Source organism: Sciurus vulgaris (genome assembly GCF_902686455.1).
Source record: "Sciurus vulgaris genome assembly, chromosome: 17".
Lineage (NCBI taxonomy): Eukaryota > Metazoa > Chordata > Mammalia > Rodentia > Sciuridae > Sciurus > Sciurus vulgaris.
The window spans coordinates 72,146,192-72,207,705 of NC_136478.1; the positions used below are offsets into that span (position 1 = coordinate 72,146,192).

General features: G+C 53.1%; 1 protein-coding gene across 1 annotated transcript; it reads left to right on the forward strand.

Moving 5' to 3' along the window:
* Positions 1 to 34,064: 34,064 nt before the first annotated feature.
* On the forward strand, positions 34,065 to 59,414 carry EDDM13 (epididymal protein 13; the record flags this gene model as incomplete). The annotated part of the gene is made up of 6 exons (XM_079118740.1): positions 34,065 to 34,149; positions 52,927 to 52,953; positions 53,485 to 53,511; positions 56,591 to 56,715; positions 56,864 to 56,901; positions 59,260 to 59,414. The coding sequence occupies 6 exons, from the start codon at positions 34,065 to 34,067 to the stop codon at positions 59,282 to 59,284; spliced, it is 327 nt and encodes a 108-aa protein (XP_078974866.1). The 3' UTR covers positions 59,285 to 59,414.
* Positions 59,415 to 61,514: the final 2,100 nt, after the last annotated feature.

The window sequence follows — 61,514 nt, forward strand, 5'->3', positions numbered from 1 at the left end:
CCTGCAGGAGGCGGGAGGACTAGGCCCCAGCTGTGGAGCCGGACCTTCCTCCAGGTAAAGCCTCTGAGAACTGCTGCTCAGAGGGGGGACACAACAGCTGGTGGCTGGGTCCCGGTTGGGCCCTCACTCAGCTGGTGGCTGGGTCCCCCGCTGGGCCCTCACTCAGCTGGTGGCTGGGTCCCTGGTTGGGCCCTCACTCAGCTGGTGGCTGGGTCCCCCGCTGGGCCCTCACTCAGCTGGTGGCTGGGTCCCCGGTTGGGCCCTCACTCAGCTGGTGGCTGGGTCCTGGTTGGGCCCTCACTCAGCTGGTGGCTGGGTCCCCCGCTGGGCCCTCACTCAGCTGGTGGCTGGGTCCCTGGTTGGGCCCTCACTCAGCTGGTGGCTGGGTCCCCCGCTGGGCCCTCACTCAGCTGGTGGCTGGGTCCCCGGTTGGGCCCTCACTCAGCTGGTGGCTGGGTCCCCCGCTGGGCCCTCACTCAGCTGGTGGCTGGGTCCCCTGTTGGGCCCTCACACAGTGGTGGCTGGGTCCCCAAGTTGGGCCCTCACTCAGCTGGTGGCTGGGTCCCCAAGTTGGGCCCTCACTCAGCTGGTGGCTGGGTCCCCAAGTTGGGCCCTCACTCAGCTGGTGGCTGTGGGCCCTCACTCAGCTGGTGGCTGGGTCCCCCGCTGGGCCCTCACTCAGCTGGTGGCTGGGTCCCCCGCTGGGCCCTCACTCAGCTGGTGGCTGGGTCCCCCGTTGGGCCCTCACACAGTGGTGGCTGGGTCCCCAAGTTGGGCCCTCACTCAGCTGGTGGCTGGGTCCCCGGTTGGGCCCTCACTCAGCTGGTGGCTGGGTCCCCGGTTGGGCCCTCACTCAGCTGGTGGCTGGGTCCCCGCTGGGCCCTCACTCAGCTGGTGGCTGGGTCCCCCGCTGGGCCCTCACTCAGCTGGTGGCTGGGTCCCCCGTTGGGCCCTCACACAGTGGTGGCTGGGTCCCCAAGTTGGGCCCTCACTCAGCTGGTGGCTGGGTCCCCAAGTTGGGCCCTCACTCAGCTGGTGGCTGGGTCCCATGTTGGCCATGTGGAGAGCAGGGGAGAAGCTGAGTCTGCGTCTCTCGGCGTCCCCTTTACTGTGGGCCAGGACTGGTCAGGGCTGCAGGTTACAAGAGATCACACCTGGAGAGGAAGGACCCCCGCGTGTTGTGGAGGCTGGGGATCAGGTGGGACTGTCCATCAAGAAACCTCATGTGCAAGAAGATGACGGGCTGCGTGTTCTGGAGAGGACGGGAGTGGAGGCCACGCCAAGCTGCTGAGTTTTGGGCAGGATGGTGGCCGAAGCTGGAAGGAGATGAAGGAGGCTGGGGATATGCGAGAGGAGGGCTCCCTCAGAGGGGCGGGGGGCACCGGGCTAAGGGCCGGCATCAGCCGCCCAGCCTGGAGCTGAACCTGGCCAAGGGCAGGCTGGAGGCCTGGACGGGGGTGGGAGCTGGGGACACAGGCGGGTGCGGATGTCCATGGCGAGGACCGGGGTCCTGCCTGAGAGGAGTGGGAGCCGCTGGAGAGAGACCCGGCTCCTGTTCTGACAGCAGCCCAGGCAGAGCCACAAGGGTCACGGTGTGGCAGGCTTGGCCAGGAGTCCCCTGGCCAAGGGGACTGTGGAGGGGACGACGCACTTGGGTCTGTCCTCGGAGCTGGGGCTGGTGGAGCTCCCAGAGGACTGGCCATGGGGCCCGAGCAGAACCAGGATGAGCTCCTGCGTCCTGGTCCTCGAGGAGGGAGGCTGGCGCTTCCACTGAAGGGTAGAGGGGACCCGGGAGTGGTGGGGGACGGGGACGGCTTGCTTTTGCACATGGTCACTGGGGACATCCTTGCCGGCTGTGGATGAGGTGGAGTGGGAGCCGATGAGCTGGAGAGGAGGGGCGGGATGGACTGCAGCCTGCATCGGCACGGCATGGAGGTGGGCGGGAGAGCAGCCCGGGAGAGCGTGTACTCAACAGCCAGGTCTCAGCAGCATCATGGGTGAGACAGAAGCAGGAAGGGGTGGTGGTTAGCACCCCAGGCTTCAGCTGCAGGTCACGGGAGGCCGGGGGGAGCATAGTCACTCAGAGACGGAAGGACCCAGGAATGACACCACAGAGACAGCAGCAGGCGGGAGCTATGCTAAGGGAGGGCACGTGATGCCAAGGGGATGTCCCTGCTGGTGGACGGTGCCTTGGGAGGGACATGAGGGAGGGGCTCCTGGAGTTTGAAGGCAATGGTATTATTATCCCCAGGTGTGGGCAGCCATCTATGACCAGCAATTAAAAACGGGTGAGCTGTCAGACACAGAAATCCGGCTCCCAGGACCTGGGGATCATGGAGAGATCATTCCAGATCGCCTGAGGCATGTGGCTTCTGGGCAGTGGCTCACCCCCGGGAATGTGCTGGTCCTGCTGGGATGACCTGGAGCGAGTGGCTCCCCAGCTCCACCCATCCTGTCCTCCAGAAGCAGCTCCTCCTGGGCCCCTTCACCTGCAGGACTATAAACAGGGAAGGTGGGCTCCCCATCTTGGGTAGAGCCAGATCTGTCATGGCTCAGTCCGTCTCGCTCCCTTTGATTTAAAAAAGGTCATTGTCTCCTGTGGCTATTCTATTAAATGGGTTTCTCAGTGGTTGATCTACAGCCGGCTCATCCCTCCGTCGGAAACCCTTTCCCTCACCCACGCTGGACTGGAAGACACCCCATATTTGGCGCCTGCAGCGGGAACTGCTGGAGAGGCTGCAGAAGGAGGAAATCTACGGAGTGCCGCCCCTTCTCCTGTGAAGCCCGCGCGTGAGGCTCATGAAGAGGAGGAGAAGGGGATTTTAAGAGTGTGGCCTTAAGCCAGGGGCGTCCGCTGTCCACGGAGAGTTAAGAAGAAAAGCTTGTCCAGCTGTGCTCAGCAGGGCAGTCGGGCGGAAATGCCGCGGGAGGACGCAGCTCCTGCGGCCCTTGCAGGCGCTGGAAGCCGGTGGCTCTGAATCTGAGACCAGGCGCGTCCGCTGCCTGGTCCGCCTGGTCTCGTCCGCAGCTGCCCGCTGACTGCGACTCGCCGGGACTGAAGCCGCACTGGGCGGGACAGGTGCGCAAGTCTAGAGCCCTGGGCGAAAAGGCCCAGGCGGGAACCTGGGCGAGGTCTCTAACTGGGGAGCGGACGCCAGCTGCACGCTCCGAGGGGGACGTCCAGCCGCGACTGTCCCGCTGCAGAGGCGGCGTGGTCTCTGCCCCGGGTGGGAGGACGGGAGGCAGCGGACGGGACGCTCCGCCAGCCCTGGGAAGCTCAGGCCGCCGCGGCTCCTGAGCGGGGCTGGTTCCTGCCAGGCGGAGCCCGTGGGGCCCGGCCACCGGGACGAGGGGACAAGGAGAGGCCACAGCGCGGCTGCGGGTTCGGAATCAGGCGGAGCCGCGTCCGCGGCTGGTTTCTGGCCTCTGCGGCCCCGCGGCCCTGGGAAGCTGAGTCTGGATTGTCCCGCAGAGGAGAAAAGGAAAAGGGGACCGTGGCCACAGTCTTCCACCTCCCTGAGTAGCCGCTCGCTGGAGGTGAGAGGATGACAGGTGATGGATGGACGGGTAGACAGATAGATGACAGGTGATGGATGGATGGGCAGATAGATGATAGGTGATGGATGGGTGGGCAGATAGATGACAGGTGATGGATGGATTTGGATGGGTAGATAGATAGATGACAGGTGATGGATGGGCAGATAGATAGATGACAGGTGATAGATGGATGGGCAGATAGATGACAGGTGATAGATGGATGGGCAGATAGATGATAGGTGATGGATGGATGGGCAGATAGATGACAGGTGATGGATGGATTTGGATGGGTAGATAGATAGATGACAGGTGATGGATGGGCAGATAGATAGATGACAGGTGATAGATGGATGGGCAGATAGATGACAGGTGATAGATGGATGGGTAGATAGATAGACAGATTAGATAGATAGGTGATAGATGATAGATAAGATAGATTAGATAGGTGATAGATGATAGATGGATAGATAGGTAGATGATAGATGATAGATGGATAGATAGATTAAGTAGATAGATGATAGAGGATAGGTAGATAGATGATAGATTAGATAGATAGATGATAGATTAGATAGATAATAGATAAGATAGATTATATAGGTAGATGATATATGATAAATTAGATAGATAGATGATAGATAAGATACACAGATACATGATAGATTAGATAGATTAGTTAGATGATAAATAGATTAGATAGATAGACTAGATAGATGATAGATTAGATAGATGATAGATGATGGATTAGATAGATGGATAGATAAGATAGATTAGATAGATGATAGATGATAGATAGATGGATGGATAGATGATAGATAAGATAGATGATAGATAGGTGATAGATGATAGATGGATAGATTGATAGATAAGATAGATGATAGATTAGATAAATAGATTAGATAGATGATTAGATAGGTTAATTGATGATAGATTAGATGATAGGTAGATGATAGATGATAGATAGATGACAGATGATAGATAGAGAGATGGATAGATAATAACCGATTCTCTCCCAGGTTGACCTGGCTCACCCTTGTGCCAGGGCCTCCTGCTGACAGGCTGCAGGTCACTGTTCCCGCCAGGCTCTTTGATTCTCTCAGATAGACTCTATGTAAAACCAAAGCTAAACGAGAAGAATTCTGAAGTCAATAAATGACGTTCTAATTGTGCTTTCTAATGCATTGATTCTTTCATTTTTGTTTTTGTTGTTGTTTTAGTTTTCAGGGATGATTTTAAGGGTGAATAACAATCATCAGGACAAAAACCAGCAACCCTGAAATATTTTTAAGTTTTTTGTATCAAATTCCTAGACAAGTTAAATCAAAGCTTTGATAAGTATTTGTTCATTACTGTGGCGCTCCACTTACAAAAAGTCATAAAATGTACTTTTGTTTGTCTGACTGATCGGTAAATGTGTGCACACAATGATTATATTTACATGATACCAAAATTCACTTACACAGTTCAATGGGGGCATGCTCACAACTTAAAGTTAAAATAAAAATGGGACCAAATAACCTTGATTCACGTGACTTAATAAGGTTTAATTTATATTGGGTAACAAATAAAAATAAAGTCTTCTTTATAATTATTAATTCACATTTTTCCAGCTGGTCAAATAATTAATAGAATTGCTAATTCCTATATTATTTGGGATCTATGTCTATTTGCTTCTGATAGTTTTCTTCAACAGGAAAGATAATTAATAGTAATATTTACATTTGTTTGAAGTCTTGACCTTTATAATTAAAAATGAATAAGTCAGGGCTGGCTGGCATTGTGGCTCAGTGGTAGAGTGCTTGCCTGACATGTGTGAGGCCCAGGTTTCCATCCTCAGCACCGCATGTAAATAAATAAATAAAATTAAAAAAAATCCATTGACAACTAAAAAAAAATTTAAAAATGAATAAGTCGAATTTAAAGTAAATGGGATTATCTAAGTCTATTACAGGAGATACTCGTTGATTTACAAGGATGAAATGCTAAAAGATCATTGATTGGATACTAAACAATCATCTACTAAATATAAAAATATCAGATACTCTTAACTAAAATATATTTAAGCATTAGATGTGTTTGTAATTTGGTTGATATAAAGAAGATCTATAATTTCTAAGAATAAGCCACCAAAAAAGGGAAAATAATTAAAACATTAATCTATCATTCCAATAAAATAATTTCTTATGCCTGTTGAGTTTTATTATTTAGAAAAGTTAAATTAAAAAAATGATTTATACAATTTGGTTAAATGATAACGTATTTTAAAATACCACCTTACATTCCAGATTTCAAATTTCTCTTTAAAAGCTAAATTTGGTAAATATAAGATCATCAATGACTATATTTTAATTAACTATGGTGATTATTACTAACTTGTTATGTTAATTGTATCCTTGTTTCCCACATAAAGAAGTCTTTAAAGTATAAGATTTGAAGGGACATTTTACTAAGCTGATGCTCTCCAAACTAAAGCTTTTTACAATAATGATCTCTTACAAACTTAATAAGAAATTAATTAAAACTTAATTATGTCATCTAATATTTTAAAATTAAACAAATACAAGTCATACAATTTTTCTGTTACTCTCTACACTAAGAAGTAAATTACATTTCTAAGGGACATTCAAGAGACACTAGTTTATTAAAGGTTAGCAATAATGGGATATAGAAATATTTTGACACCTTCCCCCAAGAGGGATAAAATCTCTCTTGACCTATCTGTTTCATGTTTTGGATATAATATTAAGTTATGCTATTTAATTTGTCTTAATCCAAAAATTATATATAAAAATCTTATGAAATAATATTCAAATAAGAAAACTAAAGATGGTTTCAAAATTAAAGCACCTTACCTAAATTTTATCAAGAGACCCACTTAAGAAAAATTAAGTACACATAGGAATCTTTTAAAGTTCTATCATCCATAAATAACTATTAACATTTAATAAATAATCTTCTAAACTCTTTTCCATACATAAGCTTAAAAATATACATATTTTATAAATGTAAAATCATATTGTTAATTTTAAAACTTGTAAAATCATTTTAAATTACACATAATTAGTATTCTTTTGCAATATTACTTTTAATGCCAAATTTTTTTATCATATAGCTCATTTATCCAAAATCCTATGTTGGACATTAAAATTATTTTTGCTACTTTGAAAACAGGATTATTACAAATATTCATACAGCTACATCTTTATGCCTAAAATTATTTTTTGCATAAATCCCTTAAAATATGATTGCTAGATAAATGACATGAAATTCTAAAACTTTTAAAATATGTTATTGGATTGCTATCCTGAAAGATACTACTAATTCTAATATAACAACTTATATTAATTTAAAATAATAAGACCATTACCTATAAGACAAACAGGTCATAAAACTGATTTTCAATATCTATACTGATTCCATTTTATAATCTTGTCACTCAGCCCACTACTAGGGACAAAAGCAAAGCACACATTTGGTAAAAACTAGGCCTTTTTTTCTTTTACTGCAATGCCCTCTTCAACTCAACAACATTGACTTTAACAATAGCAAACTTTTATTAATTTTCTTGGTCAAATCGAAATATCTATTTAGTCACTTCTTATAGTTTAAATATTTGTACAAAGCTAGGCCATTGTCTAAAATTTAAGGCTAATAATGCCCAGTTTATATATTTTTTTTTAATTTTAAGAAATGAAAAGGGGGAAGCAGAACCCTATGTAAACCCACTTAATTTTTAAAACTTTTCTAAAAATTAGGAGTCTCACCGCTGCTGAGTGGAGCAGTAGAATGCAGCAGATTTTATAATACTGTAGGGTAGAAGCTGTATTTGTGTATTTCCAAACACCCCAAGCTATCACCATGGAGACAACTGAGGGACCTGACACTTCGGGCTGGGGGCGGTTCAACAACAAGGAGATGGTAAGTCTCCAACCACAATGTTTGTGTGCTGCTCTATTGAGCTCCCAGGTAAGTGGAGTCCCTGGGGAAATTTACTGGGCCCATTTCCCGGGTCCACCTTTAATGCACCCAGCGATGTGGACTGGAGAATCAATCCCAGTATTTACTGACGATGTCCATATGATGAAAGGTTTACAGATATCACATTACACCCATCCACGTGACTGGGTTTACCTGTACTGGCCACAGTGGAAACTTACCTATATGCTGGTTCCATGAGAGGCTCTCTGGCTCTCTGAAGGTAACCTTTGAGGAAAAGGCAGCGTAAGGAACACCTAGGCCAGTCAATCACTGGCCCTGGGAATTAAGAGTATATGTTCAAACAGTATTAAAATAGGACTTTCTCATAAAAAGCCAGTCATTTCTATGAAATATCCACCAATATCTTATGCCTTAATTGTTCTGCAATAGAATTTGGCACCTTTCCTAAATGGATGAAATGTACAAATGTCATGCCAACACAACATAAAATCTCTAAAAGTGGTGGTTAAAACTGATAAAAGACAGTTAGAGCAAAATGTCTTCCTCTAGAAGATTCAAAGCCAGGAAGGTTGACGTGGCAACATTGCCACTAAATGTGTTTTGCATTTACTTCTTAAAAAGAATCTACAAGCAACCATGTTTAATCTGAATTTTTAATACAGCGAGGAATCTAAGAAACTAGGCAAATAGTTGAGTTACTTAAAACTATTTTCAGAATATAAAATCAGATTAGATTCACAAGTGTTCTGATTTTTTGAAATTCCATGTAATTTAGACTATTCCCTATTGTTTGGGAATTACTTTGCACTACTGGTAACAATGTAATAAAGACCAAATTAGAGCCCAGCAAACTGATTGATGTTACACTAGAAAGATGAGTAATTCACATTTGCATTCTAATGGTTATTTCTTATTTGATAATAATTTGGGTCCTATATATTTAAATGTGTTCTTTCAGGTTTCTATCTGTTCCTACATTCACTATATCTGGGGATATAGTCATTCTGTCAAGGTGCTATGGCCCCTGAAAGTTAAGTATTGCTAACATGATTGAGATCAAATTAAATGCTTTAACAGTTACTATTACAAGTTTCAGTAATAAGCTTTCTGCTCTCCAATTTAAACAAAGGCTTAAGTTCCATGATGATTGCAAGCATGTCTGTGTTACTACAACCAAATATCGTACTTCCTAATAGGACTAGGAGATAAATAAGAATCATCTAATGGACACTTGACATAGCAATAATAATAGCCTGGACTTATGAAGTTACATCATCACATCCAGGATATTCGAAAAAGCAAACTAATCTCATGGCCCCTGCATCTCTAGCTAATTAAATACTTCATAATTTGAATGGCTTTAATCTTAGAAATAAGTTGAAACACTCTATCTGATATATTATTGGAACGATATGTTTGCTACTAATCTTTTTTGTATCATCATGTAAGTTGCCATAAGTTCAGAACCAAGATCAGGACCTTGAAGCAGCTGCCCATCATTTACATTTAAGAGAAAAAGGGAGGAGGTGTGGGGAGCCATCTATGACCAGCAATTAAAACCAGGTGAGCTGTCAGACATGGAAATCCGGCTCCCAGGACCTGGGGATCATGGAGAGATTGTTCCAGATCACCTGAGGCATGTGGCTTCCAGGCAGTGGCTCACTACTGGGAATGTGCTGGTCCTGCTGGGATGACCTGGAGCAAGTGGCTCCCCTAACTCCACCCATCACATCCTCACAGAAGCAGCTCCTCCTGGGCCCCTTCACCTGCAGAACTACAAACAGGGAAGGTGGGCTCCCCATCTTGGGTAGAGACAGATCTGTCATGGCTCAGTCCGTCTCGCCCCCTTTGATTTAAAAAAGGTCATTGTCTCCTGTGGCTATTCTATTAAATGGGTTTCTCAGTGGTTGATCTACAGCCGGCTCATCCCTCCGAGGGAAACCCTTTCCCTCATGCACGCTGGGCTGGAAGAAACCTGATACCCAGGTTGGGATGGCTGGGGATGGCAGACTTCCCTTGGAAAGTAACAGAAACACAAAGGACATGTTGGGATTGGATCAGGTGGTGGTGGTCCTGAGCAGGGAGGCTGTGACTGCTGGGGGCAGAATTCACAGCCCTGCAGGGGGTTGGGGCAGTCAGCATGGGGTGGGGGGCTGTAACCAGGCCTGTGCTGATGGGAAGCTCGCAGCCCCTGCAGGGGTGTCCCAGGTGGCCAGCATGGGCCCCCAGCTGCATGCAGTACACTTACACTAAAAAAATTCATGTTCGTCCTGAATCCAAATGCACTTGTTTGTCCAGAATATTGCACGGGGTATGCTTATGCTTTAAAGATCATTGTTCATATCAAATTCAAATGCAACCGTGTGCCCCAGCTATCTCAGGGAAGATACTGAGAACTCACCCATGACGTTTGGATTCAGCTGGGCTTTCTGAGTTCTCATCTGTGGAGACCTTAAGCCACACGGTGTTTCCCAGATTCTCTTTGGGACGTCTCATGTGGTCGTCACCCAGGAAGACCTAGCACAACCACGAGCTTAGCTGACCTCGGAGGTCACACTGTTCGTCCCCGCTGGCTTTGCTCAGGGACCTGAAAGTCACATTTGCTGGATGTGATGGGCTGACAGACCTGGCTCCATGAGAATGTTATGGCCAGACTCTAAGGGAAATGACTAAGCAGACTCCATGTTGCTCTGAGACTCCATGTTATGTAGGAAATAAGCTTCTCCCATGGGAACACCCGCCTCTGTGCCCATCATCAGTTACTTGGTGTGACAAGTTTAATAATATACAATGGCAGCTCCTATGTAGTAAGAATTGCTCCTAGACAACGTACCATGTGAACGGTGACTGTGTGGATGTTAGCAACCTTTCTTTAGTTTGTACCTAGGTAAGGGTCGTTTTGACCCACTTCCCCCTCAGTTGTTGATCTCATGATGTTAGTTTGTAATTTTGAATCATAGCAACAGACACTTTGGATTGATGTCATTTTTGGTATAAGAACCCCTACAGCCCTGCGGTCGAGGCTGTTCTCCCAATAGCCATTTTTGGGGGCATCGTGTGAGACAGTCAGCCGGCCGGCTTAATAAAGACTCTCAGATTTGGACTTCTCAGTGGTGCTCGGTCTGCTCTTCATAACACTGGAGATGCTGACACCCCGCTTGGGGTGCGGGTGGGCTCGGGCAGCCCGGTGGGGATGGAAAGGCTGGGCCTCTCGCCTCCACCTCACCCCTGTCCCATTCGCTGCCTCGTCCTCAGGTCAGACTGTGCAGGCCTGCCGGGAGGCACGCTGATCACTGGAGATGTTTCATCCAGGATGGTGACACAGGTTGGCTCCTCCCAGACTTGCCCGTGTGTCTCCCCACCTCAGGATCAGAGGCTCCTGCCGGCTGCGGTGACTGGGAACCCGGCAGTGAAGAGCGAGGCGCCGAGCTCCCGGAGGCCTCACGTGTTCCTGGGAAGGCACCGCTGCCTGCCCTCGGCTGGCTGCTCTCCCGACAGGCCTGCCCTGCTGGCTGGGGAGCACCGCGCTTGCTCCCGCTCTTTCTGTGACCACAGAACAAAGCCTTCCTTTCTGTCTCTCAGACGCTGGTTATTCTGTGGGATGAACCTCCAGACCTGGACTTGGTGACAGGTTCGTAGTGTAACACAGGCGGCCACAGTCAGGGCCGCGAACACTAGACCCTAGGACCGAGGGAGGCCCACGTCTCCGTCTCTGGGCCAGGACATCCGGGTGGCTCCCAGCCTTGGGGGTCAGCACCACACTAGAAAGACGGTCAGCTCGTCTTCAAGGCTTTGGGGGTGAGAGGATAGGCCGGGAGGCTGGCAGTCAGCTCAGCCTCCTGAGACCGTGGTCAGCAGAAATGCCAGCCGCAGCCAGGGCAGGGTCTGGCCTGCTGAGAACGATGAGGCCTTCCAGAGAATAAGAGCCGTGCACCACAGAGCAGCCGCCCAGGCCGCCAGCTGCCTGGACCTCGTGATCAGGGCAGAATGCACCCCTGAGCAGCCAGGATGGCGGGGAGGCCTGCTGCTCTCGAGGAGGCCAGGAGCGGAGGAGCAGGTGGGACCGAGGCCCTCTGTGCTGAGGACCCCAGAGGCCGAGTCCTGCCTTCGTGGATGCCTTTGGCTCTGCTGGGGTCAGTCTGGGGCTCCCGTCTCCGTGTGCTGCTCCCTTGGAGCTCCTCCTGGGTCCAGGGTGCGTTTCTACGACTCTGGGTCCAGGCATCTGCGTCTTGGCAACACCATCGCTGGTGGCCTGGTTACAGAACGTTTACCACCTCCCCCACCGAGCCCCAGACTCCAGGAAGCAGTCACCCCTCTGCCCCACCAGCAGCCACAGACCTCCTTGGAGCAACTCCACAGCCTGCACAACGCTGCGTCCAGGGTGGGCGACCTCCCGAGGTTCCCGCATCTTGGGGCTCTTGGAGGTGTCTCCCAAGGACAGGGGCCTCTGCACTCCGAATCCGCAAAGAGAGCTGGGCTCAGTGCCCACAACTGTGATCCCAGTGATGGGGGAGGCTGAGGCAGGAGGATTGCAAGTTCAAAGCTGGCTTCAGCAACTTAGTCTGTCTCAAAATAAAAAGTACAAAGGGCTGGGGATGTGGCTCAGTGGTGAAGCACCCTGGGGCTCAATCCCTAGTACCAAAAAAGAAGAAAAAAAAAAAAAAACTTAAGATCTTAAGTATCTTACCATACACACAAGAAAAGGAAAGGGGCTGGGCTCAGGGACACACACCTGCAATCCCAGCGGCTCAGGAGGCTGAGGCAGGAGGATCACAACTTCAAAGCCAACTTCAGCAACTTAGCCAGGGCCTAAGCGACTTAGTGAGACCCCATATGAAAAATAAAAAAGAGCTGGGGCTGGGGCTCAATGGTTAAGTGCCCCTGGGTTCAAACCCCGCACCAAAAAAAAAAAAAAAAAAAAGAGAAGAAAAGAAAAGAAAAAGCAAAGGGTCGCCATGTGTTTTGTTGGCTGTTAATCGCCCCACCAAGGTCAGCATTCAACAATGTTCACATATTATCAAAGCATCAGCATGGCAATCAGTTAATAAAGTACTGCAGGTTTTGAAATTGCTAAAGTCGATTTTTTTAAACAGATTTATTGAAGGTGAAGGTAGCTCTCCATTAGGTACAGCAGAGTAGGCTGCGAGAGGCGCTCAAAGCCCCTAAAGAAGATTCTAGATGTTCTCACCACACAAAAAATAGAAGAGGCACTGAGTAGGCTGATCGGCTTGATTTAATCAGGTCACAGCATACACACACATTGAAGCCTAACACTCTATCCCGTGAGTGTGAACAATTACTATTTGTCAACTAAAATAAAGAATTGATTTTAAAAATCAAGCTTTATGTAAGAGTTTGGTCAATTAATTATATCCCATTAAAGGTGGAAAGCAAATAGACTTGCAATTGAGCTTTGAATGAAAGCCTTTTGTCTGGAAAGGGATCTGGTGATGTAATCAAGAGAATCCAGGACTGGGCTGGATTCTTGCCTAGCATGCCTGAGGCACTGGGTTCAATCCTCAGCACCACATAAAATAAATAAAATAAAGGGTCCATCAACAACTAAAAGAAGAAATCATTAGAGAGAGAGAGAGAGAGAGAGAGAAAGAGAGAGAAAATCCAGACTCAGGCTCCAAGTCTACCCACTGAGCCCCGGTGGGCTTCTGTGGAGTTGAGGCCGTGGGGTGTGCCCCTCACCTCGCTCAGACAGGTTCCACTCCTTCAGAACTCAGCAGATACAAAGCCCCGAGGGCGGGTTTCTAGAGTGGAGGATTTTTGCCCTCTGGGTAAGTAGATGGTGGTTTCAGGCAGACTCTAGTAACTCCAGATACGAGTCCACTCCTTTTTTTTTTTTTTTTAATTTGTAAGATATTTTTGTGGTGCTGAGGATTGAAACCCGAACCTTGGGAATACAAGGCAAATGCTCTACCACCAAGCCGCACCTCGGTGTTTCCCTGCCTTTCATTTCAAAGACAGGATCTCGCCAAATTGTCAGTCTGGCCTTGAACTTGGAATTCTCTGCCTCAGTCTCCGCAGCAGCTGGGATGACAGACGCACTGGCTGGGTCCGCCCTCCACTGACTTCTTGTCAGCACCTCTGGTGTCAAAAGGAAAAAGCAATCCCGGTTTTGTTTTTTTGTTCTTTGAATGAATTTTGTCTGTCATCCTACGGACATTGGGCGCTTCCAAAATTGTACCCTAATTATGCCCAACCCTTAATTATCAGCCAGTGTGGACTCTGCAATGCACACAGTTCAGATCCCACACGAAGTCTTTTCTGAACTTGTCAGGCACAGCCGGGAGTCGGGAGTTGAGAGCTAGGTTCTGTGCAGGGGTCTGAGTGCACCCAGAAACTACCCACCCCGGAGCCCAGAGTGGAACAGAGCGGGCCTGCTTTTCCCTGGTTTCCACTGATTCTATAAAAGGGTACATTGACGGATATTGAGTCCGTGATTGAATCGAGTTTGAGCAAAACTTTTAACATATTAATTCCAAGCTGTTGAGAACAAGTTACACTATCATCAATATTGTTTATTGAGTATCTACCTTGCATTTTTCCGTGATCTGGGACTTAGTACTGTCAAAGCCGTGCACAGGTCAGATCCAATCACCAACCTGATACTCATCAGCCTCCTGTGAACTGCTCTCTTTAAGACACTGCTGTGTTCCGCACTTTGGGGGATTCACTGACACAGTCGCCACCTCTCTCTCCTTTCCTTTCTCCTTTGCTGCCTTTTTGAAAAAAAAGAATCACAATTTTATTGAGATGTAAAGAACACACTGTGAAATCCCCACTTTGGTAGTGCACAGTTCAGTGATTTTTGATATCGAAGGGCAAAGACGAAACCCAACCCAGATTTTCCATGATCATGCACTCAGTTGGACAAAGCGTACTTCTGCAATCCCAGGTCACCAAATCGTGGGGGACTTCTCTCACCAAGCAGTGCTGCAGGGATACCCTGGGCATCCTCATCCAGCTCAGTCCCGACACCAGCTCCCTGGAGGTAGGGTCAGACCCCAGGCCTCTGAACGTCCCACCAGTCAGCTCTCAGCTGGGGTCCCTGGGCTTGGCTAATCCGCTGGAGAGGGCCACAGAACGCAGGGAAACCCGTGTGCACGCTGGCTGGTTTATTGTGAGGGACATTCTAGAAGAGATGCATAGCACAGGGTGTGGCTGTGCAGAGACTCCACACCTTGCGCCCCCACCTGGCTACCCAGCTGCCAGGACCCTCCAGCCTCTGGGTTCTAAAGGCATTCCTGGAAATCTGTTCCAGTCCTTTCCCTTCCAGTTTATCTATCTATTCGTTTATTTATTTTGCAGCACTGAGGATCAAACCCAGTGCCTCATGCATGCTAGGCAGGTACTCTGCCACTGAGCCACAACCCAGCCCTGTCAGTGTATTTTAAATGAAATCATATATGTATATAAAGATGGACCCAAACTGGCTAAAACTGTGTCCCTTTCAAACACGTGAGGCGTGAGACACTTCTGTAGCCCAGAGAAATGTACTCAAAGTAGGTGTGTTTGATAAATCCGTTTCCTCCTGATGGGTTTACCCCGGTTAGTTTTATCCGATCAACTCGGGAGTTTGATCGACCAACCTTGGGTGGGGTCAGGTAACAGGAAGTGAGGCCTGCTATAAATAGAGATGCTCCACTCCAAGAGTGGAGCCCAGATGCCAGAGGCTGAAGGCCAGGAGAGGAGGTCAGGAGAGAGGAGGCAGGTAAGTGGTCTGGGTGGACGGAGGTTGGCTGCAGAAGGGCCTGGCCTGTGTTCGCCTGCTTAGCTCTGAGCCCCCGTGGAAGCCTTGTCCTGCTGGGCACTGCTGGCTTTTGTGACTGAGGTGGGAGCCCCGAGGGGGCTGTGTTGTGTTCTGGGGCGCGTCTCCCGGCTCTGGGGCGGTCCTGGGCCAGGTCTTTTCTGTTGTTCTGAGGAGCCGTCCCCTGCGTGTTTGGATGAACCCCTGGCTCCCATGTGCTGGATAGCAGAGTGGGGCCCCAGCTATTGCCAGCTGGGCCCTGGTCGGGAGCTGCGGGTCCAGCAGCAGTGTGACTTGCTTACCCCTGGCCACATGTCCAGCGTGGACTACCGGTCACCAGCCACTCCCACTGGCAGCCTGCTCCTCTGCCAGGCCACTCCCAGGTCCCAGGGCTTACTTGCCCCCTTTTGTGCTTCCCCTGGGGCCCTGGGGCTTGCTTTATTATGAAAGGAACTCTAAATGACTACTGAGCAGTTAAGAAGTGATTCCCAGTAGCATGAAATCCCTGTGACTCAGAATTTCAGCCTGACTTTTCTCTTTCTAGAGTTAATTTTTTCTCCACCCAGTGCTGGGAATTGACCCCAGGACCTTGCACATGCTAGGCAAGTGCTCTACCACTGAGCCACACCTACGCCCCAGAGTTCATTCTTAACAGGTAAATAAGAATTCCATGTCTGCTGTGTGTGAAGCTTTGACGTATGCACCCCAGATGGCGGCACCTAGCACACAGCTCCCCACTGCACCTGCGGTGGCGTGCATGGGCCAGTCCTTTGGCTCTTCCTCTTGTCTAACTGAAGTGGTGCTCTTGACCTCTCCCTGCCCCGCCCTAGCCAGCCCCGCCCCGCCGGGCACCCTCGTCCGCTTTGCTTCTGAGTTTGCTGGCTGGTTTTCCTTTGGATGCACACCCAGCATGGGACTGGTGATCCAGGGCGGCTGTAGATTTAGTTTTTTAAGTTTTTTTTTTTTTAAAGCTTTATTTTATTTATTTATTTTTATTCATTGCTGAGAATCGAACCCAGTGCCTCACTCGTGCTAGGCAAGCGCTCCACCACTGAGCCACAACCCCAGCCTTCTCTTTTTTCATTTTATTTTAATCTTTTTTTTTTTTTTTTGGAGGAGATTTGAACCCAGGGCCCTATGCTTGCAAGGCAAGCACTCTACCGACTGAGCTATCTCCCCAACCCCTTATTTTAATCTTTTTTTGAAGTACTAGGGGGCTAGGGAGATAGCTCAGTCGGTAGAGTGCTTGTGTTGCGAGCACAGGCCCTGAGTTTGATCCCCAGCTTGGGACTGAACCCAGGGCTGTGTGCATACTAAGCAAGTGCTCTACCACTGAGTTACCACCCTAGGCCTCCTTATTTTATCTACCTATCTACCTATTTATCTATTTATTTATTGGTACCAGGGACTGAACCCAGGGGCACTTAACCACTGAGCCACATCCCCAACCCTTTTTATTTTCAATTTTGAGACAGGGTCTTGCTGAGTTACTTAAGGCCTCACTAAGTTGCTGAGGGTGGCTTTGAACTCTTGATCCTCCTGCCTCAGCTTCCAGAGTAGTTGGGACCATAGGCATGTGCTGCAGTGCCTGGCTTCATTTATTTTAATTCTAATTGTGCAAGTGTGTGAGGTTACAGTGTGATATCCAATGCAAGTCTCTGGTGTAAGGAGTGAGTTAGAGTTGGTGACCTTTCTCTTAAGATCCTGCTTCCTGAAAATTTCAGAGCATTCAGTGTTTAACCCATTTTCTGGGATGAGCAAGTAAATCTGCAGAGACAGGAAGCGGATTAGGTTGTTGGGGCTGAGGTACAGAGAGGGACTGCTTAATGGGGCTTCCTTTTAGAATGACAAGAAGATTCTGGAATTAGTGGCTATAGTTTTACAATGTGTGCATGTTCTTAATGCCAGGAAGTTGTGCACTTTAGTTGGGTTAGAGTGGTAAATTTTATTTTTAATGTTTTACTACAATGACAAAAATACTTATATAGGATAGAAGCCTAGTTCTCTGAGGATCATTTTTTTTTTTAATGGTACCAGGGATCGAACCCAGGGGTGTTCGGCCACTGAGCCACATCCCCAGCCCATTTTTGTATTCTATTTAGAGACAGGGTCTTGCTGACTTGTGTAGGACCTCAATAAGATGCTGAGGCAGGTTCTGAACTTGCCATCCTCCTGCCTCAGCCTCCTGAGCCGCTGGGATTACAGGTGTGAATCACCGCACTTGGCTTGAGGATCCTTTTATACCCTCTTTTTCCTGGAACAAATAAATATTGAGACCAGCAAGGAAATGTGATGGGAGCCAAGTTGGGGCCCCCAATTTCCAAAATTGCTACATCACACAGGATTCTCAGGGCGTAAATACTTTTTGTTTTTCTCCATAATTCTGACTAAACGCAATTTTTGCTCTGCACCTTGTCTTGATGGGGTGATTTAAGAACTGATGTTGCTGTTGCAATAGATTCTCGGAGCTTCATACGACTATTCTGTCTAGTTGCAGTTGAAGAGTAAGGCCCAGGAGCAGTGGTGTGCATGACAATAAAGCCCCTATTTTCAGATGGGAAAACTGATCCCACCTTTGGACCTACAGAGATCAGTCCAGGGCCATTCATGCCTTGAAGCCAAAGCAGGCCTTGGCGTGTGGGTGTTGGAAGAATAATGGAGTGGATGGCTCCCCACTGACCACACCGCCCGGGGGCGTCTGGGGTGGGAGTGAGGGATTCCGGAGTGGGGTCGGTGGAGTGCAGTTGGACTGATCGGCTCACCCTTGCCCCAGACTTCTGAACTGCCGGGAGTCCTCGCTGAGAAGAGACGCCTTCAGCAGCACCGCTTCCTGGCTTGTAGACAAGCTCATCAGAGACCGATGGAGAGCCCGCCACAGACGGCGGCAGAACCGCCATTTTCACTGGCTCAAGAAAAGCCACAGGACGGCCCTGGGCTGGAGCAGGCCCTGTCCTCACCATCCCAAGAAAACCGCGTGGGAGGGCCGCGCTGCAGCCCTGAGACATGGCACGTGAGCTTCAGAACGTTCAGTGCGGCCCGGGGCTCGGACCCCATTCAGGACCTGCGGAGGCTCTCCGAGCTGTGCCGCCTGTGGCTGAGGCCCGAGCTACACACCAAGGAGGAGATCCTGGACCAGCTCGTCCTGGAGCAATTTATGATCTCCATGCCCGAGGACCTCCAGGTCCTGGTCAGGGAGAGTGGTGTGCAGAGGTGCCAGGAGCTGGAGGAGATGCTCAGGAGCCACAGGAGGCCCAAGAAGTGGGTGAGTGTGGCCTCCACAGGGTGTGGGGAGGACAGCAGGCCCTGGGCTGTGGGCACAGCCCACGGGGATGGGCATGAGGCCGACTCTCACCTGGAGGAGAGGGTGCCCCAGGAGGGACACTTAGCAAGGCCTGGGGCAGGAGGAGGTACTACCTGCACCTGGTGGGTGGAGGCGAGAGATGCTGCTAACCCCCCTGTGAGGCAGGGGACCGTCCCCAGGGCAGACTGGCCCAGTCCCAAACATGACCTGCTCCAGGTAGAGAGCACTGGTCTGTGACCACATGGGGGCAAGGCCGTCCTTTAGGTGTTCACCGTAACACATTTCTCAGAAAGCATCTGAGGGAGTTAGGCCTCCCGCAGAGTCTGCTTGACAACTCTGGTGCTTCCCCTGTGTGTGGTGTGGTCGGTGGGAAATTCTAAGGGTGACCCACAATGGGAAAAATAAGCTTTGATAAAACTGCAGAAATCGCCCCAGGGAGCTGCAGGATGTCAGCCCGGGTTACAGGGGCTTCCCTGGCCAGCCACTGCAGGACAGGCACCTGGGGATGGGGCAGGTCCAGACGGAGTAAGTCAGGTGGGGTTATTCAGCAAAGCTGGGCAAGCCCAACCTTTGAATTTTTAAATTAGCATTTTGTTTTACTTTTTAAGACATTGAGACAGAAAGCAGGTAAGACAGCCCGATTGTGATCTAAGCAATCCTGCCCAGTGGCCGGGTGAGGATTTCTCCCCAAGGGAATCTGTCCCATCTGGAGATGCATTGTTAGGATGCTGTTGGCTTCTAGTGGGCAGAAACCTGCAGCAAACACCCACAGTGCTGGGGAGGACCCGCAGACCACAACAAAGAATCCCTGGTCCAAAGTACGGAGAGTGCTGGGATTGCCAAGCCCCGGGTCGGGGGTCCTCCCTTCTGGAGAACCCTGTTCTGTAGCTCCTGAAGCGTTCCAGCCGTGAGGCAGGAGCTGGAAACCAGACAGCTGATCAGATGGGACGGCAGGGCGGGGGAGGACTGTGTGTCGGGAAGAGGGACCAGGCAAAGCACTAGAGCAGAACCTGAGCCTTCTCAGGCTGGGACTGGAGTCGGAGCCCCTGGGCTCTTACGGGGTGTCTGGCCCTGTCACCCCACAGTCTGTAGTCATCATAGAAGGAGAGAAATTCCTTGTTCGGAATCCAGATGCTCAGATTGCTGAAGCTGCAGCTGGTGAGCCGGATGTCGTGATGGACTTGTCCAGCAAGTGCCCCTCCTCTGCTAGAGAGGTGCCTCCCCAGAGCAGCCAGGCTGGCCTGCAGCTTCAGGGCCCACCAGAGGGCCAGGTGAGCATGGGTCTGTCTCTGGGGGAGGCAGGAGAGGGTGCCAGAGGACACTGGCGTACCTGAGAGATGCGGGGTGGGACTGGACCGTGGGCCACGGCTGACGGGAACAGGAAAACGCGGCAGCTCCCGTCCCTCTCTCCATCAAAGCTCCGAGAGTAAGGATGTGGGGAGAGTGGTCCCCAGTGAAGCAGGGCTGGGTCTGCTTGCCACAGTGGAAGAGCTGGATCCACTCGCCACAGACACGTTTAGGGAACAGCTGGCCACAAGGACCAAGTTTCTGAAACTTGTTAATTCCTTAATTGAAGGCGTGGTTCTCAGCTGCAGTGGCTTCGCCTCCCTTGAGGTATCTGGCAGTGTCTTGGTTTGTCCTTCTCTGTGGACATGGCGAGACTGTTGGTGGTGTCCTGTCGGCAGAGGTCAGGGAGGCTCACATGGTGCAGCGAGGCCCCCCACCTGAAAGAATCACCCAGCAGCGAGAATCACCCAGCAGCTAGAATCACCCAGCAGCGAGAATCACTCAGCAGTTAGAATCGCCCAGCTGTAGTGCCCCAGTCGGGGTCAGGAGCACAGTGGGGGCCGGGAGGGGCTCGGCAGGGAGAAGTGCCCTGACAGGTAGAGGTAGAGACCACCCTGGAGTGGGCCTTGAGGGAGGGTGGTGGCCACAGATCAGTGGTGGACCTGGAAAGTAGCTGAGGATGCTTATTCGGGCCCTGGAGTGGTCCAGACAGCTCCACCAAATTTGGAAAAGTGGGTGGACCAGATCAGGAAGAGACAGACTTCCCTGCTCCATCCGATTTGACCTGCTTACAATTCTGTTTGCCACTCGACAGGGTGAAGAAGTCCTGCCAGAGCCCATTCCTGAGGAAGGAGACCTGGAGGGGCCGAGAAGCCAGCAGAAGCTGGGGGAGAATCTGACAGAAGATGGAGAAGTGGCCCCTCCCCAGGGGTCTCCAGAGCCTGCACTTCTACGGGGTGCTGGTGAGTAGGAGCTGGGACCCCAGGCCCTCCTGCCCACTTGCCATTTGGGGGAGCTGGGGTCAACAGCCATGGCAGGCTGGCCTTTCCACACCGCCAGCACTCGGTCCCCAGGACTCGGGCAGCCTTGAGAAGGCTCCTGAGGAAGTGCTCTGTGTATTCCTTCTTCCAGCAGATTCCGTGAAAAAGCCCCAAGAAGTTTCTACTAAAACTGTGCGGGCTGGCACACTTTCCTCCCACGCTGGGCAGGGAGAAGGGCTGGTTGAGGACCCGGGAGATCCTCCCACGCTGAGACATTCCAAAAGGAGGAGAGACCAGGCCCCCGCTTCCCAGGAAGCTTCCCCAGGGGCCCACCCGGATTCTCACAGCAGACAATTCTCAGGACAAGTTGAGTTACATTCAGTTGTTCCCCCGAGCTCTGCGCCACCTGCAGGTCCTCCTGCTGGCGAAGAAGCCGCCGGTAGGGCCCGTCAGGAATGCAGCGTGTGCAAGAAGAGCTTCCGCTACAGGTCTCAGCTGGTCATCCACCAGCGGACCCACACGGGGGAGAGGCCCTTCAAGTGCGGGGACTGCAGGAAGGGGTTCATGCAGGCCTCAGACCTCCGCGTGCACCAGCGCATCCACACCGGCGAGAGGCCCTTCAAGTGCGGGATCTGCCACAAGCAGTTCACGCACGAGTCCACCCTGCAGGGCCACCGGAGGGTCCACACCCAGGAGAAGCCCTACGCGTGTGCAGATTGCAAGAAGCGCTTCAGCCACAAGGGCAACCTGAACGTGCACCGGCGCATCCACAGCCAGGCCAAGCCCTACACATGCGACGTGTGCGGTCGCGCCTTCCGCCAGCTTGGGACCTCCAAGCGCCACGGGAAAACGCACGCGCGGTCCCACAGCCAGGTTTAGGCCCTGTCTCCACAGGGGACGAACCATCCGCCCCAGTATTTGCATGACAGCGGTGTTTCTGCTGAAGACGGAGTAGGGACGCTGAGATTTAGGGAGGCGGCTCTGGTGGGTGCATTAGCAAGGCGCAGGCGGCTCGCGGCCGGGTGGAGATCTCAGCGGTTCCCAGGACTGCGCCAGTGTTGTAAATGTGAGGTCGCCAGCCTGCGGTCACCTGGTGGGAAATGACTGCGCTGGAGATCTTAGAGGCCATTGCGAGAGGAAGTCGGGCGTGCGGCTCTCTCAGGACCAGGTTCTGCCTGGTGGCATGCGACTGTGTCAAGGCCCATGCTACCAGAAGACCTTGCTATTTTGAAATCTTTGAACGCTAACTGGATTTTTTTTGTTTGTTTGTTTGTTACCGGGAATTGAACCCAGGGATACGTAACCACTGAGCCACACCCCCAGCCCAGCCCTTTTAAGTGTTTTATTTTGCTACAGGGTCTTGCAAAATTGCTGAGGCTAGTCTTGAAATTGCGATCCTCCTGCCTCAGCCTCCAGAGGCGCTGTGGTTACCGGCTTTTACTACGCCATCCCTGGAGTCATTAGGACAGACGTCCAGCAGATGGCAGCAAAGGCCTACTCCAGCGCCTGCGGCTGGCGTTTCTGCCTTAAAATCCTGGATGCTTCAAAATAGGAAATGTTTCCTGTTATGCCGGTGGGTGAGCATCCATAAAAAGACAAACGTTCCCCAGGCAGGGGGAGGCTAACTTGATGTAGTCTACACCATCTGCCTTTATCCTTGACTTTGAATGATATATTTGCTCCTGAAATAACCTTGCTATCATTAACTCCAAAGTATTACATAGAGACAAATTTCTGATTACTAGTAATTACCTGCCAATTATATTGTAGCTTATTTGTATTTCTTGTGTAATTTTATGGTACTAAAATTGTCATGATTTTACATATTTTTTATGGTAACAAATTCTAGAATAAACTGTTACATCATTTTTATTACCTCTCCCAAAGTCAATATTTTAAGGCTCACATAGAAAGACAATAAAGGTAAGAATGGGAAAAAATTATCTTTGAAGTGAATTGTCTGGGAAAGTAGGTGGAAGACCAAAGAGGAAGAGTGAACTTCTAGTCGAAGCTGAGCACAGCCCAGGGGAACAGGGTTGGACTCCGAGCATTTCCTACATGCCTTGGTGACTGCCCACCAGTCCAAGAACCCCTGCAAGGGACAGACACAAGGATTCATGGGGATGCACTCTTTAATCAAGTTAGGGGCGTGGCCCTGTGTTAAACAGGATGCTCTTGTTGAAACTAAACGCTCAGTTCAGTTTTAACACACAGCAGGAGCCGGGCATTTTGAGAGGTTTATTAGCCACGTACTATCAATGTCAAAAGATTCTGACTCTTAGATAATTCGTTTTCCCTCAAAGGATTCCCTATTCTGTCTGTATTGCAAACGGCCATGAGTGTTAAATATTCAAATATTTATCATATGTCACACAAAGCTGAGAGCTACCTTGGAAGAAAAAAACTGGGCGCTCAGAGTGATAAAAGTGGGGGTTCTTTGGGCGCTGTTGTAGGATAGGCTTACTGCTCTCGTCTCAGTCACTTCTGGCTCTTGAAGTCTGGTTTCATAGTGTGAAAATTAACCCGACCAACGCTAGGGACTTGACCAGGGGACTCTTCTGCATCTGGCCGAACCCGCACTTGTTGGCTGTTGGACTCCAGAAGCAGCTGGACGAGGGCCGGTGGTTTTGTTGAGCGAGGTGATCTCCAGCCGGAAGCCCTCCTCGCTTGTACTCATCCAAGAGGAGACGGGCTCCCTCATCACCCGTCTGCCCGGAGCCTCCCCACGACGCACCCCTTCACTTGCTCTGCCTTCCCGCCTGCCCTCCCTGAGCCGCCCAGTTCACACTGAGCCCCCTTGACCTTCCCAGGGTGGTCAGTTGCATGCTGCCCCTCGTCCCAGTCCCTCCTGACCATCCCGGACCCAAGAGGACCTAGTGGTGTTCTCAGCAGACCAGCAGTCAAGAGGGGCCTTGCAAAGCCAGGGGTGGCAGCACCGCGATTAGACAGCATGGACTAGATGCTAGGGAGGCTGTGACAGTGTTGGGCCAGCATCAGTGGCCCAGGGCCACGTGGCTGATCCGTAGGTGACCTTTTAATAGATGGCACTTTTCAGACAAAGGGCCAATTCCAGTATGCATGCAAAAAAAAAAAAAAAAAAAAAAAAAAAAAAAAAAAAAAAAAAGCCCACAGGAAATTAAATGGGGACAGGGTTGAGAACAAAAAGTGTCGTTGCTGATCGTAAATGTAAGCCAAGACTGACCCTGGACTCGAAGCCAGAACCGGGCACAGGCAGTCAGTGTAGAAATAGGGAATGGGGTCAAATCCAGGAAATGGAGGCCATGAAAGCATCTGTATGTGGAAGTTGGAGACTGCCCCTGAGGGAATGGGATTTTCCACCCTCATCAGGACTGCAGGGCCCTTACCTGCCTGGATCACTTTGGCCCTCCCCCTGCCCGTCTGCTTCTCACCTTTGAATCTCATCTGCAAAACTGGGTGGGCCTAGTCACGTAGGCAGGAAGGAAAGAGAAAAGGGGCAGGAACCGGAGAATAAAACCTCTGGAAAGGAGGAGATTACTCCTCCCTGGATTCTCCCACCCAGGCGGAGTCTGCTTTTACTTTTCTTTAACAAAGGTCCTTACTTTCTACTCTACACTTGCCTCGCCAGCTTCTCTGGCATTATACCTCAACTCCTGAGGAAGCGGGACTTGTCAGGGTGACCGGTGGTATCAGACCCACAACCAGAGTAAGCCGGGCCTCCTGGACAACCAGAGCTCAGAAGGCCAGCCACGCATCCCCTCCTGGCCCTGCTGATGGGGGCAGACAGGTGTGAGTGGTGCGAACATGTGGTCCAGGGAACAGCCTATAAACTGGGCCTCGGTGCAGACCCCCACGTGCTTCATTTCCAAGAAGCAAATCACCACAACCCTGCCTGGCTGAAGTGGACAGGCTACAATGCAAACTCCCTGTTATCTTCAGGAGAGCCGCAGCCCTGAAACAATGTGCGAAAGAGGAACCCAAGTTACCCTGAAGGGGAGCCGCTGGTGACCCTTTTCACAGACCAGATCCTGAAACTCCCTGTTACCCAGCCCCAGACGTGCCCTCCCCCTGTTACCCGGCCCCAGATGATGTGCTCTCTCCCTGTCACCCAGGTGGGGCTCCAGTTTTCTTTGGACTTTCAGCTGGGATAAACCCTGAGACCGTGTGCCGGCCTGACCACTCTGTCTGCGCACAGCGCAGGAGCGCTTGTCCCTAGTCGCCCTGTGCAGCGGACCTGGGGCAAAACCGAGGCCCTGCCCCACTTCACATTGACTCCCCGCCTGGGGGCCTGGTCAGTGGGTCATGCGGCACATGTTCCCTGGCTGCCCGCTGGTCCCACTGCACAGCTGTCTTCCTGTTCTGCCCTGCCCCAGGTGGCAGGTGGTGGGTCTCCTTCCCTGCTGGCTGCATGCACACCATCCCCGCGTGTGCACAGCACCTTGGCCCTCCCTCTGCCTGCCGAGGATGGTGGCCTCCAGCTCTGGGCTCTGAGCAACGCTGCCCCATGCAAGCTCCCTGCCTTCCCCCCTGGTGCCCAGAAGAGGGACTGCTGGGTTTTATGAGGGTCTGCCTCACTGGGTCTGTTCTGTGTACGCCGCTGCACGGGGTCCTGCTCGCCCCCACACCATCCAACCGAAGCTTGCTGCCCATGGGTGTTTGCAGCCAGGGGCCAGGCGGTGTCCCACCCGTGGTGCTTCCCCCTTCCGCTAGCTGGTGACGAGCAGTCACCCAGTGCTGTGGACCGTCCTCATGTCTATAGAAGCCCTCTGCCTGATTCAGCAGGTTGGCGTTTGGTTGCTGGGTTTTAGGAATTCTTTGTGGACTGGGATATTAACCTGCCTCAGGTGCACCATTTACAGAGAGGTTCTCCCTTCCATGGGACCCCTTTCCACTTTGTTGGTTTTGTGTCCCTCAAGGAAAAAACTGCAACTTCTTAAAAATATTATTTTTCTAGCCGGGCATGCTGGCACATGACTGTGATTCTTAGATTCAGGAGGCTGGGGATCGCAAGTTGAAGGCCAGCCTCAGCAACTTAGCTGGCCTTAAACAACCTAGCAAGACCCTGTCTCAAAATAAATAAATAAACAAATAAATAGGGCCAGGGATGTGGCTCAGTGGTCAATCATTCCAGGTTTAATCATCCGCCTCAGAAAAAAAAAATAAAAAGGGTTTGGGGGCATAGCCCTGTGTAGAGCATCCATGAGTTCAATTCCCCGATTAAAAAATTTAAAAAAATATATTTTACAAGTATAAAAAATCAATTTATTTCAACTGATACCTAAAAACAAAAAGCATACGTATCAATGGCGAAGCAGGTGAGGTTTCAATACGTGTTTCCACTGGGGAGTGCTCACACCGAGTTGAACACATCCGCCTCCCGGGGCATCAGTCACTCCTGATGGGAGAACATGCCGGCCTTTGCTCCAGCTTGTGGGAGCACAGGTTCCCTCACCCAGGGGCAGCACAGAAGCTGGGCCATCAGCAAGGCAGCTGCAAGATCTGCTCACCCACTGGGCTTTTCCGGGAAGCCCGGGAGAGGGTGCACAGGAGCACCTGTGTGCCCTCTGGATCTGATTGGAACAGTCGATGCATGTTGAGATAGAGAAGAGACACACGGAGCGGCATCTGCCATTCCAGCTGAGATCAACTTTGGATCTCAATCCCTGTGGAGGCTGGGCGGGGCGCCAACCACCTGGACCAGGTGCGGCCCTGCTCCACTCTGGGGATTTGCCCATCTCCACTCCACAGCACCTCCTGTTTAGGCAAAGAAAGCCCCAAACGCAGAACGGCGGGGCAGGGGTGGCAGGTGGCCTCATCGCAGCCCAGGGAACTCTCCCCCGGGCTTCAGAAGTTCAGTTCTCCAGGGCTCCAGGGGTTTCGTCCCAAGCCCTTCACTCTGGGACTTTCTTTCCCTACAGAGACTGTTTTCCTCTGTCAGCAGGCAGAGAAAAATCATCATAATCAGCCTGCAGGCAAAGTGAGCGGAGGCCCGTTCAGGGCCCTGTGGGGCCGTCAGCAGCATTTTAATGAGCCCCTGAGGGAGGCAGCTGAAAGTTCACTCCAGTCAGAAAGTTCACTCTGAGGATCTGGAAGCCTCTGACACCCGCTAGCCCCTAGGGTGGCCTGCTTCACCAGCGCGTGAAGACGCGGGGCCTGCTGCCTGCTCTGGTCCTAAAGGTGACGCACGCGTGCCTCGGATAACTTGGGAAACTCAGAAGGCTGATGGAGCCTCCACAGATGGCTCCAGTCTCGCGTCTGAGACGTGGAGATCTGTGTCCTGATACCTCGCGTGCACACCTGTGTGCGCCTGCGTGTGCATGGTTGTCCCTGGTACCCACAGGGCACTTGTTCTAGCACCCACCCTGTGAACCCCACCAGGGGCTCAAGTCCCTTACACGAAGATGCCCTATTCCTGCACGCCCCACGCACATCCCACCACGTCCTTTAAACGCTCTCTAGATTACGTACAGTGCCTAGTGCAATGGAAACGCAGCGCAGATGGCCGTCACACCTTATTGCTTAGGAACAAGGTTGAGGAAGTCTGTGCTTGCTTGGTACAAGGTAGTTCTTTCTTTCAACATTTTCCACCAGGGATGGGCTGAATCGGAGGACGTGGGTCTGTGGAGATAAAGGCTGTCGTACGTGATATAAGTGTGCAGGTAGTTGTATCTGCATACATACGTGCATGTATATAACATTATCTGTATGCATATGCACACATCACACACATTGGATGTGCACATTAAAATGCAGAACAACTGAAGAGGTTTATACACAAGACCGACATGATTCAGATTTTCTTTAAAAATCAGTGTGAGGAAAGATGTTTGAGGTGACAGCCATATTAAATACACTGATTTGATCACACACCATGTACACTCTCACTGTATAACCCATAAACATGCTCAATGATTATGTCAAAACACACATCTTAAAACTCAGTGCAAATGCAGATTAAAACTAAGATTTCATCTAACTCCAGGTAGAATGGCGGTTAACAAGAACACAAGCAATAATAAGTGTTGGCATGGATGTGGGGGAAAAGGCACACTTATACATTGCTGGTGGGGCTACAAATTAGTGCAGCCACTCTGGAAAGCAGTGTGGAGATTCCTTAGAAAACTTGGAATTGACCCACCATTTGACCCAGCTATCCCACTCCTTGGCCTATACCCAAATGACTTAAAATCAGCATACTACAGAGATACAGCCACATCAATGTTCATAGCTGCTCAATTCACAATTGCTAGATTGTGGAACCAACCTAGATGCCCTTCAATTGATGAATGGATGAAGAAACTGTGGTATATATATACAATGGAATATTACTGAGCTATAAAGAACAATAAAATTCTGGTATTTGCTGGTAAATGGATGAAGTTGGGAAATATCATGCTAAGTAAAATAGGCCAAGCCCAAAAAACCAAAGGCCGAATGTTTTCTCTGATAAGTGAATGACAATATATAACGAGGGGGGTGGCGGGGAGAAGAGAAGAGTGAAGGAACTTTGGAGGGTGTAGAGGAAAAGGGGGTGGGAGGGGTGGGGGATGGAAAAACAGTAGAGTGAGACAGTGTTACCCTCTGTATATGTATGACTACATGAATGGTGTGAATCTACATTGCGTACAACCATAGAAATGAAAAGTCACACCCCATTTGTGTAAAATGAATCAAAATGTGTCTGTAAAAATAAAAAGAGTTAAAAAAAAATTTAAAAAAAAAACTGAGCGTGGGGACCACTGTGGGAGTCCCCGGAGGCAGGACCAGCCGGGGGTCATCGGGACACCTCCCAGACCTTGGCTCTTGAAGCTGCTGCCCGAGGTTTAGGTGGGGCGTGGGCAGAGGAAAAGCCTGGGCTGCGTGGAAACAGCTGGAGGAAGAGCGTGTGGGGTCTGCCTCTCGCAGCCCCTGCTGAGGGAAGGCAAGCAGGGCTGTGCCCTCCCCGGGGGAGGCGGGATGGAGAGCGGGAGAGGGAAGTTGAGTGTGTGTCTGTGGCTGTCTGGAGACACGTCTGAGGCAGACCCGTGTCTCGGGCCTGGGATGGACGCCTGGGAGGACGTGCAGAGCTGCATGCAGGCCAGGCACTGGGGGGCCAGCTGGGGAGGACGGGTCCTGAGCTTGGCAGGTCAGCATGAGCAGAGACGAGGGGACTGGGGTGCATCGGATGCTGGAACCCCTGGAGCCTGGTGCCCGACCAGACTGGAGGAGGACTCAGGAGCCCGGGGAAGACGCAGAGGCAACGGGTTTGTTCTCAGGAGGCGTCCGGAGGACACGGACCACAGGTCCCAGGACACAGATCGCTGACGCGGAGAGGACATCTACGCTGCCACCTGGCTGGGGGAATGGCCCCACACCGTCCCTGCCTGAACTCAGACACAGGCCCCAAGGCCCTGAGCGTCCTGGGCCCATTTCCAGGCCTTCCCCTCTCCTGCCCCTGGAGCTGCAGGAGCAGTGGAGCTGAACGTCCGGGTGGTCGCCAAGCCTCCCCTTCCTGTCAGCCTCCCTGGGGTCACTGACAGGCCGTCAGTGGGCACTGGGCACCCCGCTGGGCAGCTCTTCTGTGGGCATCGGGACACAGAGGAGAAGTCCTTGCCCTTGACAGTCTCTCAGCCTGGGTCTCAGCCCGGGGGTGGGGACAGGCTCACACACAGCCTGCCACCCATCCGCACCAAACATGCCACTGCCGCACCGGAGGCCAGTTCCCTTTCCCGTGCCTATGGCAGGGTGGGACTCTCCTGCATCCAACAGAAGGTGGCAGAAGGAACGCTGCATGGCTTCGAACAAGTAGGAAAGACGAACGACCTCTCCTACTGCACTGTGGGCCCAGCTGCCCTCGGCTGCCCCTGCCTGGAGGCCACCATGTTGTGAGGAAGCTCAAGCACCAGCTCCCCAGGGAGAGGCCCCCAGGGACCCCGAGGAGGGAGGGCTGGTGGACAGCCCAGTGCTTCAGCCCCTGAGGGTGCAGCTCTAGTGCCCCATGAGAGACTGGGTGGGGCTGCCCAGCTGAGCCCCTCCAGAGTCTTACGCCTGGAGAGTCACCTGTGTGTTGGTTTTGTTGGTTTATTGAGGCGTAACTTACACATGGTGGAAACCACAACTCTTCTTTTTCCAGTTGTCGATGGACGTTTATTATTTATTTATTTGCATGCAGTGCTGAGACTCGAACCCAGTGCCTCACACATGCTAGGCAAGTGCTGTACCCCTGAGCTACGGCCCTAGCCTGAAACACACAATTCTTAAATTACAGTTCGACAAATTCTTACCTTCGGACAGACACACCTGTGACCAGATGAGGGTGTGGAGCATTCCCTGCAGTCCGGAGTCCCTTCCCGCTCCTGTTGTCGTGGATGAATTTTGCCTGTTCCAGAGTTTCTCACAAATGGTGTGAGGCTCTGTGTTCCTGCTTTCTCCTGCAACGCCGCGTTTCTATACAGACTGGCTTATTTTTCCACCCTGTCCATGGGCATTCGAGTGTCTCCAGTGTGCATCTCTTGTGCCTTATTATGCTACAATTTTTCTTGCATGTGTCTGTTGGTTGAAAGAAATCTAAAAAAATAAATTTTGTGGGTGTGAATTCCTTACTGGTGGGTTACTCCTGAGCTTGGAGGAATCTGGTAGAGCCTCCTCCCTCAGGGACCCTGAATGGTGCCTTTGGGACTAAGCGATTATCCTTGCCCCTCCTTAGGGCTGGGCACACGCAATTTCGTAACAGCTTCAACTCTTCTTCCCAGAAAAATGTCCACGTGCTTAACGATTTGCACACGGCCCCAGGATGTGGTAACTCCTAATGTTCCTCCCACCTTGACTTCCAGAGGTGACATGCTGAGAGAACTGAGTCATGAGGGTGAGCTCTGAGCTTCGGCTGTCAGGAACAGCCCCTCAGTGGACTGCGAACACGCTCAGTGCCCCTGGACAGAGGCCACCCCAATTCCTGACCAGCTGGCCAGACCTCTGGACTCCCCATCAGATGAGAGTCATCTTGTCCATCCTCCTGATATCCAGGCCAGAGAGGCTCACAGGAACATAAGGACAAGGCTCTGAGGAGCATCCAGAGAAGGAAGCCCACACCCAGGCTGCTAGATCCCCAGCCCCAAGTTGCTTCATTTCTTAGACATGTCCCCAAAGTTCCTCAGGTGCCTACCCCAGAGCCCTACCCCAGAGTCCACTCCACTCTCCATGGGGTCCCTCCTTACCCCGGGGTGGGTCCCAACCCCCAGAAGCGGCCTGAAGCCGACAGCACCAGCGCCTGCATGCACTCTGCTCTTCCCCACATGGGCATTCCTACCACGCAGCCTCAGGAGTGAGCTCGGCACAGCCGGGGATCAGCCTCGACCAGCAGAACAGCAGGTTAGCAGGATGCTGTGACCCTCGCCAGCCAACCATGCTCGCACTTGGGGCTGTAAGACAGATATCTTGACAGTCAGTCAGATCGTGGACAGGGCTGCTAAGTGACGTTCAGCAGGCAGGTATACAGCGTGGACACGTGGGACAGAGGGCCAGCCCACCTCCCGGGAGGACGGAGCGGGAGTGAAGTGCTCCTCCGGTGCTCAGAGTGGCCCGGACTTTGAAACTTGTGTCTGGTTTGGAATCGGGGGACTGTACTTCTACCTGAAGGGAGGCCAGACAGCACTCCGTGCTTCAACAAAGGCCAGGAGCTGATAAAGCCACCATTTCAAGAAAGCATAGATTCCATAAGAGCCTTGAGACGATCATACCGCCTCAGGCTGACGATCATTTTAACACGATCGTTGTTCTCCGGGAGCCACGTGGATCGTGTGCCTCACACAGTACCCGTCTTATGTCTTCACCTAGCTAATTTTCCCCAGATGCCCACGATTCTCTGCAAGAGGAAAACAAAGCTCCAAGAGGATTTTCTGCACTCTATGGCAGGTGAGTGGCAGATCTGGATCCAATTCCCGAGCTTTTGCTCATTTCACGATGGAAGACAACACATAGGACTGACCAGAGCCAGCCCAAGTCCAGCAGGGGGCTGCCAGCCCGGACCCTCGCCAAGGCCCAGGGACGTTGGCAGCTGGAAGAGGTGAGCCAGATGGTCAGCCGCACAGGACCTCGGTGTGGAGAGCAGTCAGGCCAGCTGGGGCCGAGGTCCACGTGGGCGCTACTCCATGGGGGTGATGGTCCTGTGGCAAGGACAGATCGCTCAGCCCTCCCACCAGGACGGAGCCCTGGACCGTGCCCAGAGCTGCCCAGGGGCATGACCTTTCCATCACTCTGCCCCAGCTGCTGCCGTGGCCGCTGCTGGCTGAGCTCAGCTATGGTGTGTAGCCACCAAGCTCCTACTCTTGCCTTTGATTAACACATGGTTCATTCTTATTGATGTGTTTGGAAGTTTTAATAAAATTCTCCACATTTAAAATAATTTGAGGTAAAATTCACACAACATGAAACCCACTATTTTCCACGTGTGAGTCAGCAGCAGCTAGAGGGCCTACCTCGCCGTCTGTTGGGTTCCTCACCCCAGGAAGCGCCCCTCACCCGGCAGTGGGCCTCCTTACCTGCCGTCCCTACACTTGGAAACCACTGACCTACTTTCTGTCCCAGAATGTACCACATAAAGGGAGTGACCCACGTGGTCTTCGTGCCTGCGGAGTCCACTCTGCTGGCCCTGGGGCTCCCCGGGTGGCAACACACACCATACTTCACTTGTTCTTACGGCTGAATAAACTCCCTGGTGTGGATGGACCGCATTTGTCCGCTCATCTGCTGATGGATGTTGGGTGGTTTCCATGTTTTAGCTACTGCAAGTGATGCTGCCGTGAACTCGTGTGCACGTACCTGTCTGAGGGCGGGTCTCTGATTCTTGGCAGTACACGCCCGGCAGCGGCAGCAGAAGAGGGGCGGTAGAGCACTCTCGCCTAGAAGGCACGAGGCCCATCCATCCCCGCCCCCAACAAGTCAATCGGTGAATAAGTAAAAGTGAAAGAGAGGCAGGGAGCCAGAGCTGGAGGGGCACACGGGGAGGGGAGGAGAGCGGCCCTGGCCAGCCTCCGTAACAGGCGGGAGTGGAGAGGCACTCCAAGGCGCTGCACGTGGCTTTGAAGACGAGGGAGGCAGCCCTGCGCCCAGGATTGTGGGGACCTCCAGAACCTGTCCCCATCCAGTAAAAGGAAAGGGGACCCTTGCCCCACCACCTCGGCACGAAGCCCTGCAGGGCCTGCGGAGCCTGCGTGATCAGCTCTCTGCTGTAGGAAGTGAGAGGGGCTCCTGGGCTGGAGGGAGTGCGGGAAGAGCGCAGCCTCAGCGCCCGTGGGACCCCGACCGGGCTACAGCAGCGGAGAGCGCAGAACACCAGTGGTTCTTGGCAGACGATGACTTCAAGGTATCATCATTATCAGAAGAAGTGCGAAGGTCAAATAATGCCTCCTATTGTGCCTTTCTTTCTTTTTGTATATTCTTGGTGCCTCTGAGCTGTAGAGACTCCTCCTGGGGATCCACGCCCACCCTTCGGTCATTAACACCTCCAAGATGTCAAGCCCAGCATTTCCTAAAATTGCATGACCACGGAGCGTTTATTTCTGTCTCTTCCCAAAATACCTGTTAACTCCAATCAAATAACATGCACTGGGACACGCTGATCTGCACTTGCAATGCCCAGGCCTGTGGTCAGTTTGCACAAGATGATGTCATTATGAAACAGTGCACCTGGCACGTAGCTCACGTGACCAGTAGGTACCGGAGACAGGTGTGGACACAGCCGTCTGGAAGGATGCACACCTGGAGATGTTCTGGGCATGCCCATCCTGTGTACAAGCAAGATGATGTTGTTTGTTGGCTTGCTTTGTTGTTCTAGATGTATTTAGGACCGAGATCCACAATGCTTTTTCTGTAAAGGGTCAGACAGTAAGTATTTTAGGCACTGGGGACCAGACAGTCTCCGATGCAAGGGCTCAACTTGCCCCGGTAGCCAACAGAGTCCCTAAGTGAGGACGCAGCTGGATTCCAATAAAACTTCGCCTTTTGTGTCATTTTCATCTCTCACAAAGTTTTCCTCTGTCTTTTCTCCCAACCATTTTTAAAAACATAAAAGCCCCTCTCCCATGGGCCCCCCACTGTGGCAGACGGGCAGGTCCTGGCTGCCCTACATGAGTGAGCAGATGCCATTCCTGGGCCGGCAGCTGGTGGCGTGGGCACCGTCTGCAGCCGCCAGCTAAGCCAGAGGGCATGTGTGGGCAGCTGGCTTTGTCCCCACGGCCTGGGAGAGGTGAGAGAACAGATTCCTGTCTGCCGTGGAAGGAGGACGTCCAGCCCAGTCCCCGACCCCACTATGTGCCACCTGGAGCCCGTTCTGAAGATGTCCCCGGTGTTTCTGCTTCTCCTGGGCCTGGCGGAAGCCTGCATCCCTCGTGAGGGTAATGGTCCCTGCGCATTTGGGCTGGGTTCAGACAGGACCCCTGAGGCCTCACAATGACCCCTTGTCCAGGCTTAGACGTCTGGTTTCCTCTACCCTTGGAGGAGATGGCCAGTGGAGTCCCAGATGCGGTCCCAGCCCTGGGAGATGCACACTCCTGTGTCTGCGTGCTGGTTTTCATCAATGGCTTCTTGCCTCTTTGCAGGGGAGATATTACCTCTCCACCTCCCTGTCCTCATCCACCCAGTGGGGTCATAAGGGTCACCAGTTCCAAGGACAGCTAGGTGTCATTGAAGAGGTTCCAATTGTACAGATCCAGGACTTAAGTCCATCCCCGTAGGTAGAGGGTCCAGGGAGACTCCAGACCCCTGCCAGGGACAACACCAGAAAGCAGGCTGGGAAGAGGATGCGGCCAGCATGAAGCTGAGCTTGTTTGCTCACTCCATCCATCAGGAAGGCTGGGGCAGCTCCTGGCCTGTCCCACGGGCTCAGTGCTGGCAATCCAGAGGTGTCCTCCTGGGATTCCCATGCCAGGCCAGTAAACGCACCCTGGCTGGGGATTCAGAGGAGGTCTCTCTGGAAAAGCGACATCGGAGGCAAGACCCCAGGGAGGCACAGGGGCTAGCCAGCTAGAGTTGGGAGTCTGTTTGGGCAGGCAGAGCTGCCTTCGGGAGTCCCTTCAGCCTCTGCGAGCAGCCAGTGACAGGAAGATGGACAGATGGAGGAGGTGGTGGGGGACACTATCGAGGATGAATGGAGAGGAGGACTGGGCCTTGCAGGTGGTATGAGGGATTCTGAATGTCGTCCTCATGGCAAATGGAAGCTGTCTCGCATCTCCAGGAAGGGGTGTGTGTGTGTGTGTGTGTGTGTGTGTGTGTGTGCGTGCGTGTGTGAACGATCAGCTCTGTCCCAGGTGAGGCACGGGCTGGGTGGGGGTCAGAGCAGAACCACGGACACGAGTGAAGACATTGTTTCGGTCACCAAGGAGTAGCGCAGCATGAGCAGGTGACGGACGTGGAGGAGCAGGGGTGAGGAGCAGGCGCTGAGCTCAGGGAAAGAGGACAGGTTCCTGCAGTGTCCCCTCCGGCAGCCGAGGCTGCCCTTGCAGAGAGGGGAGAGCGCTGCGGAACGAGCCGTGTTTCGGCTTTCTCTTGACATCCTTCTAGACTTGGGAGAAGCTGACGTCTTAGGGTTCCCGAATACCTTCCCCCAGCGTCCCCCAGTGTCAGCCCTAAGCCCAGCACCACAGCAAAACCGAGGCCCTCGCACGGGCACAGAACCGAGGCCTAATGACAGACCAACTCAAATTTCACCATGTTTCCCTAACGGAGACCCCTCTCCAGGAGGATCCAGCGAGTCCTCCTAGCGTTTCCTCACACTCGCCCTGCTGCTCACAACTGACCGGTCCTCAGCACTAGCGCTTGAGCCCCCGTCTTCCCTTGTCTTCCGTGACCTCAGGACATTTGAAGAGCTCTCTGGTCAATTGATCTGGGAATGTCTCTCAACTCAGGTTTGTGGCAAGCTCTCCCTTGATGGGAGTGAGGTTATGTGTTTGGGACAGGAATACCACAGATGTGGGTCTGCCCTCCGTAAGTGAATGACCTCAGGGTCACCTAACACTGATAGGTCTGACTGCCCGCCATGTTGGCCTCGGCATCTTGGTGGAGGGGGTACCTGCCAGGCTGCTCCACGTACCCTTTCTCCCTTGGTCATAAATACATATACTGGGGGTATCCTTGGAGAATCCGTAAACATCTGCTCCTTCTCACGTTCGCCCCTAGCTTCAGCATCCTCTGCGCATCTCGCCTGCAGCTAGGATGACTCTAGTGTCTCTCGGCGGCCATTGTCTTAGTCCCCTCCTTCCTTCCACATGTACTTATTGGAATGTCTCTGAAAGGAAGAGCTGCCCTTCTCCCTTGTTTACTCATCCACGTGTTTGTATCAGTGTGAATTTGTGGATATCTACTTTATCAATAGATTCTTTTTATGGGTAGCAGGGTGAGTCTGAAGTGCCTGCAGATGACCAAGACCTTCATAGACCGAAAGTTCCATGAGAACAGGGCTTGGAATGTTTCATTTTCTCCTGCACCCACAGTTTTCTGCCCAATCAGATTCACAAAGGCCTACAGAGCAGGGGCAGAGTCCAGTTTTTCTGTGTCTCTAGCGTGAAGTGTGGGCCAGTGTCTGGAGTATAAGCCAAGTGAATGTTGGTTGGATGGATGGATAGATAGATAGATGGATGGTTGGATGCATATTTGGATGGAGGATTGGTGGATGACGAATAGGTGAACAATGGATGGGTAGAAGGATAAACGATAGGTGGATGGATAGATGGGTGGGTGAGGGATGGTGGATGGAGGGATGGATGGGCAGGTAGATGCATGGATGGATAGACAGATGGACCTGGGTGGCTTTATTGATACAAAGAGTGGATGGATTGTCTTTCTCCAGGGACACATCTGCTCTGATCTTCTTGGTTATTGTAGCGATCTGAGCCTAATGCTTAATTCTCTCCTTGCTCCCTGCTCCCCCATCCTGTTGGAATACAAATGGCTGACGCGTTCACCCCCAGTTGCAATTGAAGAAAAAAGTAAGAACTGTGGATACCCACTACTTTATATTCCCATAGCTAGCGCCTTTCAGATTCCCTTGGATCTGGAGATGTCCCTGGGAATTCTGGGGAAGGTGGACTTGGAACTAGTGCACAGAGTTTGACTTCGGGTCAGGGAAGAAGCAGGTGAAGCAAGCTGCGGCCATCCTTGTTTTATATCCACCTCCATCACTGAGAGCTGCAAAGAGTTGCTCAGCAAGAGTGGAGAGCACCCCTCAGGAAGAAAGATGGTGGGCGGCATGTTCAGGACAGGGACCCCCTTCACATACCCACTCTAGCTGGGTCATGGTCTGGGGGCATCTGAACACTTAAAAATTAATGAGAACCCCAAAGCACTTATTTTCCAAGTATGGGTGATCTTTATTGATATTTACCTTATTATAAACTAAACATTCCCAATTAAAAATATTTATTTGCAAATGGCCAATAAAAACATGCAAAGATGTTCAACATCATTAGTCACCAGGAAAATGCAAGTAAGACCACAGGCAAGTTCCCTAGCACACTCCCTGGGAGGGTTCATCACAAAAGAGAGATGTAACAAGTGCCGGTCGAGATGCAGAGGAACTGAAACCCTCCTTCACTGCTGCCCAAGGCGCAGCGGATGCGGGGAAAAGTCCCACAGATCCTGAAAATGCCGAACAGACAGTCACACCGCAATTCTGCTCCTAAGAACGCGCCCCAGAGAAACCGAAACAGAAGTCCCCATAGTCACTTGAACACAGGTGTTCACAGAAGCTCTATTTATAATAGTCAAAATGTGGAGATAAGCCTAAGTGGCCCTTGATCAATGAGCGGCAGACACAACGTGGTCTGTGCCTACAGTGGAATATTATTCAGCCATGAAAGCAAAGTACTGACAGACGCTGTGGCATAAATGGACCTTCAGAGTCTCCTCAGAAGTGCCTGTCCCCTTCAGTTGTATGAATCCACTGATGTGTGATACCCAGAGAGCAGACCCACGAAGACAGAATGTAGGTTAGTGGTTGCCAGGGGTTGGGGGTAGAATTGTGGAGTGATGGTTATGGGGTATGGTCTAGTTTTGGGGTGATGAAATGCTCCAAAATTGACGTGATGAATGCACAAGTCTATTCTAAAAAACACAGAAATGGGGGGATCACACCTCAATACAGCTGTTGCCGACATGCTTATTTCATTAAAAATAAGGATTAAAAACACACAACACATTATCATACAATATTTTAATGAAACGACTATTTTTTCCTAAGACAAGACAATCTGGTGGGAGGACAGGGATCGTTCCACAGTGGGCAAACTCCGTTAAGGCCTGGCCGACAGACGGGAGCTGAGGTCTGACCTCTGCTTCTGTGCTCCATCCACTGTGACGTTCTGTTTTGGCTGAAGTAGATGAAAACCCAGTGTCCCAGACAGGGAGTGGAAAAGGGAGGATCGTGACCTTCCGGACCACTCGGGACTCTCCAGAGAGACTGGGCCAAAAGGACAGACCGGTGATACGGGGAGGGGAGGGGAACCTTTAGGGTAAGGGCTCTCTCAGCTCTGGAGAGGTTCCACAGCAGGCCACCAGCAAGCTGGAGAGCCAGGGAAGTTGTCTGTGTGTCTCTGTCCAAGTCCCAAACCCCCAGAACCAGGAACGCTGAGGGAGAAACTCACTTTGAGGCCAAAGATCCAGGAGTCCAGGGGGCCTGGTCGAAGACCTGGAGTCCCAGCGGTCAGAAACCCCGGAGTTTACCTACAAGGGCAGGAGAAGATGGGCATCCGGACTCTGGAGCAGGGCAGGGGCTGGGCCTCCTCTACCTCTTTGTTCCCTAGAATGGTGCCCACCCACGCTGAGCGGGAACCTCCCTGCTCAGTCCACCACTCACACCAATCTCCTCCAGAAACACCCTGACCCATGCACCGAGGCAGAGGACAGGCACAGGCTTCCCGCCAGGAGAGGAACTGGAGACCAATGTTGCAATGACCAGGAGGCAGCATGCGGGCCCCTTGGGCATCCCTCCGCCCAGCCAGTAAGGCACGCCAGATCAGCCATCAACCCTGGAAGGGCCTCAGGGCCCCCATGGTCCCCGGATGAGACTCGTTTTGTTTTTAGATTCTGTTCTACTTAATAATACATGACAGTAGAATGCACTTTGACATATTATGCATAAACGGAGTATAACTTCTCAACCATGTGGTTGTACATGATGTAGAGTCACACAGGTCACGTAATCACACATGCACACAGGGTCATGATGTTCCATTCATTCTATCATTCCTATCCCCATGCCCCCTTCCCTCCCTTCGCTCCCCTTTGTCTAATCCAAAGTACCTCTATTCTTCTCGCCCTCCTTAGTGTGAATTAGCATCCACATATCAGAGAAAACAATCAGCCTTTGGTTCTTTGGGATGGAATTATTTCACTTAGCATAATATTCTCCAGTTCCATCCATTTACTGGCAAAGGCCGTAATTTCATTCTTCTTTAAGGCTGAGTAATATTCCATTGAGTATATATCCCACATTTTCTTTATTCATTCATCTGTTGAATGGCACCTAGGTTGGTTCCATAGGTTAGCTATTGTGAATTGAGCTGCTATGAACATTAATGTGGCTGCATCACTGTAGTATGTTGATTTTAAGTCCTTTGGGTATAAACCTAGGAGTGGAATGACTGAGTCAAATGGTAGTTCCATTCCAAGTTTTCTGAAGAATCCCCTGTATGAAACTTTGAGAAGAGTCTTTCTCTCCCACCCTTGCAAGCCTGCAGGTTCCCAGAGGCCAGGGACTCATGCATCTATCTATTCCTGTAGCCTAGGAAAGTTCCTAAACTGAAAGGGCTGTGCAATTGGAGAGCGTTGCACGAATATAAATTAATGCTATTATCCCAGACTGAGAGAAGAGGAAGGGAAGAGGAAGGGAGCCAAGGTTCACCAGGCACCCAGCGTGTCCTGAGAATTTAAAATGTGCCATGCAACTTAGTTTTCAAAGTAGTGCATGTCCCCTGAGGAGCCTGAGGCTGCCACAGCTCCAGACACTCACGCCAGACCATCCACCATCAGTCACCTGCGAAGATTTCAAAATATTCAGTCCCCATACCAGCCCTGTCAATCAAATGCCCTGGATGACAGTCTGGATCCCTTACACTGAAAAGCTCACCTGTGCTCCTGCCTCTAGGTTTGGAAAAACCTAAATAAATGCACACATCACAGAAGCCACACTTCCGTTCTGTTTCAAAGTATCGTGCTATTTTATGTTAAATTACTATTATAATAATATTTAGATTAGTTATATAAAGTGCCACTTTTCATTAACATTTAATAATATTTGAATTAATAATTAAATATTTCATTTAAGACATTAATGCTATTTTAATCTAAAATATTTTACTTTCACTTAATATATAAGATTTCCAAGGGGCTGGGGCTGGGGCTCAGTGGTAGCATGTTTGCCTGACATGTGTGAGCCCTGGGTTCAATCCTCGACACCACGTAGAAATAAATTAATTAAGTAAAAGATCCATTGACAACTAAAAAACTATATTAAAAAAAAGATTTCCAGAGGGCTGGGATGTATAGCTCAGTGGTAAAGCACTTGCCTAGCACGTGTGTGGTACTAGGTTTGATCCTCAGCACCACATAAAAATAAATGAATAAAATCAAGGTATTGTGTTCATATACAACTAAAAAATTTTTTAAAAATAAGATTTCCAGGGTTCGGAATTCAAAAAGTTCTCCAGGTTGTACTGTAAAAATTTCCTTCCCTCCCTATTTTCCCTGTTCCCCTCCCTGAAGGAATGTGCTATTCTTTTTTTTTCCCCCTTGGTACCAGGGGATGGACCCAGGGGCACTTAATCACTGAGCCACATCCCCAGCCTTTTGCTTTTACTTTTTAATTTTGAGACTGGATCTGACTAAGTTGCTGAGGCTGGCTTTGAACCTGCAATTCTCCTGCGTCCGCCTCCTGAGCTGCTGGGATTACAGGTGTGTGCCACGGCACCCGGCTAATCCCAGTTTTAAGATCCTTCCAGAGACAGTTGGTGCAAGCAGCAGTGAACGTGTTTATACATTCAAAGCCTTCTCACTCATGTAAAGACGGTGTGCTGCACACGCTGTTCTGCGTGTGCCCTGCTTTCTCCACGTAGCAATGCATCCCGAACACTGCCCCTGTTGGTCCATGAAAAGCCATCAGTCTTATGCACTTAGTTTTGGCTGTGTGGTATTTCTTGAGTGATGTCCATTATTTTATCTAAGAAGCCACTCACTGATGGGCAACCAGGTTGCTTCCAATACTTCCCTCTTTTAATCAATGCTTCAAACAAAAAATCATCTTATATGAAAACAGACATATGGGAGACACACAAATCTATAACTATATATCCATATACATCCATAGAATTATGTAAATGTGTTCATTTGTCCCTCAGTTTCCATAGGGTGTTGGTTCCAGGACCCGACCCTCCCCGGCAATGACACCAAAATCTGGATGCTCAAGTCCCGTGCATAAACTGGTGTGGGATTTGCATCTAACCTATTCATATCCTCCTGGAAACTCTGAGCCATTGCTAGATTTCTTATGGTACTTAGTACACTATAAACACTAGACGCCTGTTTAGTGTGCTGTTTAGGGAGCAACCAGAAGGGGAAACATTGGCACAGGTTTAATCCATATGCAGTTTTTTCTAGTACCGGGGATTGAACCCAGGGTGCTCGACCACTGAACTACATTCCCAGCACTTCCTACTTTTGATTTTGAGTCACATTTTCTCTAAGTTTCCCAGGCTGACCTTGAACTTGCAATCCTCCTACCCCAGCCTCCTGATTCGCTGGGATCACAGGTGTGCACCACCTTGCCAGCCTGCGTATGCAACTTAATATGTATATTAAATAAACTTTCTATATTTGTACACACACACACACCCACACCCACACACGCACACACACATTTCTATCTGCCATGCTTGAGTCCATGGGTGCAGAGTCTGACTGCTGACTGAGCATGCTTAGGATCAGGTAGATACCTAGGGACACCTATCGTACAGAAGGCTAGTTATCTATTATGCCCGTGGCTGTAGGCGTACACAGAGACATGGGCTGTGAAGCTAATTTCTAACCCTTAAGTTAAGGGCTGTCGGTGTCACCGTGCTGATCTCTAGCGCGCTAGTAGTCCCTCATGCAAGGCTTTGCCTGGGTAGTCAAGGCCACAGTGTCCTTGGAGGGGTGGAGGGCGATGTGGAGACCCCTGGGTGAGTTGTGTGAACCTTGACCTCTCTCCTCCCTTCCTTTGTCTTCCATGCTGCCTCTGACTCCTGGCTCTGTCGCCCCTTCAGTCAAACGTAAGTCACTTCTCCCTCCCCACAGTCAGTCCCTTTAGCCCACAGTCAGGGGACCAAGGAAGCAGAACCGCTGGCCTGATGCTCCACCCAGGGCAGATGGAGACCCTGGAGGGTCTAGTGGGATGACAGGATGGACCCTCACGTGCCCACTTCCCGTGTGAAGCTGGGCGTGTGCAGACAGCAGGGGAACCCGGGGCTTTCTGCCGGCGTACCGTGATCCGATTCAGTGGGCCGGTGATCTCTGCTCCGACTGTGCAGTGGGCTCTCTGGTGGGTTTTAAACGAGAAGAGCCTGCTGCAGAGTGGACACACAGTCCTGCACTGCAAAAGTCAACCATCCTGGCCTCCAGCTGAGAAGCGGAGATGACCACAGGCTGTCCTGCAGACCCTCCTGCTCCTCTCCCCAAGCTCAGGCGGAGTAGGGCAGGGTTTCACAGGACAGCGGCCCCCTGGGCTTTCTGTCACCTGCGTAAATGTGACTCCAAAGGGACCCAGAACTCTTAGGAAGGGCCACGCCTCCCTGTTCTGGTTCCTTACCCTGTCTCAGGGCTTGTGGGGGGCAATGGGGTGCTGAGGGTTAATTTATCTCACATTCTCTCCAAACCTTGATTGGCAAAACGATCCCACCGGCCCCGCTGGCCCTACTGGCCCCTGGCCCACTGCTCCTCTCCTGCCTGCCTCTGGACGTCTGCAGTGCTGAAAGGTGAGGGTCTCCTTCCCTTCGGTTCTCACAGCCCTGACCCAACAGGGACGGCCTCTGCTGGCCTCCACCCAGCTCTCCTTTCCCCTGGTGTCCACTGCCCAGCTTCTGGTGCGGGAGTTGGAAACCTCTCCTGAAGGAAACCAAGTGCTGTCCCTCTCCCTGAAATGGGGAGCATTTCGGTGGTCCAAGCTCCAGCCTGTGTGCTGTGACCTAAGGGAAAGCCTCCAGGTCTGAGGGCTGGTTGGGTCTGCCCGAGAGCTAACACTGGAGCACGCCGGTCTCCATCTCTGCTTTCTGAGGTCAGGCAGAGACCCGCCACCAGCACTGTCGGGTAACCCTTCCTGACGGCAGTCAGAGCAAGCTCAGTGACCAAGCTTTGCTCCTGGGTTTGCAAGCTGGAGGCAGGAGGTCACCTTAGGAAGTCAGACGAGGATCCTCAGAAAGCCAAGGTGGGCACTGAGCACCTCTGTGTTCAGAGCCCAGTGCTGCCCTTCCTAGCTGGGCAGGCTTGGAGAAGCCACCTCACCTCTCTGGGCCTTCACAGGCTGAACGCCGTCACAGATGTGAAACGTGTTCACCGAACTCAGGAAACCGAGTTCAACAGCTCTGCCTGCTTCTGCCCCCTGTGCATGCACACGTGCACACACACCCCACACCAAAGTACGCACTTACCACGACCATTACCACTTACCTGTGCTTCTAGTGTTTTCTGACGTTACCGTGGGGCAGGAGTGAGGCTTAGTGCTCAGGACATGCCCCTTGCTTGTCACTGCTGCTCCAGGTGGGAGGTGCATTTCCTCTCTGCTGGGTCAGGAAGAGCTCAGAGTTGGGTGATCCTCCCAAGACCACCCGGTTGGTGAAGGTGCAGCTGGGGACCCAACCACTCAGCTGGCACCCCTCCTGCCCTCGGAGGGCGTTGGCCGGAGGGGTCTCAGGGTCAGGAGGACACTTTGGGGGCTGCATGAACACAGCGCTTTCCCCGACAGGCTGGGCCATCACTGGGTCCGAAGCCTCTGCCACCAGCACCTCTGTTTTGTGGAAGAGGAGGTGGAGCTGGGGGGGGGGGGGGTCTGCGTTTGGCATCCTGCTGCAGGGTCACTTCTTGGAGCTCCACTATCCCCACTGGCAGTGTGGGGACACTGCTCTGGTCCCCAAGGGCCCGGGTGGAGCAGGTGGAGCAGACCTGGGCCTCCTCCTAGAGCCAGGCGGGGTGGTCTTTCCTTCCCTTCCTAGTGAGGCCACAGCAGGGCCAGGCCTGCCTTCCAGCCCCTTCCCAGCCCACTGGGCCCCTGCCGTAGGCTGAAGGGGCTGATGATGACCCCCAGAGGGCCAGGTCTAGACCCCAACCGCCCACAGGTCGCCGACTGTACGCTTAGGGTCTCCCCCACTGCCACCGGCCCTCGTCCGGTGCAGACTTTGGAAGATTCTGCTGCTCAGCCCCTTGCAGCCGCCACGTCTGATCTTGCTTTCCGTCTCTCTGATTATGACCTGGTCTCCACCACCCCTTGGCTCAACATTCTGCATGCTGTCTGTGGCTCGGCTGCCGACCCCTGCTCCCGGATGGGCTGTTCTCAGGGATCGTGGGTAAGTACCTGCCACACCCACGACACCCGGGTGGGGTCTTCAGAGCTCCGTGTGTGCCTGACTCACACTCGGGCAACGGAGACCCAGACACGGGTCCAGCAGGCTCACGCTTCAGAAGCTCAGACTCTGGTGGGAACAGACAGGGAGACACGAGCCCCCCAGGGACATTTCGGTCACTGAGGGGCCCCATGTAGGCAGTGGTCCCAGGAGATCATATTGCCAGTGATGCCAGAGCCATCGTGGCACAAGCTACGCTCTGTGACGTTGCCCAGTGAGGAACGACCAGCTTTCAGACCCCACCGTGCTCAAGCGGGAACTTTAGAGGCAAGCAGCCCCTGCTGTGACAGTGGGGACAAGGTCAGTGGCAGTGTGGGGAGACCCCAGGCATACCTGTGGCCACCCCTCCCTGGAGGAGAGCACTGAGTCTTCAGGGCAGGAGCCCCTGAGCAGGGCTGTCTATCCTGTGTGTGCACATGGCCCTCCTCTCTCTCCCTCAGGTCTGATGAGCAGGCTGTCCCCGGATGGTGAGTGTGGGATCCCACCCGCTGGCCCTGGCCTCTCTCCTCCCTCCCATGGTGCTGCACCCTCCCTGGGTCTCAGGGGGTTGAGACGTTACCAGTTGCAGGTTATATGCGTTGGAGTTTGAGTGATGTGGCCTCTTCATTAGCAGAGGCGGCTTTGGCTGGAGTCTGACCTAGTGCTCACCACCCCGTGGCTTTTCCTAAGTTTTAAAAATAGGAACATTTTAAAATGGGAAGCATTGAGGGAACATAAAGCCAGAGCCGGGTGTCTGCTTCATCTCACGTCCACTTCTGCCGACCAGAGGCCACACGGTCACCGGTGTGTGGTGTGGGAGACACGCTCAGTGCTGCACACACAGGATCTTGGCTCTTCAAGTTAAGAGCATCAGTACGCGTCTACCTCTTGCGCGCGCACACCTGAACAATGCGTTCATGCCCAGCAAGGAGGCTGGGCTTGAGTCTGGCTCCTGGTTTCCTTCAGCTTCGTTTCAGTGCATTTCAGGGCCATCGCAAGCAGTGGACGCCTCTCAGACCTCTGCTTTTCTTACTTTGCAAGCTCGTTTCCGTTCAGTCCCTGAAAGAGGCCCGGTGCAGGCCAGGGGTGTGCGCACGCCAGCCTGGACTAGGGCACCGACCCACACCCCGCGCAGCCTGGAGGAGCGCCGTGCCCGTCCCCCGCAGCAGCATCGGTGCCTCCTGATTTCACTTTCCAACACGTTATGTGCCGACCATCTTCAGCCCCCACCGACCGTCCCAAGGGGACTGAGCCCCGGTTTCTCTGAATGTACTCAGTTCTCGTCTTGAAAGGAGACTTTGCCGCGTTTGATTAAGTGGCAAGCGGATCTCACAGGTCGAGAGAAGACAGCCATAAGCTAAGTAAAGAGAGCGGAGCTGAGGGTGAGTGAGCGCCAGGGGTTCAAGACCCGTTGGCACCACTCTGAGGGTCCTCCTGGGAGGGCTCTGCTCTCGCCAGGAGGCACCGGGGAGTTAAAGCCGAGTCTGCGTCCGCCTGAGACGCATCGGCCCTCCGCCGTCACTGGGCACCTTGCATGGGTCCTCCACACACAGAGGCACCTGGGGTCTCGGCCCAGAGCCCTCATCCACCAGCAGGTCAGCAAGATGGAGCCACCTTGGCCCCTGCACAGCCGGGTGGCAGCAGGCACTCCACAGGTGGGTGTGAAGGACCTTGAAACGTCAGAGGACCCGCTTCCCCTCGCCCAGTCCACCCCCAGGCCCCCAGTCCAAAGCGCCCCGTGTCTCCGCTGCCCCTCGGAATGATTCCTCCGTTCTCCCCACCGTGGGGACGCGACGCTGAGCAGGAGGCTCCCTGCAGAGGAGCAGAGGCTCCCACGAGGGGTCTGTGCAGGACTGCGTGGAGGAGCTCTGGTGGGCGTCAGAGCCTCAGGCGTGGCCCACTCCTCAGATGGTGCCCGCGTGCCAGCTCCACCCCTGCTGCCTCCTGCCCACCACCCGCCTGTGCAGCCGCAGACCCTCCTGGCCACCCTGCAGGCCCCCGAGGTGACAGCAGCCTCTGCCCTGAACCCCTGTGGAGGCAGCGGATCTCACCAGCCCCGCTGTGGAGGCAGCGGACTCACCAGCAGCATCCACACGCAGAGCCTGGCATAGAGCCACAGCTCAACCCAGCACAGCCACTGCGAGGCGGGCGGAACCTGCGGGCTGGGACCCGGGAATAGCAGCACTCTTAGTATCCCGCTGAGTCTGCGGAGTCTGCAGAGCCAGCTTGGAGCGGAGCTGGAGGAGGTAGGAGCCGTCCTGGAACTGGAGTTCCACCACCGCCCATGCGGGAGAGAAATCTGAGGCCTGGAAAGAAGCAGAGCCTCAGAGACAAAGGAGCAGCTAACAAAGCATTCACGGAGGCCTGGAAGGAGCCCAGGGGGCTCGGCTCTTCACCCGCAGTCTCAGCCCTGCAGCACCTGGACCTGCCCACTTGGCCTGGTCTCCTGGGACTTCCAGTTTTAGCACTGAAGCCCTCACGTCCTAGGAACCTGTCAATCCCAGGCAAACCGGGATGGCTTCTGGTGCTCACCAGCTGGCAAGCGACAGGATCAGACGCCAACACAGATCCACGTGCTCAAAGACACCCCTGCCGGGCAGGAGGGACTCCCTAAGATGCCCACATGTCCGCAGCACCCAGCAGAATCCTGAGTCCCTTTCAATCCTTCCAAAGCTCCGGACTCCTTCCCACAGGACCATGCCCACACTCTGCCCTCTTTCCTGGACTCTTCTCTCATTCCTCTCCCAAGTTCCTTCGCCCCGCTAACCCCTGCTCATCTTTCAGGTCTCAGACACATCAATCCCTCCAAGATGCTTCCCTTGGCTCCCCCACAAGGTCAGCACCAGCACCCCACAGGCTCCCCAGCCCCAAGGTCGACCCAGAACTACCCTCACCCATTCCCCGCTTTACAACGCCTCCGTCGCCTGTTCCTCGGACGTGGAGACTGCACGCCCGCACCTGTACCCATGGCCCTGGCTGCCCTGTGCCCACACCTTGCTGTGTCGGGTAGGGCAGGGTCTCCATGGCTCCTGGAGGAAGCGAGACTCCAGCAGGGCATGCATCTTCACAGCAGCCTCAGCCCCTGAGCTGCTGGGCCGCGGGCATCTCCAGATCTGCCTGCCGAGGAGTCGCGGTGCTTGTCAGCACGGCCCAGAGCCCAAGGCCTAACGCCTGTTTCTCTCTTTGCTCTGCATCTCTGCTGGAACCTGGCTGCCTTCCTGCCTCAGACAGGACCGAAGAAGAAAGTAAGTACTGGCATAGCTGACGTCCCAAAATCAGATCTCACACCCCCCTGGACCTCGAGGTCCCTTTGAAAAAGCTGGGGAAGCCTGGTGCAGGCCCTGGCATTCGGCGCAGTCCAGGGTCCAGAGGGCAACCACTGTGGCGTGCTGCTCAGCGTCTGGCACCTCTGCAGGGCTGCAGGAAGCGCCCAAGATGCACGGTGGCCATTTCCCATGGCTGATTTCAGGTCGCTCCTAGCTTAGCTGCGCACAGTCTCCTGAACCTCTAACAGCCGTGTATGCAAGCCATCTTGCATGACTGGCTCCCAGGGAAGACGTTTCCCAAACTCCTGCAGGAAAGAGGAGAGGTGGTCTGGGGGACAAAGGAGGCCACGCTGCTGGAGAGCAGAGGGAGTTCCTAGGAAGGGCTCGGTGGGTAGAGGCCTGCACGTGGCCGGCCTTTACCCATCTCTCTCCCTGTCTGTACTGCTCCTCGGGAAAACCTGTCCCCCTTCCACATCCGTGCCCCAGAAAAATGCAGGGCTCAGCAGGACGACACAAGGGTCTCCTGAAGGCAGCGAGCACCTTGTAGCCCCAGGCCACACACTAGCCCGGTTCTCCTGAAACCTCACCACAGCTCCAATCAGATAGAGCATAAAGTGTCCAGCCAAACCAGCTGCTCACCCAGACACTTTTCCAAAGCCTGTGTCCCACCCCAACCGCACAGCCCTTCACAGAAGTCTGCTGACCTCTGCGCTAGAGCAAGGTCTGCAGGCCTTCGTTGCAGGTGAGGTTCTGGGATCCCAGCTCAGGTCTGAGGCTCCACAGATGCCACCACTCGCGGGCCTGGGGCTGGGGCACAGACTCCTCTGTGCATTCTCAGTGTTCTGAGAGTGGTGTGCACTGTTTAAGAGGCACGCTGAGGCACAGTAAGGGTCCAACGGGCTACCCGAGCAAGCGACAAGGCATGAGTTGAGCAGCTGCAAACCAGCGAGGGCAGCTTTTGGAGGACAGACCCCAGGCAAGGCAGAGACCGCCACAGCTGGGTCAAGGGTGGTGTCGCACTTGGTGGGCCCTGCTGCGCGTCCCTAGCCAGGACATCAGGGCTTGGGTCCTTCTGCTTGGTTCTGCCTGACTGAGCCTGGGTTCTGCTTTCCTCAGTGTGAGGCAGGGTGAGAATCCAGGATCTGAAACACTCGGGGCCAGAAGTATTCCACATTTGAAAAAAATTTGCAGATTTTGGAATATCTGTATAAACTTTACCAGCTGAGCATCCCTAACCCCAGACCCCCAAGATCTGAAATGCTCCAAAATCCAAAACTGAGCATCTTGCCGACACTCAGGAAGGCCCAGCCAGCAGCTCCTGGACTCCAGGCGTCCGTGAGGGCGTTCCAGCCGCTGAGGCACTTGCGGGACACAGTCCAGGTGCCCTTGTGTGTGATCGGGCAAGGCCTGACCACGGAGGGCCAGCTGTCTGCCCAGGGGTCCCTCAGGCCTGGCCTCCACCGGTGGTGCTCCCAGGGGATCCTCGGGAAGTTCAAGGCGGCGCTGGAGGTGCTTGGTGCCGCTGGGCGCGGGTCCTCACTCTGCTCTCCTGCCTGCTCTCTTCCATGTGCTCCTGGTGCGCTCCTGCAGTGAAGAGTGAGTGGATGGGTTCCTTCCCTGCGGGTAACCTGGATGTACTTAGGTGCCGGAGAAGGAAGGGGCTGTCTGGGGGGCCCAGCTCAGGGCTCGGGTGTCCCCGGAAGAGGCCCTGCGGGTGGGTCTGGGTTGCCCCTCGGCTGGGAGGCGAGCCCTAAGTGTGTCCTGTTGTGTCCGTTTCCCAAGCCCCCAGAGGTCCCAAACTCCCCTGCGGACCCGGAGTCTGTGGATGTCTAGGGAGGGCTGCAGGGTGAGAATGGGCAGTGCCAGGCCCTTCGTGAGCTTCCCTGCCTGGCCCCCAGCAGGGAATGGGAGAGGAAGGGGCCCGGCTCTGCGGGAGCCTCCCAATCTCTGTGGGACGAACCCCCAAGGGCACTGGGCGTCCAGGGCCTCTCTCCCAGGAGGTCAGGCGGCAGCCTGCCAGGCCCCCCACCCCTCCTGTGGTGGGGCCGGCCAGGAGCCGGCCTCTAACACGGCTTCTCTCTGCTCTGCGCTTCTGCGGTGCCCCGACGGTGACGGCCGGACCCTCCTCCCTCCCAGTTCTGAAGCGTAAGTTTGCAACTCCCTCTGCTTTGTCCACCTTCTCCTCACCTCTTAGCCCAAGGACTGGGAAAACGACTGCTGCGTTCACCTTCAGAAAGGCGGGGCATCTCACGTGAGGGGACCCCGGGTCAGGGTCCGCAGCGGCTGGGGGTGGTCCTGAACCCTGAGCACTGCCTGGGAGTCGGCACTAGGGCAGCACTTGGAGGGTCTCTCTTCCTGGCAGCTTCTTCCCCAGGCAAGCAGCGCTCACCCGCCCGGCAGCAGGCACAGAGGTCAGGCAGCAGACCCGGGCTGCACAGCCCGGTGGGGTCGGGGCACGCTGGTCCACGCCGCCTCGCTCTCATGGCGGCCGCTCTCCTGAAGGCCAGCTCTGACCCTGTACGACACCGTTCCCTGAAAAGTCACTGCTAGGTGGAGGCCACATGCCCCCTCCAAACTTTAGAAATGGTGACGCAGTTCGCAAAGCGTGAGACTCACCCTTCACCCTCCTTAGCGGGTCGGGCGCTGTGGCCCTGGCACACTGGGCGCCACGCACCGCTGTCCGTCCAGCTGCCAAGCCTTCCCTTCCTGCCTCCTGACTCCTGCACCCACCCGCAGCCCCTGCCCACCCTGCCGGGGCCCCCGCCACCCTCCTGCTTCTGTCCCTGTGCAGGTGGCTGCTCTGGGAGCTCACGGAGCCCAGGACGTGTGTCTGTGCTCTGGCCTCTCTCTCCACATGAATGTCCAGGGTCCCCATGCCCTGGGCGCCTACCCGCGAGTTGCAGCTTTTCAGGGCTGAGTGACGTTCCCTCATGGCTGCACCGTGCTTTGCTCATCCACTCACCCCTGGGTGATATCTGTCGCTTCTACCTCTCGGCCCACCTTGAAAGCGGTCTACACCCAGCCTGACGAGCCGTCTGGTCCCAGCCTGGAGCCCACCTCCAAACCCCGCCTTCATGCAGGAGGGGCCTCAGTCAAACCCAGGAGACATGGGGTGAAAAACAACAACCCTGTCCCAAGTGCTGTGTGCATGACCCTCAAGAGGCCATCCTTGTCTTACAAGTGAGAATGCAGGGCACAGAGAGGGACAGTGACCTGCTCAGAGCACACAGTGGGCGGGGTGCTGATGAGAGCCCAGGCAGTCTGGACCTCAGGCTGCTCTCTGGCCGTTGTCTCCCCCCTGCCTCAATGTGCTCCTGACCGTGGCCCAATAACACTTGAAGCACTTCAGATCAGCAGGTCCCTGCCTTTTCTTGCACTGGGAGGGTTATTACTACCTGGCTCTTAAGGAGCATGGAATTCAGCTCAGAGAGGGAACAGCAGAGTGTGGCCTTGCAGGTGTCAGCCCCGCCACACCAGGTGGCTCTGTGGACCAGGAAGCCCAGCTCTGGAGCCCAGCGCTTGGCTCTGGCCTGTGCACTGCAGCCCTGCCCAGGCAGCTCCAGCCCCCTCGGGCCTGGGGGTGAGACAAGATCTGGCCCCTAGTGGGGAGTGCATGGGGAGGGTTTGCCCCCTGGGGGCATCTGGACCCCTGGAGACATTTCTGCGGGAAACCAGGAGAGGGAGGCAGATGGCATCTGGTGTGGAGCCAGGGATGTGGCTGAGCACCCCACACAGAGCCCCCCATGACCAGAGTCCTCCAGCCCAGCATCAGCTAGTGGGGAGGCATAAGCCCCGCTGAGCACTGTGCCCCTTGGAGGGCAGGGCTCACGAGGGGCGTCCTAGGATGGCCGCTGAGGTACATTCTGAGGGGTCCTGGTCTGCAGTGGCCGCTGCTGTCCCGCTCACTTCCCTGGGGCCGCCCCACCTCCAGATGCAGATGCAGGGCCACCGGCCCTGCTGCAGGGCCAGGGGAGCAGACCTAGACAGACCCCAAGGTCCGTGGAAGACTCACGTGCGCCAGGCCCGAGCCGGGGTGCCCATGGTCGCCCCACCCTCCTGTGACCTGGAGGAGGTGTGGCCGTGGAGAGGGCTGGGGTGTCGAGGCAATGGACCCGGGCTGAGGATCTGCTCTGCGGACTGTTTGCTCACTTCTGCCTTCTTACCCAAGTAACGGAGGTGATTCTCCTGTGTCTGGATTCAGGGATACAAAGCAGGGGTCAATCAGCCATGTTGCCCATAAAGCACCAGGCAGCAGATATCTTAGACTTTGGTGGCCCCAGGGCTCCCTGGCGACTATTCAACACTCCACAGACTGGCAATGTGTCAAGGTGGACTGACCGTGTCCAGTGGGACTTTTAAACAAAGAGTCCCAAGTGCCCGTCCATGGACGAAGGGATGTTAGCCACACAGAGAAACGAGGCCTGGTCCCACCATGCCCAAGACGTGACTCACACTCGGGTCGTTCATGGGAAAGGTCCAGATCAGGCAACCCCAGAGACAGGAGGCTGTCCAGCAGTGACCAGAATCCCAGGGTTGCAGACGGATAGGGAACAGGGGCGGCCACCTGGGTATTGAATTTAGAGGTGCCCACTAACTGCAGGGATTCTCTTTGGTGGTGAAGATGTCCTAAGGTTGACGGGTGAAGTTTGCACGATTCTGTGAATGTGCTGAACTGTCGACTTGTGTGGCTGCCAGTCGTGTGAAGTGTGTCCAGGTCAGGTTGTCATAGCAGCGGGTTCAGAAGGCCCAGCAGGCAGCGGGCACAGCTTGCCACCCGAGGCACTGCATACAGCCCTGCAGGGTGCGGCTGCCCCAGGGGGTGGGGGCTCTGCCCTAGTGGCTTGCACGTCCCACCAGGTCTGACTGGGACTTTTCCTCCTCCTTCTGGCCCATCTCTCATGGACCCAACACTGTCCTGTGCCCTTGGACCACACTTGCTTCTGGACGGGACAGAGATCCTGGGTGAGACCTTCCCTGCCACCTTGGGACTGTGGGAAGCTGGCACCGGCCCCTCCTATGAGCCAGGACAAGTTGGGTGGACAAGCCCTGACCTGTCCACGTGCTCAGGCCTCGGCTGAGAGGTAGTCTGATGGGGGAGGCAGACGGTAACAGATCATCAAAGGACAGTATCAGTCAATGTCCCCAGGATGGGACAGAGAAAGATAGAAGGAAAAAGGTCTGGAACCCAGAGGATCCTCAGGGAGGCGTGGGTGGGCAAGCCTGGCGCCCAGTGGTGCGGGGCTTGCACCTGCCGTCTTGGTGACTCCCTTGTCTGTCCTGGTCTTAGGCTTGCTGAGTCTACAGGTGTTGAACGGTGAGTCTGGTGGCTCGTCCGTGTTTGCTCCTGGGCACAGGAGCACAATGCGGGAGCTGCCTGTGCTGCAGCAGCCTTGAGAGACCGCCAGCCGCGACCCTCCTGCGCTCTGCTGGGCAGCTTTCTGATCATCCCACGGCCCTTAGGAACGTTAGCTACTCTGTGCTGAGCCTCAGTCCAGGTGCTGGGGCAGAGAGGCAGCAGAACAGACAATCCGCAGCCAGAAGGAACTAGAGGGGCTCCGAGCGCCGGGATCTGTCCTGTGGAGGGCAGAGTACGGAGGGGCGTGCAGCAGGGAGAGGGGCGCAGGCTTCCCGAGGGCGCAGGGAGGGGACTCCTAGCAAAGACCTAGGAAGTGAGAGCAGGACCTCTGCGGAGCGGCCTCCCAGGGGGAAACCCCGTGCTGAAGGCGGGAGAGTGCCTAGGCGGGGCAGCAAGGAGCCCGACCACCTTCCCTGGGGCCAGGGTGTTGTTCATAGGCGATTTCTCTTGTCTTCCCTTTTTCCTCCTCCTCCTCTTCTTCCTTCTTAGAAGAAACCAGTGACTGTAAGGAAGAAGGTGAGTGACAGCCGGCCCTTGGGGAGGTGTTGAGCTTCTTCCCCGGGGTTGGCTCCTTCCCAGGGGTGAGCTCCTCCCCTGGCGGTTGGCTTCTCCCCTGGGGGTGAGCTTCTTCACCCGGGTTGGCTCCTTCCCAGGGGTGAGCTCCTCCCTTGGGGTTGGCTCCTCCCCTGGGGGTCAGCTGCTTCACCCGGGTTGGCTCCTTCCCAGGGGTGAGCTCCTCCCCTGGGGGTGAGCTTCTTCACCCGGGTTGGCTCCTTCCCAGGGGTGAGCTCCTTCCCTGGCGGTTGGCTTCTCCCCTGGGGGTGAGCTTCTTCAGCCGGGTTGGCTCCTTCCCAGGGGTGAGCTCCTTCCCTGGGGGTTGGCTCCTCCCCTGGGGGTGAGCTTCACCCGGGTTGGCTCCTTCCCAGGGGTGAGCTCCTTCCCTGGCGGTTGGCTCCTCCCCGGGAATGAGCTCCTCCCGGTCGGTGAGCCCCTGGGTAAGCACCTTTCTCTGGGCATAATAAAGCCCCGAAAAGAGGGAGTCCGGGCAGCTGAGGGCAGGACACCAGTGCTTGGGTGGCTCCTGACCTGAGCCACCTTCCTCAAACTACCCTGCCCTCCCGCCCCCATCGCTGTGGGGCGGAGAGCCACACACCCAGGCAGGGGTAAGAGCACTCCCTCACCCCCGTTGCTTCTCCTGCTGACTGTCGAGTCCACTCTGTCCTGCTGGGCATGATCAGGTAAGTACTGAGAAATAGGATTACGTGGCTGAAAACCGAGAGGGAAAGTCAGAGGGCAGCAAGAACATGCCAGGTGACCCACATGACGGAGAAGAGTGTGTTAAAACAGCTAGGGTCACTAAATCCACAGAAATTCCTGAATAATAACTCAGGGTTATGGTTCACAAAAGCTATGGAATTCTGCAGACATGCAACTGAAACCATGGATTCAGACTCCCACCGCTGGGCTTCGTGGCAGCACCAGGACCATTAGTGAACAGAAGCAGGACGAAGAGGCCAGCAGTCCCCAAGAGCCAACGGCTGACCTTGCCTGTCCATGCAAAGAACCATCAAGGGACAGATTTCAAAGACTCAGAACCACGGAGGCTGGAGGGGGGACAAATATAAAGAAAGTCCCTTCCTGGAAGCTTCGCAGGACCATGCAACCTCTGAAGGTTAACACCTTCCACGGGACCTTCCAGAAAATTAAAATCAGCACTTCCCACTCATTGTGAGGACAAAACCACCTCGATAAAAGATCTGAGAAACAGAGTGACAGAGAGGAGAATTGCATTTCAATCTTTCCCACAAACAGGGATGAAAATTCTGGACTAGTATTAACAAATCCAACTGGGGAAAATATTTTTAGAAATCATGACCACATTGAATTTATTCCAACAAAGTAAAGATGGCTTAATATATGAAAATTCATAAATGCAACTTTCATCTTATTAACACAAAAAGGAAAATCAGATTATCAGCTCGATAGATACAGGAAAAAAAGATGACAAAATTAAAAAAAAAAAAAATCTCGGCAAACCAGGAGGGGAACATCTTAATGTGTTAAGGAATCACCAAGAGTGTGCAGGAGAGTAATGTGGCAGCCTGGAACGTTCCCTCCTGAGACCCTAAGAGACATGTATCCTTGCCGCCATCGCCAGCACTTCCCAGGGCTGGGTGTTCTCCTCTGGGGTGTGCATCCCATCCAGCTGTCCAGGCAAGAGAGGGGAGACAGAGGCACCAGGGGCCCATAGAAAGCTGTCTCTCCCTCTCCCCTTCTCCCCCCCCAGTACTGAGGATTGAACCAGGACCTTGGCATGCGAGGCAAGGGCTCTACCACCGAGTCACATCCCCAACCCTCTTTATTTTTAGGGCCTCGCTAAGTTGCTGAGACTGATCTCCAATATGGGATCCTCCTACCTCAGTCTCCTGAGTAGCTGGGATTACAGGCATGAACCACTAGGCTTAGCTGAAAACTCAGTTTTTAAATTTTTATTTTTTTTTTTTTAGCTGTACATGGACCCAATACCTTTTATTTTTATGGGTGCTGAGGATCGAACCCAGTGCCTCACATGTGCCAGGCAAGTGCGCTACCACTGAGCTACAACCCTAGTCCTGAAAACTCATTGTTTAACATGAACCCAGAATATGCCTTTGACCAGGAGGGCGAACCTTGGATAGGCTGTCGCTTGTGAAATATGATTAAAAACAAAATATCCTCCCAACCCAGGACATCCCTCCACAAAGGCAGAAGAGAATGAGCAGTTTTATTACTGAAAAAGCACTGAACCAGAATGCACGGAGCTAGGCGACTGGGGAGGGAGGGACCCCTGTGGACAAGCAGACACCACCCATGCACACCTGCCCGAGATGAAGGTCCTCAAGCTAGGGCACTAGCCGAGGCAGGCCGGAGCCGGTGGTCAGCAAGCGGGAGCCGGGAATGCTGCTGTCCTCGTGTGCATGTCCCAGAGCCGCCCGAGTCCTGAAGAAAAACGCCCAGGGCTGGGGAGCTGGCAGGAGGTGTGCTGACTTTTAATAAGACCTGCTCCCATTTCCAGGGACAGAGACCTGGTTTTCTAAAGTGAGGCTCTCAGACAAGGGGTGGGGGCATCTCTTCCTGAATTCGAGTTCTCAACAGGCAGAGTATCTATTTTGTGTGTTTGAGTTGCATGGACCTGTCCAGGCAGGCACGCTCCCCCGTACCATGTGGGTTTTCCTGAATGGAACTCTTGGAAAACACGGAGGAGGGAGAGAATGCTGGGCAGGAGGAACCACCGCCCTGCAGTCCCTGGCGGCAGGGCCAGAGTCAGGAGGAGCTGGCACCTGTGTGGGCGGGGGCTGGAGGGGGCCAGCAGGTGTGGGCCTGGGAGGGGCAGGGGTCTGAGGAGACCTGGGGATGGATGGGCCAGGCTCAGCCACGTCTGGACGTCTGGACGTGAGGGGAGCCGGGTGGGGAGCTGACCACTGTGTGGGGTGGTGGGCGGTGGAATGGCCGCCAGCATGGGCCAGGGGTCTAACTCCAGAGGCTGTGGGGACGCGGGCCTGGAGCCCTCATGGGGAGACTTTCTGAACAGCAGGAGTCCCCCTTGTCCCCTCAGTCAAGCCCGCCCTGGCCACCGTCCTTCCCAAGAAGCTCACCCCGAAGAAGAACAACTGGAACTTCTTCAGATGTGCCTACATGATGATGACCTTCCTCTTCGTGTCCTACAACAAAGGAGACTGGGTGAGCAGCGGGCCTCTGGACCCCGAGGGAGGCGGACCAGGGCTGGGAGGCCGGCGGCGCAGTGGGGACGGGGAGAGGAGACCCGCCTGTCCCGTCCAACTGCTGCTTTCCTTCACCTGCTCCGCGGGCCTCGTCACCGTCACCGCAGTGCTACTGCCACTACTGCAACCCAGACCTGGACGCCAGGTATGCTGTGGCCGGGAGGCCGGAGGGCCCGTCCCGGCTGCCCTGTGTTTGCCTGGGCGGGTCTGGAAGTTCCATTCACAGGAAGAGAATCACGCGGGAGTCCCGCGTGCATCGCCCTCATCCCCAGCCAGCGCCAACCTGGCTGACAAAGTACGTTAGGAACGACTGGGACGTGCAGGACTGGAGGGGTTCATTTGCGTGCGCACCCGACACATTTTGTCTTGGGGTTTCAGAAATTATGGCAAGAAACACAGAACTTAAAATTCACACTAGTGACATTCAGTTCACTTACAAGGCTGTGCCTCCATCACCACTACCCTCAGAAACTTTCACCACCCAACAAGGAAACTCTTCCATTAAGGAGTTCCTCCACATGACCCCTGGCAGCCAGGACTCTACTGTCTGTCTCTGCTGGTCTGCACATTCTGGAACTTTCATGTAAGTGGAATCACACTCGGTGATGTGTCTGGCTTTATTCACTTGACATGCTATTTTTAAAGTTTAACTGTGTCGTGGTATGTGTTGGCATGCCATTCTTTTGAATGACTGAATAATATTCCATTACATGGATATACCACATTCTTTTATTTACTTATCAGTTGAAAGACATTGGGTTACTTCCACTTTTTGACTATTGAAGATAGTGCTTTTATGAACATTTGTGGACAAATTTTTGTTTGAACCTGTCAGACTCCTGGATACATACCTAGGAGTGGAGTTGCTAGATCACATGAAATTCTGTGTTTAACTTTTTCAGGAGCCCGCTCAATGAATTTTTATTGATCAGCTACTCTTTAAAATTATTTTTTTTTAGTTACAGATGGACACAATACCTTTATTTTATTTATTTATCTTTATGTGGTATTGAGGATCCAACTCAGTGCCTCACACGTACGAGGCAAGCTCTACCACTGAGCTACATCCCCAGCCCTGATCGGCTACTCTTGACAGATCCTGCATACAGTGGTGAACAGGGTGAAGATTCTTATGTTCACAAGAAGACAAATCAGACATGTTGGTCCCTCTGACAGGGATGGGGTTCCTCCCTTTGCCTGCCTGGAGTGTCTCTCCTTAGCCTCAAGGTTCACTGAAGCATCTGCAGGTTAGGCTCAGGGGTGGACACCACTGCAGGGCAGCTGAGGGAAATGCAGGGATGATGTTCCCTGCTCTTCACAGCACTAGCCACACCCTGTTTTTGTTTTGTATGATAGTATATGACCTTTAGGCCAGAGGTGGCAAACTTTCTTTGTGAAGGGCTAGACAGTCAAGTTCTTGGCTTGACAGGCCATATTGTCTGTGTTGCAATTAGTCAGTACTACTGTTGTAGCCAGAGCAACCACAGGCATGAAGAGCCGGGCCTGGCTGTATCCATCCACTGCTGAATGCATAAACAAAATACGGTATATTTGTACAATGGAATACTATTTAGCCGTAAAAAGAAATGAATCTCTGATACATGCTACAACATGGTCAAACCTTGAAAATGTTATTCTAAGTGAAATTAGCCTGACACAAAAAACCACAGTATACGATTCTGTTTATATGAAATGTCTAGAATTGGCCTGGGGAGATAACTCAGTTGGTAAGAGTGCTTGCCTTGCAAGCACAAGGCCCTGGGTTCAATCCCTAGCACCAAAAAAAAAAAAAAAAAAAAAAAAAAACTAGAATTGACAAAACCCGAGGCAGAAAGCCAATTGCTAGTTACCAGGGGATGGGGTAGTAAGGGTTTTTTTGTTTCTGTTTTGTTTTGCGGGGCTGGGGGTTGATGAAAATGTCCTGGTGTTAGTGGTGATGACTGCATAGCATGGTTAGTGAATTAAAAGACTGGACTGCATACTTTGGTTAGGATGGTGAGTTTTACATCAGTCGAATTTTGCCTCGATTATTAAAAGAAGGAACTCTATTAAGAGGGGCGCAGGCTGGAGTCAGCCCTCCAGAGCACAGTCTGAGAACCCCTTCTCGAGCCGAGGCCCTCTGGGAGCAGAAGCCACCTGCCCCGCCGTGGACCCCCGCGCTGCGCAGTAACCCGCACCCGGAGCGCCCTCTAGTGACAGGGCAGGAGGACGCAATCCGCTCCCGAGTGCAGGGGGCACCGGGCTGTGACGGTAACTGCAGGGGGCCCCCTCCCCGGGGAGACGTTCGTCCGAGTGATGGCGAGGAGCCAGCCTCATGAGATCTGAGGAGGAGGACAAAGCGGACAGAACCCAGCGGCGGGAGAGGGGCCCAGGACGAAGGTGGCAGGACTGAGCTCGGGAGGGTCGTACAGAGCCCCGTGGGCCCCGCCGGGTGGCCTGGCGGTGCATGAAGGCGCCAGTAACTGCACAAACCCGTTGCCCTCTCCTTTCTTCCCTTCCTCAGAAACGACCCTTGCTGTGCTTTCTAGTGAGTCTACTCTGCCCAGCTCAACGTGCACAGGGCCTCCATCTCCCAGAGAAGCTCCGTCCCCCGGACGGCCAACGTGGAGGGTGATGAGCAGCTTCTGTCTGCCTCTTAGAAGGCCGTGCTAGAGGATGGGCCCGAGCAGCTGAGTGAACCCCTGCGGGGGTCTCCAACTGTTCTCACCTCCCACCGTTTCCATATTAAATGTTCACTGTTGAACGGCTAAGTGCTTGGTTCTTCCACCCGCCCAACACGGGGAATTAACCTAGGCGACAGCGGTAAATCCACTGTCATTTAATTCTGGCATCAATCCTACCAGAAGGTTCTACTGTGCTTCCGCTTTACAGGTGGACGGACCTCCTTCAGAGGGATCAACACCTGGCTCAAGGTCACACAGCTGCACACCTGGGACTGACCTGGGCTTGCCTTGTTCAGTGTCCCTATTCTTTTGTATAAAGATTTGGGAGCTACTCCAGGAGCAAACTGTGCCCCACTGTCCAGCTGCATATTTTTTGCCTACACTTGGGGAGGTCCAGTGTCCTGGTTGAGCTGGGGCTCTGGACATGCTTTTCTTGGGCTCAAATCCCAGTTCCACTTCTTACTGGATACAGCAGTATCCAGTAAGATACTATTACTATTAAGGAAGCTATTCTCTCTCTTTCTCTGGTACTGGGGATTGAACCGAGTGGCACTTAAACACTGAGCCACATCCCCAGCCAGCAACCCCCCCGCAGCCCCTTTTTATATTTTTTTAAAATTTAGAGACCAGATCTCGCTGAGTTAGTTGCTTAGGGCCTCACTAAGTTGCTGAGGCTGGCTTTGAACCCGCTGGCTTTGAACTCCTGATCCTACTGCCTCATCCTTCCAAGCCCCTGGGATTACAGGCATGTCCTACCATGCCTGTCGGAAGTTATTATCTTTAAAAAAAATTTTTTTTAGTTGTTGATGGACTTCATTTTTTTTAAAAAAAATTATTCATACGCAGTGCTGAGGATCCAACCCAATGCCTCGCACATGCTAGGCAAGTGCTCTACCACTGAGCTACAACCTTAGCCATAGTTATTATCTCTTAATCCCTTATTTTATCATCTGCAAAATGGGGATGTTAACAGCACAGAAGTCCTCCTGTCATGACAAAAACAACGTCTGGTTAGTTCATCAAAAAATTGGTCCAAATGGGTGACTTAAAAATACTTTAACCGTTGTTTTAAAACATGTGTAACTGTACACGCATCTGTCAATCTTTGAGGTGATGTTTCGTGTGTGTCTATGGACTCAGCGTCCAGGTTATCCCTTTAAAGGGAGCAGGGGAGACTGGGGTTGTGGCTCAGTGGTAGAGCGATGGCCTAGTACGTATGAGGCACTGGGTTCCATCCTTAGTGCCACGTAAACATAAATAAAAAAATAGAGATATTATGTCCATCTACAACTAAAAAAAGTGTGTGTATATATATATATATATGTGGAAATACGGACACGTGCACTTTGTGCACAGAAACTTCTATACTAAAGGGGAGAAAACGAGACTGGGGATGCAGCTCAGCTGGTAGAGTGCTTGCCTATTATGCACACGGCCCTGGGTTCTATCCCCAGCACCACACGAAAAATGGAGAAAACGTTCACTCTTACAGCTATCTCGCCAATCTGAATGTAACACAGGTTGCTAGAAACGCGCGTACCCGCACGTACACTATCAGCCATAACCAGCCGACCCGAACAGTGCGCAAGGTACCAAGACGCCGGTTCCCCAACGGGACCGCCTCCTCCCTGGGCGCACGCGCGCGCACACCCCGCGAGTGACGTCACCACGCAAGGGCGGAAGGCGCTACCACGGTTACCGCGCCGCGCTCAGAGAGCCGCAAGCAACCGCCCAGGTGGCTACCACGCGCGCTGCGAACCTCCGGCTCCCGCCTACGCAGGGGCTGGACCGCCGCTGCCCGCCCCGCGCCATCCTTCTGCCCCACCTACTGCCCCAACGGACAGCGCGAGGAGGCTCGCTGAGAGCGTCCTCATCCGCCACGCCATTTGTGCTCCTGCCCAACGAGCGCTTTTGGGCCCCTGCCTCCTTCCACACTACAATACCCAGAAGTCCCTGGGCCTCTAGCCGCTGAAGGTTGCCGTGGAGACGGCGAGACGCCGGAAGTCTGGGGAAAGGGGCGGGGCCAAACCGAAGACGGGAGTTCGATTGGTGGAGAGGCCGCAGCGTCTGGAGCAGATAGCTGCACATGCGTGTT